At 42.4% G+C, this 70,954-nt stretch overlaps 4 protein-coding genes and 3 pseudogenes across 5 annotated transcripts in view; 6 read left to right on the forward strand and 1 right to left on the reverse strand.

Annotated features, from left to right (window-relative positions):
- Positions 1 to 2,869: 2,869 nt before the first annotated feature.
- LOC143516560 (keratin, type I cytoskeletal 50 kDa-like) lies at positions 2,870 to 5,986 on the forward strand. Its single transcript, XM_077008234.1, has 7 exons — positions 2,870 to 3,380; positions 4,076 to 4,158; positions 4,396 to 4,552; positions 4,761 to 4,922; positions 5,039 to 5,164; positions 5,312 to 5,535; positions 5,745 to 5,986. Exons 1-7 carry the CDS (start codon positions 2,922 to 2,924, stop codon positions 5,869 to 5,871), a joined length of 1,338 nt encoding a protein of 445 aa, XP_076864349.1. The 5' UTR covers positions 2,870 to 2,921; the 3' UTR covers positions 5,872 to 5,986.
- Positions 5,987 to 9,657: 3,671 nt separating this feature from the next.
- Positions 9,658 to 20,046, reverse strand: LOC143516174 (uncharacterized; annotated as a pseudogene).
- A 1,967-nt stretch (positions 20,047 to 22,013) lies between these two features.
- Positions 22,014 to 25,336, forward strand: LOC143516565 (keratin, type I cytoskeletal 13-like). Its single transcript, XM_077008243.1, has 7 exons — positions 22,014 to 22,525; positions 23,407 to 23,489; positions 23,724 to 23,880; positions 24,100 to 24,261; positions 24,370 to 24,495; positions 24,641 to 24,864; positions 25,097 to 25,336. Exons 1-7 carry the CDS (start codon positions 22,067 to 22,069, stop codon positions 25,224 to 25,226), a joined length of 1,341 nt encoding a protein of 446 aa, XP_076864358.1. The 5' UTR covers positions 22,014 to 22,066; the 3' UTR covers positions 25,227 to 25,336.
- Positions 25,337 to 37,615: 12,279 nt separating this feature from the next.
- On the forward strand, positions 37,616 to 40,854 carry LOC143516562 (uncharacterized; annotated as a pseudogene).
- Positions 40,855 to 40,956: 102 nt separating this feature from the next.
- On the forward strand, positions 40,957 to 45,116 carry LOC143516567 (keratin, type I cytoskeletal 13-like; annotated as a pseudogene). Its single transcript, XR_013131735.1, has 7 exons — positions 40,957 to 41,466; positions 42,272 to 42,354; positions 42,588 to 42,744; positions 42,964 to 43,125; positions 44,136 to 44,261; positions 44,427 to 44,650; positions 44,877 to 45,116. The product of XR_013131735.1 is annotated as a keratin, type I cytoskeletal 13-like (transcript).
- A 13,802-nt stretch (positions 45,117 to 58,918) lies between these two features.
- LOC143516564 (keratin, type I cytoskeletal 50 kDa-like) lies at positions 58,919 to 62,066 on the forward strand. Its single transcript, XM_077008242.1, has 8 exons — positions 58,919 to 59,471; positions 59,724 to 59,806; positions 59,920 to 60,076; positions 60,502 to 60,663; positions 60,941 to 61,066; positions 61,248 to 61,322; positions 61,425 to 61,573; positions 61,860 to 62,066. Exons 1-8 carry the CDS (start codon positions 58,977 to 58,979, stop codon positions 61,969 to 61,971), a joined length of 1,359 nt encoding a protein of 452 aa, XP_076864357.1. The 5' UTR covers positions 58,919 to 58,976; the 3' UTR covers positions 61,972 to 62,066.
- Positions 62,067 to 70,119: 8,053 nt separating this feature from the next.
- LOC143516568 (keratin, type I cytoskeletal 13-like) overlaps positions 70,120 to 70,954 on the forward strand; it is a 2,339-nt gene continuing 1,504 nt past the window's right edge. Inside the window, exons 1-3 of the mRNA XM_077008244.1 lie at positions 70,120 to 70,646; positions 70,744 to 70,826; positions 70,950 to 70,954. The exon at positions 70,950 to 70,954 is cut by the window's right edge and continues 152 nt beyond it. Of these exons, the coding sequence (XP_076864359.1) occupies positions 70,245 to 70,646; positions 70,744 to 70,826; positions 70,950 to 70,954 (490 nt within the window). The 5' untranslated portion in view covers positions 70,120 to 70,244. The remainder of the gene's footprint in view (positions 70,647 to 70,743; positions 70,827 to 70,949) is intronic.

Raw genomic sequence — 70,954 nt, forward strand, 5'->3', positions numbered from 1 at the left:
TTTTAGTGTGTAAAATGTGTAATGGCATCATTAGTGGACCTGTTTGGTTGATATGCACATTGTACGAAGTCCAGGTTTTCTCAAAGGGTGGAAAGATGTATTTAATAATTTTTGGTAAATGTCAAACACAGTTCATAGAAATTGAAGTGATTTCATTTAAACATTTTAGAGCTGTCGAGGAGTAGAAGAATCTGTCAGGACTACCCCTTCTACCCAAGCACCACCCTTCACACAGGTCACTCACTTCCTGGCCTGAGTCATTACACCTGTCTCTTTATCACTCTTTCATCTACATCTGCCATGCTCACCTGTTCCTCTTTTTTTTTCTCTCTAGCATTACCTCTGAGTGGACTGAGGAATCAGAGATAAGCATTGAGGAGTGCCTGCTCTACCGAATTGGCTGGATTCCGACTGCGGGTCAGGTTCGAACATCTAGTACAGGTGTGGTATGCCCTAGAGCTCATGTACAGGGTGTGGTTTGCCCCAGAGCTCAACCAAAAGGCAGGATTTGCTCCAGACCTCACCAGGCATGTCAGTACTGCCTCTTAATCTATCAAGGAGACCTGCTCCAGTTCTCTTAGCCAAAGATGTTGCAGACACCATAGGAAGGGGAACCAGTCCAAGCTGGATCCTGGGCAGGTCTTTAAGCTTACTCCAGCTTGGAGAACCTTGAACACCTTAGATCCTGAAGGCAAGGATCCTTGTGATTCATTTTCTGGGGGGTGGCTTGACACTCCTGGTATCTTGCCCTCCAGATATTAACTGGTCCAACCAGACCCCTGTGTAGGCCCCTCACCAGTGTTATTCCCCATGTGGTGGTGTTCACATGAGATTCTGTACTGTGTTCTTAGCCCTTCACACAGGACACTCCCTGTCTAGAGTCGTTACACCTGTGTCTCTTTGTTCATCGACATTAATTTCTCATTTGTTCTCTAATGTTACCCCATTGTTCCTCCTCACGATTCTCATGCAGTTGTCGTCTCTTCTCCTTGTTTGGCTGTCTGTATTATGTCTCTGTGTATTTATGAGCTCACTTTTGTCTTCGTTAAAAGTGCTCAGGCTTGTGTCCCGCATTCCCCGCATGCTTGTCCATCACACTGGGTTTTGTAGGTGTAAACACATGCATTCACATGTTCCTGCCCATATAGGTATACATGGGTTCATTCACAGCGTGTGCTGGGCATATGTTCACCTGGATTTTGAAACCGTGAAATAAAATTAAATCGTTTTCTACCCAAAAGAGATGTTAATGCTAAAGGGTGAGACATTTGTGCCTGGAGTTCATGATCACAGTGTCTATTAAGTATTAAAACCTATAGCTCAGCAGTGACATAGTACTCACAAACAAAATATCTGCATGCATATTGACGGGTCACCATTACATATGCACAAAGCAAATGTTTGAAGATACGGCCATAAGTGAAAGGAATACTGCCTAGACATGGGAATGGCATGTTCATGTGATCTGAAACTGCCTTCTACCCTGAAAGAAGGTGTGCAGGTGGTACTGGGTAAAGGGGAGGAGTTTCAGATGTGTTCCATCTGAATTTATATTACAAGCACCTCATAGCTTGATAGATCTAGATATTCTAATTAATCTCCCTTTCCCTTCTTTTAGATTGTGAATCCCGACATTACAGATGTGCTGTCTGGTTGTAATGCAATCTGACCCTTAAAAGGCACATTACCTGATGTGTAACACAGTGAATGATTCAAACTTGAGAACCACAATAATGTATAAACCAGCAGACTTATAACATCTTTGTTGCAAAAAGAACATAGCTAGAATATGACAGATGACACCGCTGTAATATTTCAATGAATTCATTAAAATCAGTGCTATTAGTCAAATAATATCAGAGCAAATACAGTTCATCTCAGGCACTATATTTTTCCCATGCTTAACTCCATCTCAGGGTCAGTGAGTGTCATTGTGAATGCGGGATTGCATTCACGTGAGCACATGCCCACACAAACATGCACAAATGCCTAATTACTTCACTATTTAAAATATTCCGTTATGTTTTTCGATTCATATGCAGAGAGCAAGCGTCATAATCTTTCTTTTGTTATTCCCATTTTCTTGTCTATAACAGCTGATATTCTCTGGATGATATCCTCTGCTCAAAGTAGTTTTTTACTAGTTGTTTTGTTGTTTGTTTGTTTTTTATTTTTATTTTTAATGAATTCTTATTCTCAAACATTAACTTATGTTATATCTCGGGCGTTCTCAGCAATATCTCAGGCGTTCTTGGGCGTTTAACCTCACCTGACTCGTTTTACAGCCACTGTTCTGCCATTGAAAATATCCTTAGGGTCTGTACTAGGGGTTAAGCTTTTTCAAAATGATTTATGGCATGAGGACAAAAAACATTAAAGACTTTAAAGAAGCTGTTCACTCTGCCCTACTTGAACAACCTCTGAAAAATGATAATCCTTGATGGTTAAACTTATTCAAATTACACACATCATTTAATACTTGTACGTGCTGGTACAACATTAAACTCCATATCTACTACTATATTACATACTGCTGTTCATATACTTTATATGTGATATTGTATTTCAAGTCAGGATAACTCTGGACCAAAACCCATCATTGCATTTTGTTGCCTGAGGTGTCATTAGCTATTTGTACTTCAACATTGGTAACAGCCCTTTGCAGAGGTTTCAACATCACTGAGTTAGAGATTGTACTCTGTGCTTTTAATTTGCTTTCTTCATAACAGGTTCGTCTGGTTCAGAGGCATTTGCCTGCAGGGGAGGAACACTCCTCTGGAACCCCCAACCCCCACCCTCCCACCTGCCCAACCCTCCCTCCTGCCGAACCCTCCCTCGTGAAAGTTAAAAGGACAGGCTTTCTACAGTCTCAACTCATTCCTTCTCCAGCCTGAGCAGCAAAGAACTACATCTGAATCACCATGAGTGCCCTAAGAGTTGGCTCTGTCCAGAGCTTTGCCAGCGGAGGTCGTATGAGCGGTCAGAGAGCCAGAAGCGTTCATGGTGGCGTAGGTGATGTTCGCATCTCCAGTGGCTACAGCCTGGGCAGCAGTTACAGCGGTGGTGCTGGCGGTGGATACAGTGCTGCAGGTGGATTCGGATCTGGTGGTGGCAGTGGTGGTTATGGCTTTAGCTTTGGCTCCAAGTCTGGTGGAGGTGGCTTTGACCTGTCTGATGGCTTGGATCTGTCCACAAACGAGAAGGCCACCATGCAGAACCTCAACGACCGTCTGGCCTCCTACCTGGAGAAGGTGCGCTCACTGGAGAAGGCCAACGCTGAGCTGGAACTGAAGATCCGCCAGTTCCTTGATGGCAAGACCTCACCCAAGTCTCGGGACTACTCTGCCTACTACGCCACCATCAGTGATCTTCAAGCGAAGGTATGTCATGGTATTTGTGTGCTACCATGATATAAAAAAGCAACTTTCTCACTACCTTTGATCATTAACTTTTTTACCATGAACATTTTAAGTTCCAGTCCATGTTTTAAGTTTCAGTGGTCCATATCTTAAGGGTTCCATCTCTGGGTCTTAACAGTATTTCAGTGTGTTTTTGCATGTCAAACATTTGGGATAGAACAAACGTTTGGAAATTTGTTGCTATTTATGGCGTAATGTTTTTCAATGTGTAGTCTAGTGTAAATAACTACGGACTACCTGTATAAAAGATTATTTTGGTTGAACCAATACTTTCACACAGTAGATAATATTACAATACACTTACAATAAACTAGATCAGAATAAATAATTCATAAATATATTGGTGATAAATGATTAAAAAAAATTTTTGTGTTTAAGAATTAAAGAACAAGACTATGTGTGAACAAAATTTCAGAATTAGTCTGCTCAACACTCTGCAGTTGCTCTTTGCCTTCTTCTGTTGTGCCTCTGTTTTGACCTATTTCACTTTGTTTTCTCATTGCCACGCCCTGTTCTTTTTCTTTAAGGTTGAATGCAACAAAGGGTTATTCTAAAAAGGTTTTAGCCAGTGCCCATCCTATAGGAAAGAAATTGAGAGCTGAGAGCTTTTTATTAAGTTTAGATTTATACTGATACATATTTGCTTGGTACTATAGATTCAGGATGCTGTGACTGTGAATGGTTCGATCTATCTCCGTATTGACAACGCCAAACTGGCTGCTGATGACTTCAAAGTCAAGTAAGTGTGTCATCACGGACTGCTTTAAACAACATTTCATGTCAAATCAATGTGGCAAATTGTAATAATGCAATCCACCTAAAAGTTAGAATTGAAAAGAATCATACATATTTTGGCAGTGTCTAGATTTATAACCAGGATGTCGTTGAGGTGACCACAAGACATGCCTCATTCAGATGTATTTTTCTGACAGCACAGAGTCTCTTCCCATTTGTAACACATTTATCACTTTTGCAGGTACGAGAATGAGCTGGCTCTGAGAATGTCTGTGGAGGGAGACATCGCTGGGCTAAGGAGAGTCCTGGATGAGATGACCTTGAGCAGGGCTGACCTCGAGTCACAAATCGAAGGCCTTAGGGATGAGCTTATCTACTTAAAGAAGAACCATGAAGAGGTATGTCAGAGTTACCCATGATCCAATCCTAGGTATATCATCAGCAATTTCAGTAAGCTGTTAGATTATTTTAGCTGCAAAGACATGCATAGATTTGCATGAACTAGATCCAATGGAAGTGTTTGAAAGAGTTCCGTTTCAGTGTTGTAAAATGTTTCCTGGAAAACACCTTTACCATGTACATAACATCCTGCTCACCTCTTTTCAGGACCTCCTAGCAGCACGCACTCAGATGGGTGGTCAGATCAACGTTTCAGTGGATGCTCCTGCACAGGAAGACCTGTCTGCCATCATGGATGGAATCCGTGAGCACTATGAAGCTTTGGCTGCAAAGAGTCGCAAAGAACTTGAGAACTGGTTCCAGGGCAAGGTACATTCTTATTGGAATATGAATTATTATTCTCTGACCAATCATCTAGGCTGCAGCAGTATGTTACTCTGTTTATAATGTTTGTTTTTTTTGTTTTTTGTTTTGTATTTCAATAGTGTGATGCACTAAAACAAGAAGTCACTGTCCAAACAGAAACAGTCCAGACATCCAAGTCTGAATTAACAGAACTCAAGCGAACACTCCAGGCTCTAGAAATCGAGTTGCAGTCTCAACTAAGTATGGTAAGATTTCATTCACCTATACTGTATTTCTGCTCTTTGTATTGTATGTCTTCTCATGGTGACTGTCAAGACAACAAAAAGTGCATCCTGCTGGTACAATACAGGCGTGATATAATGAGATATAATGTCTCTTCTTTCTTCTTCCAGAAAGCGTCTCTTGAGGCCACCCTGGCTGACACACAGAACCGCTATGGCAACATGCTAGCCAGCTTCCAGTCACAGGTCAGCAGTCTGGAGGAAACTCTGTCACTGCTAAGGGTAGAACTGGAGAACAAGAAACATGAGTACAACATCCTCCTGGACCTCAAGACCAGGCTGGAGATGGAGATTGCTGAGTACAGGAGACTTCTGGACGGAGAGGGAGGTGGCAGGTAAGAACATGGCAGGAGGATCTTGCCTGATTTGTATGAACGTCCATCAAGTTTGGTAATGTCAAACAAGGGCCAATGAGAAGTGAAATTATTCAAAGAGAATAGAATGTTAATGAAAATTCTTTACCATAATGGCAGAAGTTTATTTAGTGATTCAGTTTGTGACTGGGGAAAGAGGTACTTAAATGAGGTTCTGTTCATTCTTTCAGTCAACAACAATCACAAACAACGAGTAAATCCCAAACGTCCCGCACGGTGAAGATTGTTACGGAGGAACTTGTGGATGGTAAAGTGGTCAGCTCTTCATCTGCCACTAAATCTGAAATCATATCATAATAAGGAAGACCGTCCAGTTTCCAAAGCTTCACTCGATGCCATGAAGACCTGAAGCCCTGTGTAGCCCTTCCTCTGTGCTCACAGAGAACAATAAAATCTAAAGAGTGACTAATAATCCATGTGGATTTTGTTTTATTTCACACTAGCTCACATGCCCAACAATCACCTACACATCAACATGCCAAAGTAAATTACTCCTCTGACTGTCATTCTTGCATGTTTGTGACACTAGAAACATCAGGAATTCAAAAAATTCTGCAGGCTATTCAGTAAATACGTTTCACAATTGTGCCTGCTTCAGAAGCATGTGTTATGGGTGCACTGCTGACAGAATGAGTTTCAGAAACCAGTTTAAATCCAGGTGCTATTTTAACCCACTTTGCATGCTGCAAGACTGCAGTCTTAAAGATCATTGTTATGTAGCGCAACAGTTACAAAGAGCAAACAAGACCAGGATCCATTTGAAGAGCAAAGTCTTTACTACTTTAGCCTGTTGTCTAAACTAAACCAGTATCTTTATTAATTCATTCTTTCACCAGATTGAAAAATATTGCGAAAAAAATAGCTCCTGTGCCAAGCAGCTCATAAAAGGACTTTGTTTATTTTGACTTGATCTTAAAAATATAAAACATTTCACTTTATTAAACATGCACCATACTGAATTAAGCCAAACCATGAATTGAGACAGGCATTAGTGTACGTTTTAGATATGTTATAGTTTAATTAGAAATACCTTCAACATATTTACCAGCTATTAAGGCACTCTAAAACTAAACCAAAATGACTCTGATCACTAACTAAGGGGTTAGATGAAGTAGCCTCTCCTACAGGTGGTCAGGTCAACATGCTGCTCAACAGGAAGACTCGTCTTCCGTCTTTGTGAACACTATAAAGATCTGGCTGCAAAGAGCTGCCATGACATTGAGATCTAGATTGAAACGTAGGTGACATTTGGCCCCAGGGCCGGCCCTTCCATTAGGCAATATAGGCAAATGCTAGGGGTTTTTTTTTGTTTGTTTTTTACAAATGACCAATTACTAAATATGAAAATAAGTAAAGTCCAGATAATCATTAATTAATTGTTTAATAATATTGGTCAAATTAATAATTATTATAATAACTCGACACCTATCACCCACATGCCCCTTTTCAACCGCCTATGGCCCCCTGGCCCCCAGCCCCCACACGCTCTGCGCACCTCGTTAATGTTTCTCTGTGGGGGAAAAAGACAACGCCACAGGGTGAGTGACATCTCCCCTTAAAGATGTCAAAAAGGCAGAAGTCCTCTGTTGCCCAGTGCAGAAAGAGGAGGAAGAAAGGCAGAAAAAAACCAGAGGTAATATAATATAGTTAATTAACATTATACATTTTTAACTCCCTTGTAAATCCTTGTGATAACTCTCCAGTGGTACCCTCATTTACTCTATGTGAGAGTTTTCTCAAATTTTTTACTGAAATTTTGCTCTTATGTCTTCTGCCTTCTCATCTGTAGGTATTAGTTCTGATATCACCATCTCTCTTTCACACAACGTATTCAATCAATTTGAGCCTGTATCTCTCCCACTATTGACCAATGTAGTCCAGCATCTACGACCTACAAACTGTCCTACAGACAGCATCCCTTCTCGTCTTTTTAAAGAAGTATTTAATACAGTGAGCACTGACATACTTTTATTTATTAATTCCTCTCTTAGCACCGGATGTGTTCCAGCTGCTCTCAAACATGCTGTTGTGCAGCCTCTTATCAAAAAGAAAAATCTTGATCCCTCTGTGCTGTCTAATTTTAGGCCTATTTCTAAACTGCCATTTTTATCTAAAATTCTAGAGAAAGTGGTTTTTATTCAGATTCAATCATTCTTAGCGGCCAATGATATTTATGAGAAGTTTCAGTCTGGCTTTAAACCTTTACATAGTACTGAGACAGCACTAGTGAGAGTTTATAATGACCTAATGGTAACTATTGATTCAGGAAACCCAGCTATGTTAGTGCTTCTTGACATGACAGCTGCTTTTTACACTGTGGATTATGGGATCCTCTAAGCAGGACTAGAACAGTGGGTGGGCATTACAGGATCTGCTCTCTCATGGTTCCAATCTTACCTGACTGATCGTAGTTTCTCTGTGCAGCTAGGAGAATTTACTTCATCTTCAGCTCCCCTCACTTTTGGGGTTCCCCAAGGTTCTATCTTAGGGCCAATTCTCTTTTTGCTTTATATGCTACCATTAGGGTCAATTTTTAAGAAACACACATTCGGGCACATTCGATCTGCAGGTTCTCTTGAGGTTTTTAAATCTTCTTTAAAAACACATTTATTCTCCATGGCTTTTAATTATAGTTAAATAGACTTTTTGCTGATAACTCTGTTTTATATTTTATTTTATTTATTCTAATATGTTTTATTTATTTGTAGTTTTATTTATTATATTTTCTATGTCATTACACTGCTTCTGTTTATTGATTATAATTGTTTGGAACTGTGACATTATCGGGCCTACTTTTATTCCCAATACAGCTTCTCATCCTGTACAGCACTTTGGTCAACCTTGGTTGTTTGAAATGTGTTCTATAAATAAAGTTTGAGTTGAGTTGAGTTGAGTTACCCCTTCCCTAAACTCATTAAAGAAATTTGAAAAGACCTCATAACACCCCCATTTTCATTAAATAAGCAGGTCTTAATCCTCGTTGATTAGAGACTCTCTACAATAAGCAGAAACTTCAGATGTCACTAATGTAATCGCTTTCTATCGTCTCTTTTGTATTTTTGGTATTTGGCAAAAGCTCCAATTAAAATGGTAACTGAGTCGGGACTTTTCCAGCACCTGCTGAATTGTAATTGAAGGGTGCTTGGTTTTAATATGAGAATCCATGTTTGATGTGTTTCTATCTTTGGCGGAGGATTTTTGTAAGCAGATCTTACACACTGACTCATATAGCTTTGCTGACTCTCGCTTTTTATTTAAAATAAATTTAAAATGCTGCCAATCTGTAGCAGAGGTGTTTTTCTTTGAAACCAGCTCCCTGGCTCACAACTAACATTCGTCGTCATTGTGGCTTTTTCCTCTCTGTATGATCTTAGTGAAAACCGCCACTCCATAAACAATCAGTGAGCTCCAACTGCTGACCCTGCCCACAGATCTATTTAATGGACACCCAAAACCATTAAAGTTTATGCAATATCTACAGACCATTTAGCAATTAATTGTAACCTTTGTATAAACGTTAATGGTAAAACTCAGTTTACCTGCAGCTGTGAAACTAAACCCCTGCGTTCCGCCATGTTTGAAAACACTGGGAAGCTGGTGGGGTGGGCGTGGCTTGGTCCCAGTGGTGGTTTAAGAGCTCTATGTCAGTCCGGAATCAGTGACCAATGGAGATTGCAGAGGAACGCCTTCATCTAAGACCCTCCCACACGTGAAATGTGATCCAAAACTCAGAAGCAAAAAACGAAGCAGAAGCAAAGAGAGATTCCAGAAGCAAGAAGACCTTACTGGGAAAAGCCAAAAAACAATGGAACTGTCAAAATGTCAAACTGTCAAAATGCAAACGAAATTAAGTTTCAAGTAACCAATTATACTGGTTTTGATATACTTTTGATATTTTTTTTTCTGTTTTGCATTCGCAACATATACTTTCTGCTCTTGATGCTAAGAATTTTGCCTGTGTTGTTCAAGATACATCTTCTAGAAGCACTGGGACGCATCATCAGTGATGTAACCTGAGGTCACTGGGTGTTTCGGGTCTTTCAACATCAGACACCCTCGCCCAGGCGACCCAGCTGAGGTTGATCAGACCCCAGCTTGCGTCCCAGCAGCAACCACCCATGGATCAGTCCTCTTTAGCCATAGCCACCTAGTGGCCTTCTCTGTAGCTTCACAAATGGATCGAATGGCCCTCTTTGCCACTGCTGTTATACCCAAATGGTTCAAGACTTTGCAGAGTGAATGTCCTGCGAAACCCCTACAGCCCACCTCTATTGGCTCATAATATGTCTTCCAGCCCCCTATCCGACACTGCTCCACTAGTTCCTGGTACTTTGCGCGTTTCCTTTCATTCGCCTCTTCCATCCGCTCTTCCCAGGGCACCGTGAGCTCAAGCACTATCATCTGTCTTGTTCTATCAGAGGTGATGGTAATGTCTGGCCTGAGCGATGTTGGAACTACATGCTGAGGGAACTTTAGCTGCTTCCCCAGGTCGGCCTGCAGCTGCCAATAGAGACTGTGTGGAGAAGACCTGGGCCCGTATTTATCAAACTTCTTAGAATTACTCCTATGAATGCTGCTAAGAATTGACTTATGTCTAAAATAATTCTTAGTTAAAAGCTGAGACTAAAAGTTAGTTATCAAGCCTCTCAGTCTCACTTTAAGCGAAGTGTAGGAGTAATTCTTAAGTGTCAGTCTCAGAGCTGATTTACGACACCTGGCTGTGCTGCAAAGCTGATCCTGGATGACGTCGTTTCAAAACCCCCTGCAAGAACCAATCACTGGATCGGATTTCATGTTCAATAATATTTCCTGAGAAATGTCAAGATAAAATTCAGAAAAGGTTGAAATACCTTTGAACCGGGTTTGGGGAACGAGGCAGAAACTGCTTATTCCAGAAAATCCAGAAGAGGGAAACTTTATTTTCCACGCAACTCAAAATATAGCACTGTTTTCTCCTCCTCCCCTGGTGGGCGCAGGTGCCGCTTCCCCAGTGTCACTTAAAGGGCTAAAACTCCCTGAGTGGCCAAGTGCCTGTCTGTTAGGGAATTCCCTGCGAGGAGTAGTAGTCGCTACACACACCCCCCCAGAATTCACAAAAACAGACATGTCCATCCGGCGAGGGGGACGAATCGACCCCCCAGACCGGCTCACACCGCCCGCCGGCAGGGCAGATGCACAGGCCGGTTGACCAGCAGGGCGGGCAGGACCAACGACCGGGGGCCGCCCATGGTTCGCTGGACGTGCCGTCACCACAGCACCATCCAAGTCCAAGTGGGCCGGCTTCAGACGGTCCACCGAAACGCTCTCGGGGACACCTTCGATGTCCACCTTGAAGAACTTGTCCCCCGGCTCCAGCACTCGGAAAGGGCCGTCATAGACCGGGCGGAGGGGACTGCGGTGCGCATCATGCCATATAAACACAAACCTAGCAGCCCGCAAGGAAAGGGGAAAACGGGACCGGTGTAGGCCATGCTGAGAGGTGGGCACGGGGACAAAAGCACCCGAGAACTCACGAAGGGCCTGCCGCTGGTGGCTGGCGGACCACGGAGCAGTAGGACAAGGGAGAAAATCTCCGGGGACCCGCAAGGGCTGGCCATAGACGAGTTCGGCCGACGAAGCCTGGAGATCCTCTTTAGGGGACGACCTGAGGCCCAGCATGATCCAGGGGAGCCTATCCAACCAGTTGCCATCCCGGAGGCTGGCCCGGAGCGCAGCTTTCATAGAGCAATGGAAACGCTCACAAAGCCCGTTGGCCTGGGGATGGTAGGCCGTCGTGCGGTGCAAGTGTACTCCGAGGTCCTCAGCCACACCGTTTCAGAGGGCAGAAGTGAACTGACGCCCGCGGTCCGAGGACATATCCGACGGGACGCCAAACTGTGCGACCCACACGCCAATAAACGCCCGGGCCACTTCCGAGGCCGTAGTGGAGGACAACGGTATGGCTTCCGGCCACCTCGTGGTCCTGTCGACAACGGTGAGGAGGTGAGAGAAACCACAAGATAGTGGCAGTGGCCCCACAAAATCCACATGCACGTGGTCGAAACGCCGCTCTGGCACAGGAAACGAATCCAGCGGGGCCTTAATGTGTATGTGCACCTTGGCGCGCTGACAGGCTACACAAACTCTAACCCAATCGCGAGCATCCTTCCTGAGGCCATGCCAGACAAACTTGTCCGCCACTAGCTTCTGCGACGCCCTCCTACCAGGGTGTGAGAGACCGTGTATAGAATTAAAAACCAGCTTGCGCCAGCGGGCGGGGACAATAGGCCTAGGCCGACCCATGAACACGTTGCAGAGAAGCGTCACATCTGCATCACTGAAGGGAACGTCCGCCAACTGCAGCCCGGTGATTGCCGTCCTGTAGGCCTGGACCTCCGGGTCCGACACCTGGTCTGCTGCCATACGGGAGTAGTCGATGCCGAGGTGCGCGCCGCTGACGACCCCACGAGAGAGGCAGTCAGCCACCGAGTTGTCTTTCCCTGCAATGTGCTGGATGTTCGTGGTGAACTCTGAGATGAAGGCCTGCTGACGCTGCTGACGAGCAGACCATGGTTCAAACCACCTTAGCCATCGCGAATGCCAATGGCTTGTGGTCCACGAACGCAGTAAACGGGCGGCCTTCCAGAAGAAAACGAAAATGTCGCACAGCCAGGTACAGGGCGAGTAGCTCGCGGTCAAACGTGCTGTACTTGCGCTCGGCGGGGCGGAGTTGGTGACTGAAGAATGCCAAGGGCTGCCAAGCCCCATCGACCCACTGCTCATGCACCACGCCCACGGCGTAATCTGACACGTCTGTGGTGATGACAATGGGCGCATCAGGAGAGGGGTGCGCCAACAAAGTGGCATCCGCCAACGCGCGCTTAGCTGCGTCAAAAGCCAGGAGCCGCTCACCAGTCCAATCCACCGTGTGCTTGGCGGCCTTGCCTTTGAGGGCTGTGTAGAGAGGGTGCATGAGGCCAGCTGCTCGTGGGATGAAACGGTGATAGAAGTTCACCATTCCCAGGAACTCCTGTAGGGCCTTAATTGTAAGCGGACGGGCGAAACGCTGGATAGCTTTCACCTTAGTAGGGAGTGGAACAACACCAGCCCTGGAGATGCGGTGGCCAAGAAAATCAATAAGGTGAAGTCCGAACTGGCACTTCGATGGGTTGATGATCAGGCCGTGCTGGCTGAGACGCTCGAACAGGAGCCTGAGGTGCTGCAGGTGCTCCGACCTTGAGGCGCTGGCCACCAAAATGTCATCCAGGTAGACAAAAAGGAAAGGCAAATCACGCAGGACACTGTCCATGAGACGCTGGAATGTCTGGGCAGCATTTTTGAGGACAAAAGGCATGCGGAGTAACTCAAACAGGCCGAAAAGAGTGATCACTGCCGTCTTCGGAATGTCCACGGGATGCACGGGGACCTGGTGGTAGCCATGGACTAAGTCCACCTTTGAAAATATGACTTTTCCGGCCAGACAGGTAGAAAAATCCTGCACATGAGGAACAGGATAGCAATCAGGAGTGGTGGCGTCATTGAGCCAGCGATAGTCACCGCAAGGGCGCCAGCCGCCGCCTGGTTTCTTGATAATGTGCAGCGGCGAGGCCCAGGGGCTGTCAGACCTACGCACAATACCCAGGCGCTCCATCGTCCCAAACTTAGCTCTGGCTATTGCGAGCTTGGCGGGGTCCAAACGTCTAGCACGAGCGTGAACAGGTGGGCCCGAGGTTGTGATGTGATGCTCAACCCCATGCCTGCTGCTGTCCGAAGAAAACGTGGGTTCCGTCAGTCCAGGAAACTCCGCGAGGAGACGTGAGAAATCATCCGAGACAGAGAACGCACCCGACAGGTCGGAGGAGCTAAAACGAGCTGAGCGAGCATGGGAGAGAGCTGAAAGTCTCTGTATTCACGAGGTGTCTGTTCCTAATATCAACCAGCAAGCTGTTGGCACACAGGAAATCGGCACTTAAGAGGGGAGTGGAAACCTTCGCCAGCACAAAAGGCCATGTGAACCGCTGCCCACCGAAGCACAGTGGCACTGACCGTTGGCCGTACGTGGGAATAGAGCTCCCATTGGCGGCCTCAAGGGCAGGGCCAGCGTGGCCTGACCTCATGTCCATCTCGGAGGCAGGCAGAACGCTCAACTGAGCGCCTGTGTCGCAGAGGAAACGACGCCCCGAGACCGCATCCATCAGGAAAAGCAGGCTACTGGAACGGCCGACGCCTGTAGCCGCTAGCAGGCGTCGGCCCTCACTTTTCCCGGCTTCCTGAAACCGCATGGCGGGTGGCAGCTTCTGGCCTTGGCTCTGAAATGCGCGTGGTAAAAACATAGAGCTGGGGAGGGCGGAGGCATGGACGCGCAGACGGCAGCGCCAGAGGCGAGCGGAGGTGTACAGACCTGCGTGGCTGCAATACACTGCTTGGCCAAGAAAATCTTGTCGGCCTCCCTAGCTAACGCACGATAATCCCTGAGTGTAGAACCCGCCAAGGCTGCGTGAACATCGCTGGGTAACTGCTGAAGGAAAATCTGCTGAAGGAAAACCTGAACAGAAAACATGGCGGGTGGTCGCCCAGTAGGGACAGCATGTGATCCATCAGCTCCGAAGGTTTGGAATCGCCTAAACAAGACAGCGAAAGAAGCCTGCGGGCACGCTCCGACTCCGACAGCTCGAAAATTTGTAGGAGCAGCGACTTAAGGGCTTCATACTTATCGTCCTCCGGAGGGTTTTGAAGAAAACTCACCACTCTGGAGGCCGTGCCGTTGTTCAGTGCCGCGACGACATAATAATACCTAGTGTCGTCCTCAGGCGCAGGCGTCCTCAGGTGCAGGCGCCGCTCCCCCAGGGTCACTTAAAGGGCTAAAACTCCCTGAGTGGCCAAGTGCCTGTCTGTTAGGGAATTCGCTGCGAGGAGTAGTAGTCGCTACACCTTCATATTTAACTTAATAATGTTGCAGTCATAATTTCTGTGAAGTAACTCAGCGTATTTACATAGTTAATAAATAATCAGTTAAAAAAATATTTCATATCTACCTTTAAGTATGTGACACGCACTGGTATGTATAATTTTCCCCTTCTTCTTTCTTCTTTCTTGTTATTCATATATAGATTTATTTTGGGTACTGCATACATTCTAACCGAATCACATTCAGGCGGAGGACCACCGGGCAAGCCTCTTAGCACATTTTGTGAGGTGGTGCAGCGTATCATGGGGGGACAGTGCGGTGATCTGTGAAGTGGAGGGGGGGTCAGGATGCTGCATTAATGAAATTCTAAAACATATCTCAGAGACAAGGTTTTTATCATTTATTTAGATTTGCACACAAACACTGTGATGCTAATTGTCACTTCAAAATAATTGCATCTGTCAGTAATAAAGAAGCTGCTCGTGCTCCTGACCCTGCTGGCTTGAGCGCAGATTCTCCATCTGCTCCTCCGTCTCTGACAGCGCTTCCAAACACCTCCAGTCATGAACGGCTGGAGGAAAAGTGAGCGTCTGAAGGACATCTGGCAGAGGACTTACTCCCAAATGACATACAATAACTGACAAGGCAGACGTCAAAGCTTAAAATTTAAGTATTAAAATCGCAGCATGAATATTACACTCTTGCATGAAAAAAATGAAAGGAAGAAAAAAAGTTTTTAAACCCATGCTTATCTTAATGCCTAATTATTGTGCATATTTGTGCATTGTGCATATTTATGTGCATATTTATATATCTATAAAACTAAAATGTGTACCTAAAATGAAGGTTCGCATGCGTCTCTGTCTTCTCAGTGCCATCTCAGCCCCCTAGTGGCAACTCTTAACGACTTATGAGTCCTGGAGCTTAACAACTTATGAGTCTTAACTTTTCAGGAGAGTAAGAGTGATTCTTATACTTGAGTTTTGATAACTGGCACTTACACTTAACTCTGTGAGTAGGAGCAAATCTAAGAATTTTTCAGCACTTAAGTCCAAAATTCCACTCTAAGAAGTTTGATAAATACGGGCCTTGACCTTGTTCTTTGCTGTTGGCAGGGTGCCTCACCAGCCTTTACAAAAGCAATTCTTGTCTTTGGGGCAAGATGATGTTTGCATGTGCTTATGGCTCTGCTAAGACATGCCGCCACTGCCTTCAGTACTTGGTCATGGCACCATCGATAGCGACCTTCTGCCAGGGCCTTTGGGCAGCTACTCAATAGGTGTTGTAATGAGCCCCGTGCTGAGCATAGCTGGCATGCTGGTGTCTCACTTTTGCCCCATGTATAGAGGTTGGCTGAGCTTGGAAGAGTGTCGTATACAGCCTGCACAAGGAAACGTACCCGAAGAAAGTCAGCCTGCATGATGTTTGCCCATGTGATTTTTCGTTGCTGGATACTCTGCCACTTTGTCCATGCTCCCTGCTGCTTGAGTGCCACTGTTTTACTCACTCTCTCCTCTTCCAGACCTGCTTGAACCTCCTCCTGAATCAAAAGCCTTATCTCCTTCCCTGTAGCCTTGCTCACTCGGATCTTTGGAAACAGGCCCAGGCCAGCTCTGCCGGTGGCCACCGTCCCCACCAACTCCTTTTGCCTCAAACGTGACTCTGCCACCTCTACTGCTTTCTCTGCTCTCCACTTCCTACCAGTCCTGACCTCAATGCCAGCTGCTGGAACTTTCTGATCCCGGGAATCCCTGTACAGTAGTGCTTCTCTTGTTCGTGACACCTTGAATTCCTCTGTGAGACCACTGAATGGAAGCTGTAATATATTACAAGTATATTAATATACTACAAGTGTAATATATTACAAGTGCTACACTGCTGAGGCTGCGAGGGAGACCCAACCATTTACGTAGAAAGTTTGTTATTTTCCTCTCCAGGGACTCCACCGTTGGAGGGACTGAGTAAACCAGCAGAGGCTATAGGACACGTGGTAAGATGGAGTGCTGGTAGATCCATGCCTTGAATCTGCCTGGCAGGCCTGACTTGTCAATCTTGGTGAGCCAACATTCTAGCTGTTTATTTGACTTTTGAATGGAATATTTGTCTTTTAGAGATATGTCAAACAATTTCCCCAGACTCTTCACTGACTGCTCACTGATGGATGGGATTACATGTGTACATAATAAATTAGAGTAAATTAATAAATAAATTACAGTATCATCACTCAGACACGGAATGAAAACCTGGCGTTCATCACAAGACATTTACATTGACAATATCAACACCCAGAACTTTCATTCTAGTTACCTTATACTTAGCCTGATTGTGTGATTTGTTTGTAACTTGTGTATTCATCTGTATAATTTGTTTTTTGTCACATGGAATAGACAACAGGTAGAAATGAGGGGCAATTAGCAAGACCCCACCCTATAAAGGAGTGGTTCTGCAGGTGGGGACCACAGACCACTTCTCAGGACCTATGCTTTCTGGCTGATGTTTTGGTCACTTTTGAATGTTGGTGGTCCTTTCACACTCGTGGTAGCATGAGACGGACTCTACAACCCACACAAGTGGCTCAGGTAGTGCAGCTCATCCAGGATGGCACATCAATGCGAGCTGTGGCAAGAAGGTTTGCTGTGTCTGTCAGCGTAGTGTCCAGAGGCTGGAGGCGCTACCAGGAGACAGGCCAGTACACCAGGAGACGTGGAGGAGGCCGTAGGAGGGCATCAACCCAGCAGCAGGACCGCTACCTCCGCCTTTGTGCAAGAAGGAACAGGAGAAGCACTGCCAGAGCCCTGCAAAATGACCTCCAGCAGGCCACAAATGTGCACAAACGGTTAGAAACCGACTCCATGAGGATGGTATCAGGGCCCGACGTCCACAGATGGGGGTTGTGCTCACAGCCCAACACCGTGTAGGATGCTTGGCATTTGCCAGAGAACACCAGGATTGGCAGATTCGCCACTGGCGCCTTGTGCTCTTCACAGATGAAAGCAGGTTCACACTGAGCACATGTGACAGACGTGACAGAGTCTGGAGACGCCATGGAGAGCGATCTGCTGTCTGCAACATCCTTCAGCATGACCGGTTTGACAGTGGGTCAGTAATGGTGTGGAGTGGCATTTCTTTGGAGGGCCGCACAGCCCTCCATGTGCTCACCAGTGGTAGCCTGACTGCCATTAGGTACCGAGATGAGATCCTCAGACCCCTTGTGAGACCATATGCTGGTGCGGTTGGCCCTGGGTTCCTCCTAATGCAGGACAATGCTAGACCTCATGTGGCTGGAGTATGTCAGCAGTTCCTGCAAGATGAAGGCATTGAAGCTATGGACTGGCCCGCCCGTTCCCCAGACCTGAATCCAATTGAGCACATCTGGGACATCATGTCTCGCTCCATCCACCAACGTCACGTTGCACCACAGACTGTCCAGGAGTTGGCGGATGCTTTAGTCCAGGTCTGGTAGGAGATCCCTCAGGAGCCCATCCGCCACCTCATCAGGAGCATGCCCAGGCGTTGTAGGGAGGTCATACAGGCATGTGGAGGCCACACACAATACTGAGCCTCATTTTGACTTGTTTTAAGGACATTACATCAAAGTTGGATCAGCCGGTAGTGTGTTTTTCCACTTTAATTTTGTGTGTGGCTCCAAATCCAGGCCTCCATTGGTTAATAAATTTGATTTCCATTGATGATTTTTGTGTGATTTTGTTGTCAGCACATTCAACTTTGTACAGAACAAAGTATTCAATGAGAATATTTCATTCATTCAGATCTAGGATTTATTTTCATTCATTCAGATCTAGGTGTTATTTGAGTATTCCCTTTATTTTTTTGAGCAGTGTATTTGATTTGATTTTATTTGATTTGATTACAGATCCAGCCAAAGAGAAACGGAATTTGTCTATCATTTGTCTATTTCCCCTTTTTAACACCAAGGATCTCGATTTGGTAGGTTTGAAACTCATCCTTGCCCGGTTGATCAGCTTTTCGAGGCCTTGTAAAATCCACCTCCCCCCTGGAACTGATGTAGTTGTAACTGTGAGGTCATCCATAAAAGCTCTTATAGGGGGCTTGCGGCACACCCGACTTGGTTAAAGGGCCTCTGCATTCCACCTCTGCCGACTTGGCCACCATGTTCATTGCCAGGGCAAAAAGGATAACAGAGATAGTACACCCGGTTATTATCCCTTTTTCTAGCTGATGCCAATGTGATGTTACTTCCCCGGAAGTGACCCTTAGTTGTTATAATAATCCAGGATTAGGTCCTTAATTGAACTGGGGACGTGATGGCGCTGTAGTGCAAGCTCGACCAGACTGTGTGGAATAGATCCATATGCGTTTGCCAAATCCAGCCACAACACACATAAGTCACCTCTTCTCTGGGCCTCTCTGATGAGTTCTGTGACTACACCTGTGTGCTCCAAGCAACCAGGAACTCCAGGGATGCCACCCTTTTGCACTGAGGGATCTATATAGTTGTTCCTGAGAAGAAACTCAGTTAGTCTCCAGGAAACAATGTTAAAAACACCTTGCCTTCAACACTCAACAGCGAGATAAACCGAAACTGACTGATCTCTTTTGAATCTTCTTCTTTAGGAATCCACACACCCTCAGCACACCTCCATTGCTCAGCAACTCTCCCCCTTCTTCATATTATCTTTAAGATTTTCCACAGGTGATGCCGAAGTTGAGGGCATCGTTTGTACATGATGTATGGTACACCACTGGGGCCTGGAGCAGATGCAGAGCGAGCTGATCTAATCACCTCCTCAACTTCTTTTCAGACCTCAGATGGAACATTACTGTTGGAGGGGCTGGGTTAATAAGGGCTCTGTTGGGTTCCAGCCCCTTCTCTCGTTTTGGATCACTCAGCGTGTCGTGAAGGAAAGCATTTACTTCCTCTGCTGGGCAGGTGAGCTGGCCACTGCGTTTGTCCCCAATCAGTTGTTTCGTGAAACCAAAGGGGTTGGCGATGAAAGCTGCGCGTTTTCTAGCCCTCTCTCTTCCCCTTTTTCTGTGCCACTCTGCTCTCTGAAGGGTTGCCAGTCTTCTCCTTATGATGTCTCTGAGCTCAGATAGGGCTTGCTTTTCCTCCTCTGTAGATGCTTTGTATCTTTTCTTGAGAGTGCGGAGCTCTTGTCTAAGCTGCTGGATTTTGCAGGCTCTGCGATTCATGGTGTAATCAGCCTTGGTGCCTCCTTTATTGACACCGCCAAATCTCTCTGCTGCATAACCACTGATGATGGTAGTCATTGTAGTGAGCCAGCGATCTGCATCTCCTTTTGCAGTGCTGTGTACTATGCCCATCACATCTCTGTCAAATTGTGACCATTCACCTCCCTTGCTGGCTGGGGGCCACTTGATCCGTTGTGGTTGGTGAACTACTCTGCTAAGATTAGGGGGCTGAGGTGCGGGGAGAGACTGGGCTCTGTGGGGAGACTCCTGGCCAGGCTCCTCCTGCGTCTCACCAGGCTCAAGGCTTGTGCGTTGCACCTCCTCCTTCTCCATGCATTTCATTCTGGCCTGATGGATATTAAGGCCATGTACATTCTTGCACAACTTGCCGCAGATACATTTCGTAGTCTTGTCGGATAGAGGTCTCATCCTACCCCTCTCTCGGGACCTCCTGAGAGTATCGTTCTAAAGACTGTTCTGTAGCTAGGGTAGGGTTCTCTCTCACAAGAGACACAGAATGGGGTGCTGACCCATCCTGCCCCAGGAGCCATCTTTCCGAGCCGTCAACTGTCTTTCCAGTAGTCACCAATCTATTATTGGTTGTCAGCTAGTCTCTTCCTAGACGTCACTGGCTGTGCCAGATTTCAATTTCAGATTTCAAGATACATCTTCTAGATCAGGGATGGGCAACTGGCGGCCCGCGGGCCGCACACGGCCCTCGTCCTCACTCAGTGCGGCCTGCAAATAGATCAATAATAATTTAATAATTAAAAGGAAAAAAAATGATAGAGCAGGACTTTTTTGTTCTTGTCACGTAGGGCTATGCCCCCTCTACTCACTGTCACTCTAGTGTCCCTGTTCGTCGTCATTGTTGTTCCTTGCCGGGTTATCCCGCCCTGCGTGTCTGTTGCGCTGGTTTCCCTCGGTTTGCCACGCCCGTGTCGTCATCGTGTTCAGTTGTGTCTAGTTTAGTCCTGTGTACTTGTATCTCTGTGTTTCGCCCGTTGACGGTTATTTGTGGTTTGTTTGGTTTTGTGGATTATCTCTGTCATCGCTGTTCTGGTATTTTCCGTCTCCGTTGTGTTTCTCCGTTGTGAATGGCTCTCCTGTTACGACTCCTGCCTGTCCTGTTGACCACTTGGATGGCTCTCCCGTTTTGACCCGTGCCTGTACAAACGACTTCGCCTATGGAATTCCCCTTATTAAATCTCGCTCTTCTCAGCATTTGTGTTCGCCTCCTCGCTCCGCAGCGCGAGCTGCGTTACAGCTCTTTGATATGAAGGAGTTCAAATTCCTTTTTGCACTTTTTAATTAAGCAAATATTTTGTCTCTGTTGCTTATTAAGGACATGTTAATACATTTATATGCAGAAAATAGATGTATGTTGGTGCAATAAACATACAGATCTGAATTCATTTAAAATGTGTTCTTTTTGAGAATAATTTGAATCCGTGTATCATTTGTTCATTTGATATTCAACTGAAAATCAAAATCGGAAAATCAAAAAAACAATTAATTATTTTGTTTTTCTTTTTGAATATGAGAACAAAAAAACAAACCAGGCTTGTATTTTTCTATCCAAAAGAGATGTTAATGCTAAAGGGTGAGACATTTGTGCCTGGGGTTCATGATCACCTTGTCTATTAAGTATTAAAACCTATAGCACAGCAGTGACATAGTACTCACAAGCAAAATATCTGCATTTTTATTTTTAAATGAATTCTTATTCTCAAACATTAACTTGTGTCATATCTCGGGCGTTCTCAGCAATATCTCAGGCGTTCTTGGGCGTTTAACCTCACCTGACTCGTTTTACAGCCACTGTTCTGCCATTGAAAATATCCTTAGGGTCTGTACTAGGGGTTAAGCTTTTTCAAAATGATTTATAGCATGAGGACAAAAAACATTAAAGACTTTAAAGAAGCTGTTCACTCTGGCCTACTTGAACAACCTCTGATAATCCTTGATGGTTAAACTTATTCAAATTACACACATCATTTAATACTTGTACGTGCTGGTACAACATTAAACTCCATATCTACTACTATATTACATACTGCTGTTCATATACTTTATATGTGATATTGTATTTCAAGTCAGGATAACTCTGGACCAAAACCCATCGTTGCATTTTGTTGCCTGAGGTGTCATTAGCTATTTGTACTTCAACATTGGTAACAGCCCTTTGCAGAGATTTCAACATCACTGAGTTAGAGATTGTACTCTGTGTTTTTAATTTGCTTTCTTCATTACAGGTTCGTCTGGTTCAGAGGCATTTGCCTGCAGGGGAGGAACACTCCTCTGGAACCCCCAACCCCCACCCTCCCACCTGCCCAACCCTCCCTCGTGAAAGTTAAAAGGACAGGCTTTCTACAGTCTCAACTCATTCCTTCTCCAGCTTGAGCAGCAAAGAACTACATCTGAACCATCATGAGCCACCTAAGAGCTGGCTCTGTCCAGAGCTTTTCCAGCGGAGGTCGTATGAGCGGTCAGAGAGCCAGGAGCGTTCATGGTGGCGTAGGTGATGTTCGCATCTCCAGTGGCTACAGCCTGGGCAGTGGTTACAGCGGTGGTGCTGGCGGTGGATACAGTGCTGCAGGTGGATTCGGATCTGGTGGTGGCAGTGGTGGTTATGGCTTTAGCTTTGGCTCCAAGTCTGGTGGAGGTGGCTTTGACCTGTCTGATGGCTTGGATCTGTCCACAAACGAGAAGGCCACCATGCAGAACCTCAACGACCGTCTGGCCTCCTACCTGGAGAAGGTGCGCTCACTGGAGAAGGCCAACGCTGAGCTGGAACTGAAGATCCGCCAGTTCCTTGATGGCAAGACCTCACCCAAGTCTCGGGACTACTCTGCCTACTACGCCACAATCAGTGATCTTCAAGCGAAGGTATGTCATGGTATTTGTGTGCTACCATGATATAAAAAAGCAACTTTCTCACTACCTTTAATCATTAATTTTTTTACCATGAACATTTTAAGTTTCAGTCCATGTTTTTTCACTTATCTTCAGTAATGTTGAGGCTGGGGTTATATATTCTCTATATCTTAAGTGTTCCATCTCTGGGTCTTAACAGTATTTCAGCGTGTTTTTTGCATTTCAAACATTTGGGATAGGTTTAGAAACCATTACTAAGAACAGACGTTTGGAAAATTGTTGCTGTTTATGGCGTAATGTTCTTCAATGTGTAGTCTAGTGTAAATAACTACTAATTACTTGTATAAAAATCTAAGATTTTTTTGGTTGGACCAATACATTCACACAATAGATAATTTTACAACACATTTGCAATATACTAGATCAGAATAAATAACTCATAAATATCTTGGTGGTAAATGATTAAAAAATCTATCAGGTGCCAAAGTAGAATTATGTAGAGGCACTGGACTATGAACTAGAGAACTGGACTATGTGTGAACAGAATTTAAGAACTGGACTATGTATAAACAGAATTTCAGAACTAGTCTGCTCAACACTCACTGCAATTGCTCTTTGCCTTCTTCTGTTGTACCTGTTTTGACCTACTTCATTTTGTTTTCTCATTGCCACGCCCTGTTCTTTTTCGTTACGTGGTTGCATGCAACAAAGGGTTATTCTAAAAAGGTCTTAGCCAGTGCCCATCCTATAGGAAAAGAATCAAAAACTGCATAAAATGTCACGTGATGTATCTGTGCATCACTCTAAAAGGAGATTTTACCGAAGTGTTTTTCAACTGGGAACTTTTTATTAAGTTTAGATTTATACTGATACATATTTGCTTGATACTATAGATTCAGGATGCTGTGACGGTGAATGCTTCGATCTATCTCCGTATTGACAACGCCAAACTGGCAGCTGATGACTTCAAAGTCAAGTAAGTGTGTCATCACGGACTGCTTTAAACATTTCATGTCAAACCAATGTGCCAAAATGTAATAATGCAATCCACCTAAAGGTTAGAATTGAAAAGAATCATACATATTTTGGCAGTGTCTAGATTTATAATCAGAATGTCGTTGAGGTGACCACAAGACATGCCTCATTCAGATGTATTTTTCTGACAGCACAGAGTCTCTTCTCATTTGTAACACATTTATCACTTTTGCAGGTACGAGAATGAGCTGGCTCTGAGAATGTCTGTGGAGGGAGACATCGCTGGGCTAAGGAGAGTCCTGGATGAGATGACCTTGAGCAGGGCTGACCTTGAGTCCCAAATCGAAGGCCTTAGGGATGAGCTTATCTACTTAAAGAAGAACCATGAAGAGGTATGTCAAAGTTACCCATGATCCAATCCTAGGTATATCATCAGCAATTTCAGTAAGCTGTTAGATTATTTTAGCTGCAAAGACATGCATAGATTTGCATGAACTAGATCCAATGGAAGTGTTTGAAAGAGTTCCGTTTCAGTGTTGTAAAATGTTTCCTGGAAAACACCTTTACCATGTACACAACATGTATATAACATCTTGCTCACCTCTTTTCAGGAGCTCCTAGCAGCACGTACTCAGATGGGTGGTCAGATCAACGTCTCAGTGGATGCTCCTGCACAGGAAGACCTGTCTGCCATCATGAATGGAATCCGTGAGCACTATGAAGCTTTGGCTGCAAAGAGTCGCAAAGAACTTGAGAACTGGTTCCAGGGCAAGGTACATTCTTATTGGAATATTAATCATTATTCTCTGACCAATCAGCTAGGCTGCAGTAGTATGTTACTCTGTTTATAATATTTGTTTTTTTATTTTGTATTTCAATAGTGTGACGCACTAAAACAAGAAGTCACCGCCCAGACAGAAACAGTCCAGACATCCAAGACTGAATTAACAGAACTCAAGCGAACACTCCAGGCTCTAGAAATCGAGTTGCAGTCTCAACTAAGTATGGTAAGATTTCATTCACCTATACTGTATTTCTGCTCTTTGTATTGTATGTCTTTTCATGGTGACTGTCAAGGCAATCCTGTGCATCCTGCTGGTACAATACAGGCGTGATATAATGAGATATAATGTCTCTTCTTTCTTCTTCCAGAAAGCGTCTCTTGAGGCCACCCTGGCTGACACACAGAACCGCTATGGCAACATGCTAGCCAGCTTCCAGTCACAGGTCAGCAGTCTGGAGGAAACTCTGTCACTGCTAAGGGTAGAACTGGAGAACAAGAAACATGAGTACAACATCCTCCTGGACCTCAAGACCAGGCTGGAGATGGAGATTGCTGAGTACAGGAGACTTCTGGACGGAGAGGGAGGTGGCAGGTAAGAACATGGCAGGAGGCTCTTGCCTGATTTGTATGAACATCCATCAAGTTTTGTAATCAAGTTTTGTCAAAAAAGGGCCAATGAGAAGTGAAATTATTCAAAGAGAATAGAGAATGTCAATGAAAATTCTTTACCATAATGTCAGAAGTTTATTTAGTGATTCAGTTTGTGACTGGGGAAAGAGGTACTTAAATGAGGTGCTAAAATAAGGTTCTGTTCATTCTTTCAGTCAACAACAATCACAAACGAGTCAACATCAATCCCAAACGTCCCGCAAGATGATTATTGTTACTGAGGAAATTGTGGATGGTAAAGTGGTCAGCTCTTCATCTGCCACTAAATCTGAAATCATATCATAATAAGGAAGACAGTTTCCAAATCTTCACTCGATGCCATGAAGACCTGAAGCCCTGTGTAGCCCTTCCTCTGTGCTCACAGAGAACAATAAAATCTAAAGAGTGACTAATAATCCATGTGGATCTTGTTTTATTTCACACTAGCTCACATGCCCAACAATCACCTACACATCAACATGCCAAAGTAAATTACTCCTCTGACTCTCATTCTTGTATGTTTGTGACACTAGAAACATCAGGAATTCAAAAAATTCTGCAGGCTATTCAGTAAATACATTTCATAATTGCCTGCCTCAGAAGCATGTGTTATGGGTGCACTGCTGACAGAATGAGTTTCAGAAACCAGTTTAAATCCAGGTGCTATTTTAACCTATTTTGCATGTTGCAAGACTGCAGTCCTAAATATCATTGGTATGTAGCGCAACAGTTACAAAGAGCAAACAAGACCAGGATCCATTTGAGGAGCAAAGTCTTTACTACTTTAGCCTGTTGTCTAAACTAAACCAGTATCTTTTCATTAATTCATTCTTTCACCAGATTGAAAAATATTGCGAAAAAATAGCTCCTGTGCCAAGCAGCTCATAAAAGGACTGTTTATTTTGACTTGATCTTAAAAATATAAAATATTTTTTTAATAATGTTTAAACATTTCACTTTATTAAACGTGCACCATACTGAATTAAGCCAAACCATGAATTGAGACAGGCATTAGTGTTTTAGATATATTATTAGATATGCCACTACCCAGCATGCAATGTGTCGTGACATAGATTCCCATTCACTATACTGTATGTTGTAAAAGTTCTCTTCAGAAAGGTAGTTACTAGCTAGCAATTGATAACGTCAGTTACCCCCTTCCCTAAACTCATTAAAGAAATTTGAAAAGACCTCCAACCCCCCCCCCCCCCCTCACTAAATAAGCAGGTCTTAATCCTCATGGATTAGAGACTCACAATAAACAGAAGCTTCAGATGTCGCTAGTGTAATCGTCTTCTATTGTCTCTTTTGTGTTTTTTGTAATTGGCAAAAGCTCCAATTAAAGTGGTAACTGAGTCGGGTGAAGGGTGCTTCGTTTTAATATGAGAACGCATGTTTGATGTGTTTCCATTTTTGGCTGAGAATTTTTGTAAGCAGATCTTACACACTGACTCATATAGGCTTGCTTGCTCTCCTTTTTATTTGATACAAATCCAAAATGCTACCAATCTGTAGCAGTGGTGGGTTTTTTTTCTTTGAAACCAGCTCGCTTGACTCGTCGTCATTGTGGCTTTTTTCCTCTCTGTATGATCTTAGTGAAAACCAACCTAGCCACTAGGGTGCACACACCAGTGTATTTTAGTGCCGGTCCCAAGCCCGGATAAATAGAGAGGGTTGCGTCAGGAAGGGCATCCGGTGTAAAAACTGCGCCAAATCAAATTATGCGAATCAAAAATAGGAATTCCATAGCGGATCGGTCGAGGCCCGGATTAACAACGACCGCCACTGGTGCTGTTGTCCAACAGGGCATTAGTGGAAATTGGACTACTGTTGGGACAAGGAGGAGGAGAAGAGGGGGAAGAGGGTTCTGAAGATGAAGGAGAGGAGGCAGAGCAGGAAGGTGGAGGTTAGAGTTGGTACGTTGAATGTGGGCTCTATGACAGGTAAAGGGAGAGAGCTACCTGATGCGATGGAGAGAAGGAAGATGGATATACTGTGTGTACAGGAGACCAAGTGGAAGGGGAGCAAGGCCAGGAACATTGGTGGTGGCTTCAAACTCTTCTATCATGGTTTAGACAGGAAGAGAAATGGAGTAGGGGTAATCCTGAAGGATGAGTTTAGTAAGAGTGTAGTGGAGGTAAAGTAAGTGACAGGGTGATCTGTGTAAAGTTAGAGATTGATGGGGTGATGATTAATGTTATCAGTGCTTATGCTCCTCAGGTAGGTTGTGATTTGGATGAGAAAGAGGAATTCTGGAGAGAGTTAAAGGAAGTTGCTTGGCAGGTTCCTAAAGAAGAGAGAGTGGTTCTTGGAGCAGATTTAAATGGACATGTTGGTGGAGGGAACAGTGGTGATGAGGAAGTGTTGGGAAGATATGGTGTTAATGAAAGGAATACGGAAGGACAAATGGTAAATTTTGCTAAAAGGATAAAGATGGCTGTAGTGAACACTTACTTTAAGAAAAAGGAAGAGCACAGGGTAACGTATAAGAGTGGGGGAAGATGCACACAGGTCGAGACGAAACCTGAAAGAGGTTAGTGATTGCAAGGTGTTACCAGGGGAGGGTGTAGCTAAACAGCATAGGATGGTGTTATGTAGGATGGTTTTGGAGGTGAAGAAGAGGAAGAGAGTGAGAGTGGAACCCAAGATCAGGTGGTGGAAGTTAAAGGATGAGGACTGTGGTGTAAAATTCAGGGATGAGGTGAGGCAGGTACTGGTTAATGGTGGTGGTGTTCTGGATACCTGGGATGAGACTTCAAATGGAGTGAGGGATGTGGCTAGAAAGGTACTTGGTGTGACCTCAGGAACGAGGAAGACAGACAAGGAGACGTGGTGGTGGAATGAGGAAGTTCAAAAGAATTGGGCTAAAAAGAATTGGGATTTTCAGCGAGATGAAGAAAGTAGACAGAGGTATAAGGAGATGTGTTGTAAGGCAAAGATAGCAGTGGCAGAAGCTAAAGAGAAGGCATATAGCAAGCTGTATGAGAAGTTGGACACTAAGGAAGGGGAAAGGGATCTGTATAGATTGGCCAGACAGAGAAACCGTGATGGGCAGAATGTGCAGCAGGTTAGGAGGATAAAGGTGGAAATGTGTTGTCTGGTGAGGAGAGTGTCTTGGGAAGGTGGAAGGAGTATTTTGAGGAACTGTTGAATCAAGAAAATGAAAGGGAAAGAAGGTTAGAAGAGGTAGGGATTGTGAATCAGGAAGTGCCCCAGGTGAGCAAGGAGGAAGTAAGGGCTGCAATTGAATGAAAAAAATGAAGTGTGTAAGGCAGTTGGACCGGGTGATATTCCAGTGGAGGCATGGAAATGTTTGGGAGAGACAGCAGTGGAGTTTTTGACTGGGTTATTTAACAGAATCTTGGAAGGTCAGAAGATGCCTGAGGAGTGGAGACGAAGCATAATGGTGCCGATTTTCAAGAATAAGGGCGACATTCAGAGCTGTAGTAATTACAGGGGGATGAAGTTGATCAGCCACAGCCTGAAAATCTGGGAAAGAGTAGTGGAAGCTAGGCTTAGAGGAGACATAGAGATATGTGAGCAGCAGTATGGTTTCATGCCAGCTAAGTGCACCACAGATGCTATGTTTGCTTTGAGAGTGTTAATGGAGAAGTATAGGGAAGGACAGAAGGAGTTACATTGTGTGTTTGTTGACTTAGAGAAAGTTTATGATAGAGTACCGAGACAGGAGCTGTGGTATTGTATGAGGAAGTCAGGAGTAGCAAAAATGTATGTAAGGGTGATGCAGGATATGTATGAGAACAGTGTGACAGCAGTGAGATGTGCGGTAGGAATGACAGATGGGTTTAAAGTGGGGGTAGGACAACATCAGGGATCAGCCCTGAGTCCCTTCTTGTTCGCAATTGTCATGGACAGACTGACGGACAGGAGTCCCTTTGGACTATGATGTTTGCTGATGACATTGTGATCTATAGTGAGAGTAGGGAGCAGGTGGAGGTGAGCTTGGAAAGATGGAGATATGCTTTGGAGAGCAGGGGAATGAAAGTGAGCAGGAGTAAAACAGAGTACATGTATGTGAATGAGAGGGCAGACGGTGGACAGGTCCAGTTACAAGGAGTTGACTTGGTGAAGGTTGACGAGTTTACCTACTTAGGGTCGAGGATACAGAGTAATGGAGGAAGTAAAAGAGAGGTAAAGAAGAAAGTGCATGCAGGGTGGTGTGGATGGCATAAAGTGTCTGGGGTGATCTGTGATAGAAGGGTGTCGGCTAGAATGAAAGGAAAGATCTATAGGACAGTAGTGAGACCTGCTATGTTGTATGGACTGGAGACAGTGGCACTGACAAAGAGATAGGTGAGGAAGATGGAGGTGTCTGAGATGAAGATGTTGAGATTTGGAGTGATGAGGAATGATAGGATCAGAAATGGGTTTATTAGAGGATCAGCACATGTAGCATGTTTTGGAGATAAAGTTAGAGAAACGAGATTGAGATGGTTTGGACATGTACAGAGGAGGAAGGAGAGGTATATTGGTAGGAGGGTCTTGAGGATGGAACTTCCAGGCAAGAGGAGGAGAGGTAGACCTAAGAGGAGGTTTATGGATGCAGTGGTAGAGGATATGAGAGTGGCTGGTGTGTCAGTGGAGGACACTCAGGACAGGGCCAGATGGAGGAGTTTGATCCGCTGTGGCAACCCCTAAACGGGTATAGCTGAAAGAAGAAGAAGAAGATCTTAGTGAAAACCGCCACTCCATAACCAATCAGTGAGCTCCAACTGCTGACCCCACCCACAGATCTTTGTAATGGATGCGCAAAACCATTAAAGTTTATGCAATATCTACAGACATATTATGCAATAAATTTTATTTGTAGATATTATGCAATATCTACAAATTTAGCAATTAATTGTAACTTTTGTATAAACTTTAATGGTAAAACTCAGTTTACCTGCAGCTGTGAAACAGAACCCCTGCATTCCGCAATGTTTGACGCTGGTGGAGTGGGCGTGGCTTGGTCTGAGTGGTGGTTTCAGAGCTCTGTGTCAGTCCGGAATCAGTGACCAATGGAGATTGCAGAGGAACATCTTCATCTAAGACCCTCCCACACGTGAAATGTGTTCCAAAACTCAGAAGCAAAAAACGAAGCAGAAGCAAAGAGAGATTCCAGAAGCAAAAGACCTTACTGGGAAAATCCAAAAAAACAAAACAATGGAACCAAAAACTGTTAAAATGCAAACGAAAATAAGTTTCAAGTAACCAATTATATTTTTTAAATTTACTTTTGATATATATTTTTCTGTTTTGCATTCACAACATATACTATCTGGATGCTAAGAATTTTGCCTGCAGATTTACCTTTGCTTCTGTGGAACCTTTGACACAAAAATCACACCATACAAAACGTCTTAAATGCCCCATTTTTCAAAGTATAGATTTGGCACGTTGTGTCACGTCTCGTGGTTAATATACTGCCACAATTTTACAATACTGTCATCATCAAGCTATTATTAGCTTAGCTCAGCAAGTTTTTCAAATAAATATATTAAACACATTTTAGATGCACTTTTGAAATAATAACAATATTGCAGTAGGCAAATTGCACTTATTTGCACTGGTGGTAGTTGTTTTTAATTTTTTTAATTTATTAATATTTAAAAGTTGTTCTCTGCACTACTTAATGTAAAATATTTTTAAAATATTTTTGTGCAACACCTTTATATTTATTTCTTGTTATACAGTGATATTTATAATTAATTAGCTTTTTATTTGTTTCTTCCTTATAAACCCTTCCAGTTTCGATGCTGTTGTAAGGGTGTTTCAAGAAAGATTGGAAAGCGAAAGTTTGTGAAAAACCGGTATGTCTTTTGTGTTATGAGGCGGTGGCGGTTGTGGAAAAGTACAATCTATGTCGGTATTTTGAGACCAAACCCGGAGCTAAATATGCTACAATTAGGCATCAAGAAACAACAACAATTTGACAATGAATTAAAAGGCAAACTGTGATCGCAACAGAATGTGTTCACAACCACAAACAATGCGGCTGAAAAAGCTGGTTTTGTTGTGGCTGAAGAAATCGTCGCACTTCAAAGTCTTTTTCAGAGCGTTTTTGAAGCACATGCAGTTGCTATTTGATATTTTAATTTTTGAGCAAACTTTGTTATTTTTCTTTATTCACTTGAATAGTTTGATCGCTGATTTTGAAGCCGTGAAATAAAATTAGTGGTGGGCATAGATTAATTTTTTTAATCTAGATTAATCTCACTGAAATCTTGAAATTAATCTAGATTAATTTACAAAACATGAATTTGTAAGCCTACATACTGTACATTAAAAGGGGTTGATAACATGTTTATTCAGCTAAACATGATATTTGAAATGTAAGCCAACATTTAGTACATTTAACCTCACGGACGTAATTTGTAATTACGTAATTTTTTTCAAAAGCCGGTTTTGGTCCTCTGCATTTTTAACGGTTAAAAAGAAATATTTAAATAGCGACGAATCTAGCGCTAGGACCATGCAGAAAACGACCGCTCCGAGCTCCGCTCCGGTAACACTTTACGTTCCTAAAAATGAATTTTCCATGAAGCAAACCTGGCGACTTCGTGGCTGCATCCATGTAAACACACGAACGATTTGTAATTCACAGGTTTGAAAACTCGTTCTCGCCCCTACTGTGCAATTTGGTTAGGAATACAGCCAAGCTAAACTATCAAGTTGAAAGTCATCATAGTTTGCTTACCCATTTTGACACACTTCCTAACCCAACTTTAAGAATAGATTAATGGCGATAATTTTTATATCGCCCGATAAGAGTATCACATTAACGAACGCCGTTAACGGCCCACCACTAAATAAAATTCAATCGTTTTCTACCCCAAAGAGATGTTAATGCTAAAGGGTGAGACATTTGTGCCTGGAGTTCATGATCACAGTGTCTATTAAGTATTAAAACCTATAGCTCAGCAGCGACATAGTACTCACAAACAAAATATCTGAATGAATGAATGAATGAATGAATGATTCAATTTATATAGCGCCTTATCTAGATACCCAAGGCGCTTTACAATTGTTAACACAGCTACGTTACAGACAACCAACCAATCACACACCGGCGAGAAGCAGCAGCCAATTGCGCACAGCGTACTCTCTACCGGGATCCACAGCCCCCTGGGGGACTGAATGGGGTGCAGGAAGGGGAGAGAGGACAGACCCTAGTGGCAGAGCACCATCCACCACTGGGCACACAAGCACACACACACATTCATGCACACACACTCAGACAACAACTTGTTTTTATTGAACAGAGAGAGACACAGACACACACTCAGGGAGAGACACAGACTCAGGGAGAATTTTGTCTGGGACTGCCAATTTACCTAACCTCCATGTTTTTGGACTGCATCTGCAATATGCATCTGCATGCATATTGACGGGTCGCCTTTACACATGCACAAAACAAATGTTTGAAGATACGGCCATAAGTGAAAGGAATACTGCCTAGACATGGGAATGACATGTTGATGTGATCTGAAACTGCCTTCTACCCTGAAAGAAGGTGTGCAGGTGGTGCTGTGTACAGGGGATGAGTTTCAGATGTGTCAGTGAGTGACATTGTGAATGCGTGATTACATTCACATGAGCACGTGCCCTCACAAACATGTACAAATGCCTAATTACTTAATTATTTACTTATATACTATTCCGTTATGTTTTTCGATTCATATGCAGAGAGCAAGCGTCATAATCTTTCTTTTGTTATTCCCATTTTCTTGCCTATAACAACTGATATTCTCTGGATGATATCCTCTGCTCAAAGTAGTTTTTTAGTAGTTTTTTTAGTGGTTGTTTTGTTGTTTGTTTGGTTTTTTTATTTTTAAAATGAATTTTTATTCTTAAACATTAACTTATGTCATATCTCAGACCCTCCAGAAAGTCACGATGTTGCGATTTGCAACTTCAACGCAACTTCAAGCAAACCCCGCGAATTCAGGGCGGTGTTGCAACTTCAGCCAATCACCGCAACTTTCCCGCAAATTTGACCAATCACTGATGTAGTCTTGATGTGACGTCGACAAACTCCTGCCTTAATTCCGTATATACGTTCAAGAGGAGCAGACTGAAAGCAGCATGAGCGACGAAAATAACGGCAAAAAGATCGGGAAAAGCAGTATCCCGGTACACTACATGAAAGCAGGGATAAACTGTTTTTTTTTTGTTTTCAGTGTTTTATTGTTTCACAACAATGGGTTCATACATGTATTTCCAACAAGTTTAATTTTTCATAGTCTTTTAAGAGACGGAAAGTCCATTTCTGACACCGAGCTGTTGCACATCGAGGGATCATTTCAAGAAAGTGAGAGGGATCATTGTGCATTCTCTGTCCCAACACCTGTGTTTTAAGGGGCGGGGCATACAAAATCTTGAGAGGGATCATTCCTGCCCAAACAATTACATACCACATAGAGCACATATGTCAAAGTTAAGGCCCGCGGGCCAGATCCGACCCACGATTTGATTATCTATGGCCCCCTGGATGATATTTAATTACTAGAACCGGCCTGCAGGCCACAGCCGCCTGATGGTGTTTTGCACGCACAAACACTACATTCCCCACAATGCAACGGTAGCCCGCAAAGTCATTGCAGCGCGGCGAGGGTCTGAGATAAAGTTTATAAGTTTAAACTTTAAACTGAGATAAAGTTTAAAGTCAGAGATAAAGTTTATTTATCTCTGATCCATATCTATGAGTTACTAGTTCGCTCTGCCAACCACTGCCGATCGATCTCGATATAATACTTAATTTGTGTCCATTTTACAGGCCGCCCCGTAACAACTTACGTTCACTAACACCCCCCGTCAACAATTAATGTTCGCCACCCCCTCCAGTTTCAAATCTCACTCCAAGAGATCTTGAAAAGTTGGCAACCCTGAATAAATAGGTAAATAGATCATTAAAATGGACTACTAAATAGAGGAAACCATACAACATTTACTCCTTATTGCACTGTACTCACAAAAAAGCAAAAACACACCGCAACTTCCATCGCAATTTTTTTGAAAAACACCCGCAACATCAAACATTTTAGTTCGCAACAATCACAAAAAAGGCCCGCGAAATCCTGGTGGGACTGATATCTCGGGCGTTCTCAGCAATATCTCAGGTGTTCTTGGGCGTTAAACCTCACCTGACTCGTTTTGCAGCCACTGTTCTGCCATTGAAAATATCCTTAGGGTCTGTACTAGGGGTTAAGCTTTTTCAAAATGATTTATGGCATGAGGACAAAAAACATTAAAGACTTTAAAGAAGCTGTTCACTCTGCTCTACTTGAACAACCTCTAAAAAATGATTATCCTTGATGGTTAAACTTATTCAAATTACACAGAAATGCCTGAAAAACAATGTTCAAAAGACCCATATTGGCAGCACTTGACATTTAGCACATGTAAATTTAGCACATGTAAGTTCATATTTATCATTTAATACTTGTAAGTGCTGCTCAATATTAAAATCCATATCTACTACTTTATTACATACTGCTGTCCATATGCTTTATATGCAGTTAGACATGGCAATGCCATTGACATCCAGGAAAGACTGGATGACAACATTGAAAGTGTGGTGACAGCTGGAGAGACAGTGGACAGCTCGGAGAGACAGCAACTGGGGCAGGGAGGGGTAGCATCCCGAGCTGCAGCTCCTGCGAGGGAGCACCCGAACAATGCTACGATGAACCCTAAAGAGTTATACCCCGCAGGGGTGCCCGAGAGGAGGGGAGAATGAGCACCCCAAATGGACGGATTTTCTGGTAGCGGCTGTTGCAAATGGACATTCGACTACGAATGCAGTCTGCAAATGTGGCAAGGTCTGCAAAAATCTGACAGGCCTAAAGATACATCAGACCAAGATGTGCTGCCTAAGGAGTCCTGTGGTGCAACGCACAGTGCCAGTACCCAGTACAGCATCTGGTGAGATGGAGGAGGATCCAGGCCCAGATACACCCCACAGTGCTCAGAGCAACACCCCAAAGCAGATCATCAGAACATCGTCAGATTTTGTGGCCCACTGCCAATAAGGAGTCAGAGTGGCAGGAGTTTGATGTAGATGTTGATTCAGCCCTTGAAGCAGCAGCGAAGGATGATGTAGAGCAGAGGCTCAGAACTAGGGCTGAACGATTTTGGAAAATAATCTAATTGCCAGAGGTGGGGACTCGAGTCACATGACTTGGACTCGAGTCAGACTCGAGTCATTAATATTAAGACTTTTGACTTGATTTGAAAAAATATTCAGAGACTTAGACTTGACTTGGACTTTTACACCAATAACTTGGGACTTGAATTGGACTTGAACCTGTTTACTTGCAAAGACTTGATTTTTTTTTACCCCAAATCTAAATTTTAAAACGCATATTAATATTTATAAAGTGCGCCCCATTAATTTCATTTCCGTCCTTCTGACGCAGACCAGTCCTCTGCTTTTCCACACTCTGTACGTGTGTGTGTGCATGGGCTGCAGCACAACCAATCAAATGGGGGGTTGGCGAACGTAAATTTTTACCGGGCGGGGTGTAAAATGGACACAAATTAAGTATTATATCGCGATCGATCGATCGCCAGTGGTTGGTGCCAGAGCGAACTAGTAACTCATTGAATCATAGATGTGGATCAGAGGTAAATAAACTAGATTTTTTTCCGGCGTGAGATATTCGGATGTGTGGCGTGAGAGCGTGTGAAGACGGTCAAATGCGTGTGTCTCACGCTCAATGCGTGAGAGTTGGCATCCCTGGGTTCTGTATCTGAACTCGGGGAAGAGAGCCTCTCTCTGTCACCATCATAATATCCAGTTCTATCCCAGCATGGATTGTGTATTTGAAGACATCTACGTCGAGAAAAAAAATATATTGACAAAAGTGGAGCGAGTTTTCAGCTATGGGGACATCATTCATCGTGCACAAATGACATACATACTTTTGGCCAGCAAATGCAATGCAGAATAGTTTACTGAAATGTCTAAAGTTGCAGATTCCTGTTAATTGTTCAGTTCTTATATTTGTTTGTCTTGTGTCACTCACACATGTTCTCCAAGAAACCAGATAAGAGAAGAGAGGGAAAATGCTGTTATGGTTCTTTGTATTGTACTGTGAAAATATCAGCACTTTTTATTTGAACATGGAGTTCTACTTATGACTTTTTCACAGAATATTTATTTAAGGAAAATTGTAGTTTAAAGTATGAATATTTTTGCAGCTAAGTTTAACAAATTGAACTGTGCAATAAAGAGGTGTAATTTTAATTTTTTTTTATACTTCGTGTTTTCAGTTGCACATGTTTTATCAAGATTTGAGGAGAATACAGATTTAAAAAAGAACGCATGTCTATTATTTACATTTAAAATATACCTGCAACATTGGTAAAAAAAAAAAAAGACTCGAAAGGACTTGAAATTCCAAGTTTCAGACTTGGGACTTGACTTGATTATTGCCTGTCTTGACTCGAGACTTGACTTGACTTGAGTGTCTTTGCTTGAGACTTGACTCGGGACTTGAGGTATAAAGACTTGGACTTACTTGAGACTTGCAAAACACTGACTTGGTCCCACCTCTGCTAATTGCAATTTTTTAAATTGCGATTGCGATTTTAAATCGCAATATTTTCCCACTGTTTTCAGGAAACTCTGTTTCGGCATTTTTTATACAGCTCAGATTCAGGGTTGGCAACTTTTCAAGATCGCTTGGAGTGAGACTTGAACCTGGAGTGGGTGGCGAACGTAATTTGTTATGGGGGGGGGGGGGGGGTAAATGGACTAAATTAAAGTATTATTATTATATCGTGATCGATCGATCGCCTGTGGTTGGCGCCAGAGCGAACTAGTAACTTTTTAGTCTAAGACGCTCAATGCGTGAGAGTTGGCAACCCTGCAGGTATAGCAACTTGGCTAAAATATGTGCGTGAGGGCATTTGGTAGCGCATATCCAGTGTGTTTAACAAAGCCATGAAGCCGGGCTTGTTCACTATATTAACGGACATCATGTCTTTCACTATGAACTCCGTTACTGCCCGAGTTATTTCAGCGTGCCGCTTCGAATTATATCCATAAGGAGTTACACTTTCAAACAGTTCAGTCAGTGAACCCTGTCTGCTGGACCGCGGTCAAGCTATGCGCGCTTTTGCGATTCATCCGTGCTTTAAATCTTATTGCGCCTATATGCGTGATTTTACGGTATTTCGCTGCTCACCGCATACTAAAGCTGTATAAGCGCAGAGAAACACTTTTGCGTATTTGAAGATGCAGCACTGGTCGTTGGCATTTTAGCCTTACAAATATCATACGAGGCTTTGTGGTTTTTTTTATGCTGAAGAAGGTTTGTAGTGTTTCCTCGCGTCGTAGCGACAGTAGCAAGGCACGTTTTACACAGTACCTGACGTTGAGCAGCATCTTTTTAAAAGCCAAAGTAATTTCACACAACTGATGTGCTGCCCCTCTTTGGTATTAGACTTTCAGTTGTGTCAGCTTCTGTCGAGCCTGAAGCCATTGTGCAACAAGTTAAAGTGCGCTGTGTTAACTTCTTCTCCACCTCCCTGCCTACTGCTCGGGTTTGCTCCGTTCGTCCTCGGCTCGGCTTGCTCCCAAGTCACGTGACCAGTTTAAATCGCAGCCTTTGCGATTAGAGAATCGCGTTTTAAAATATCGCGAGATTATCGCAAATGCTATTAATCGTTCAGCCCTACTCAGAACTATGAGCACATTCATAATACGCATCGCATCAGACAGGTTTGGCATCAAGGAACATCGTGCCACCAAGACTACAACAGCACCAATTCCAAACCGGCGTGAGAAGAAGATCTCTCAACTCAGAAATGGGCTGAGGATATTAAGGAGCCAGTATAAGAAGGCTAACGACAAGGAGAAGGAAGGCTTGGCAGAATTGAGGGGTGTGGTGAGGGAGAAGCTACTCACCCTCCGTCGGGCCAAGTGGCACAGGAAGAGGGGTAAGGAGAGGGGTCGAAAGTGCAATGCCTTCATTGCAAACCCATTTGGCTTTGCAAAGAAGCTGCTGGGAGAGAAACGCAGTGGTCAGCTCTCATGTCCGAAGGAAGACATCAACCACTACTTAAGCAACACCTATAGCGACAGCATGAGAGACCAAGATCTTGGCCACTGTGAAGGCCTTGTGTGCCCTCCTGAACCTAGCACCCCATTTGACAGTAGCGCACCCACCCTAAAGGAAGTGAAAGACGTCATCAGCTTCCAGAGCACCAGGCCCAAGTGGGGTTCCATACAAGGTCTTCAAACAGTGCCCCCGTCTGCTGGAACACCTATGGAAGATCTTCAGAGTTATCTGGAAAAGAGGGAAGGTACCCCAGCAGTGGAAGTATGCAGAGGGAGTATGGATCCCCAAGGAGGAGAACGCTAAGGACATTGAGCAGTTCAGAACAAACTCCCTTCTCAGCACAGAGTGCAAGGACCTCTTCAAGATCGTCTCCAACCGCCTCACAAGATTTCTGTTGAAGAACTCCTACATTGACACCTCTGTGCAGAAAGGCGGAGTCCAAGGAGTCCCAGGTTGTATTGAGCACACTGGCGTAGTGACTCAGCTGATCCGTGAAGCTACGGAGGGCAGGGGAGATCTGGCAGTATTTTGGCTGGACCCTGCCAATGTTTAAGGGTCAATACCACATAAGATGGTGGAATTGTCCCTGAGTAAATACCATGTTCCAGAGAAGGTGCGCCATCTCATCCTTCAACTATTATGACCATTTTAGCCTGAGGGTGTCCTCTGGGGCATTAACATCAGACTGGCATCGTCTGGAAAAAGGTATCATCACCAGCTGCACGATCTCTGTGTCCCTGTTTACCCTTGCAATGAATATGCTGGTTAAGTCAGCAGAAGTGGAGTCCCAAAGTCCATTGTCCAGATCTGGCATTGCCAGTCATGGCCTGGCGGCTAGGAAACTTGTCTTGTGACCGGAGGGTCGTGGGTTCGATTCCCAGACCTGAGGCCATGACTGAGGTGCCCCTGAGCAAGGCCCTTAACCCTCAATTGCTCACTTGTATAAAAATGAGATAAAATGTACTGTAAGTCGCTCTGGATAAGGGCGTCTGCCAAATACCATAAAATGTAAAATGTAAATCTGGTACCCGTCAGCCACCGATAAGAGCATTCATGGACGATCTCACGGTGACCACAACATCAGTGCCTGGATGTAGATGGCTCCTGCAAGGTCTGGATCGACTCATTACGTGGGCAAGAATGAGCTTCAAGGCTTGGAAAGCTCTTCATTGGTGATTTGAAAGACACAAGTGCTCGCCAAGCAACCAGCGACAACCTCAACCAGTGGCTCTTAGCTGTGGACAAGTCTGGACTTCATGGGAAGTTCAAGGTCTGGATCTATCAGCACAGCATCCTGCCTCGTCTCCTTTGGCCACTGCTGATGTATGAAATCCTAGGAGGGCTTTGAAAGAAAGGTCAGCCAGCACCTGCGCAGGTGGCTGGGTCTGCTACGGAGTCTGAGCAGTATCGCACTGTTTAGGCACGGGACCATGCTCCAGCTTCCTTTCAGCAGTGTCACAGAGGAGTTCAAGTTCGCCCGAGCCAGAGAGGTCCTTCTCTACAGAGACTCTGCTGATGAGAAGGTATCCTCAGCAAGCATGGGGGTTCGCACAGGAAGGAAGTAGCATGCCCAGGACGCAGTGGAGAGAGCAGAGGCAAGGCTGCGGCACAGCACCTTGGTTGGTACAGTGGCCACAGGGCGAGCAGGGCTGGGCAGCATCCAGAAGTCTTGTTTCAGCAGAGCTAAAGGAAAAGAAAGGCAGAAGCTCATACAGGAGGAGGTTCAGGCAGAGGTGGAAGAGGCCAGTTTCAGCAGAATGGTGGGCATGAGCAAGCAGGGGGCTTGGACCAAGTGGGAGAATGTCACAAGCCAGAAAATTACATGGACTGATCTGTGGAAGGCAGAGCCGCATCATTTCAAGTATCTTGTCTAATCGGTATATGATATCCTCCCAAGCCCTGCTAACCTGTTTACCTGGGGCCTAACAGACTCACCTAAATGCCAGCTTTGCCAGAGGCAGGATCCTTAGAACACATCCTGAGCTGTTGCCCAAAGGCCTAGGGAGATGGGCGGCATCGCTGGTGCCATGAGCAGGTTCTGCGGGTAATAGCAGACACCATCTGCACCGGCATCAACACCAGTAAGAAACAACAACAACCAACCAAGAACACTATTGCCTTTGTCCGGGCAGGGGTTAAACCTCAACCCTCCAAAAAGATTCAAGGAGGCCTACTCACAACAGCAAGGGACTGGCAGCTTTTGGTTAATCCGGGGGGGACAGTTGTGATTCCCGAACAACATCGCAGCCACGATACTTTGCCCAGACATGGTGTTGATGTCAACATCCAGCAGGCAGGTGGTGCTCCTCGAGTTAACAGTTCCCTGGGAGGATAGAATGGAGGAAGCCCAGAAGAGGAAGAGAGCAAAATATACCGAGCTTGTGGCTGAATGCCGGAGGAATGGGTGCAAGGCCCGCTGCGAGCCAATAGAGGTGGGCTGCAGGGGCTTCACAGGCAGATCCCTACACTGTGTCCTCGGACTCTTAGGGATTCATGGACTGCATAGGCGAAGAGCCACCAAGAACATCTTGAAAGCAGCTGAGAAGGCTTCATGGTGGCTCTGGTTGAAGAGGGGGGAGGCGTGGCGTAGTGCGCTACCTAGACACAAGTTGGGGGACTGATCACCCCTGGCTGGGTCGCCCAAGTGAGGGTGTATGACTAAGAAACACCAAGTGATCTCGGGAGAGTCACTGAAGATGTGTCCAGGTTACACCACCAGGTGTATCAAATGTCTGATATTGTATTTCAAGTCAGGATGACTCTGGACTAAATCCCATCATTGACCTTTGCACAGGTTTCAACATCCCTGAGTTAGATATTGTACCTTTTACCTTGCTTTCTTCATTACAGGTTCGGCTGGTTCAGAGGCATTTGCCTGCAGGGGAGGAACACTCCTCTGGAACCCCCAACCTCCCACCTGCCCAACCCTCCCTCGTGAAAGTTAAAAGGACAGGCTTTCTACAGTCTCAACTCATTCCTTCTCCAGCCTGAGCAGCAAAGAACTACATCTGAATCACCATGAGTGCCCTAAGAGTTGGCTCTGTCCAGAGCTTTTCCAGTGGAGGTCGTATGAGTGGTCATAGAGCCAGGAGCGTTCATGGTGGCGTAGGTGATGTTCGCATCTCCAGTGGCTACAGCTTGGGCAGCAGTTATAGCGGTGGTGCTGGTGGTGGATACGGAGGTGCAGGTGGATTCGTAGCTGGTGGTGGCAGTGGTGGTTATGGCTTTAGCTTTGGTTCCAAGTCTGGTGGCGGTGGCTTTGACCTGTCTGATGGCTTGGATCTGTCCACAAACGAGAAGGCCACCATGCAGAACCTCAACGACCGTCTGGCTGCCTATCTGGAAAAGGTGCGCTCACTGGAGAAGGCTAACGCTGAACTGGAACTGAAGATCCGCCAGTTCCTTGATGGCAAGACCTCACCCAATCTCGGGACTACTCTGCCTACTACGCCACCATCAGTGATCTTCAAGCGAAGGTATGTCATGGTATTTGTGTGCTATCATGATATAAAAAGCAACTATCCCACTACCTTTGATCATTAACTTTTTTTTTACCATTTTTTAAAGCTTCGGTCCATGTTTTAAGTTTCAGTGGTCCATATCTTAAGTGTTCCATCTCTGGGTCTTAACAGTATTTCAGCGTGTTTTTTGCATTTCAAACATTTGGGATAGGTTTAGAAATTGTTGCTGATTATGGCGTAGTGTTCTTCAATGTGTAGTCTAGTGTAAATAACTACTAATTACTTGTATAAAAATCTAAGATTTTTTTGGTTGGACCAGTACATTCACACAATAAATAATTTTACAACACACTTGCAATATACTAGATCAGAATAAATAACTCCTAAATATCTTGGTGGTAGCTGATTAAAAAATCTATCAGGTTCCAAAGTAGAATTTTGTAGAGGCACTAGACTATGAACTAGAGTACTAGACTATGTGTGAATGGAATTTCAGAACTAGTCTGCTCAACACTCTGCAATTGCGTCTTTGCCTTCTTCTGTTGTGCCTCTGTTTTGACCTCCTTCACTTTGGTTTCTCATTGCCACATCCTGTTCTTTTTCTTTATGTGGTTGTGTTCAACCATGCAACAAAGGGTTATTCTACAAAGGTTTTAGCCAGTGCACATCCTGTAGGAAAATAATTGAAAACCTGCATAGAATGCCACATGTGATGCATCTGTGCATCACTCTAAAAGGAGATTTTACAGAAGTGTTTTTCCACTGGGAGCTTTTTATTAAGTTTAGATTTATACTGATACATATTTGCTTGGTACTATAGATTCAAGATGCAGTGACGGTGAATGCTTCGATCTATCTCCGTATTGACAACGCCAAACTGGCAGCTGATGACTTCAAAGTCAAGTAAGTGTGTCACCAGGGACTGCTTTAAACAACATTTCATGTCAAATCAATGTGGCAAAATGTAATAATGCAATCCACCTAAAGGTTAGAATTGAAAAGAATCATGCATATTTTGGAAGTGTCTAGATTTATAATCAGGATGTCGTTGAGGTGACCACGAGACATGCCTCATTAAGATGTATTTTTCTGACAGCACAGAGACTCTTCTCATTTGTAACACATCACTTTTGCAGGTATGAGAATGAGCTGGCTCTGAGAATGTCTGTGGAGGGAGACATCGCTGGGCTAAGGAGAGTCCTGGATGAGATGACCTTGAGCAGGGCTGACCTCGAGTCACAAATCGAAGGCCTTAGGGATGAGCTTATCTACTTAAAGAAGAACCATGAAGAGGTATGTCAGAATTACCCATGATCCAATCCTAGGTATATCATCAGCAATTCCAGTAAGCTGTTAGATTATTTTAGCTGCAAAGACATGCATAGATTTGCATGAACTAGATCTAATGGAAGTGTTTGAAAGAGTTCCGTTTCAGTGTTGTAAAATGTTTCCTGGAAAACACCTTTACCATGTACACAACATGTATATAACATCTTGCTCACCTCTTTTCAGGAGCTCCTAGCAGCACGTACTCAGATGGGTGGTCAGATCAACGTCTCAGTGGATGCTCCTGCACAGGAAGACCTGTCTGCCATCATGGATGGAATCCGTGAGCACTATGAATCTTTGGCTGCAAAGAGTCGCAAAGAACTTGAGAACTGGTTCCAGGGCAAGGTACATTCTTATTGGAATATTAATCATTATTCTCTGACCAATCATCTAGACCAGTGTTGCGAATAACGCCGTGGTAAGGTCGTCATTTTGTCAGTAACGGGATAATATAATTAGTTACTTTTCCTGTCGTTACAACGCCGTTAACGTTACTGGTCATTAAAAGCGGTGCGTTACTATATATTGATATACTAACAGTAAACTGAGCGGACCGCTGTCCAGGCTAGTGAGGAGTAACAGATCTCGATAGGTCACAGTTCTCGGTGTAACACCTGTTTAATTTAACAAGTCAGTAAGCGATTGGCTAAGGCAGCATTATGATAGCCAATCAGAGCCAGTGTTTTTACACGCGCGCCGAAGCACGCGAGTGACACGACACAAACGGAGAAGAGGCCGAAATGGCGTCAGGTGCAAGCCGAAGAAAACTAGAACTTTCAAGGCGATATAAACATTATTTAAGAAAATACTTGAAGTTCCTGAATGTCTAACAGACTGGGTATTTGATTTATTTAATTAAGAATAGAGGTTTTATTGTTAAGTTTACTTATGTTGTAAACAAACCAGTTGTCTCAGGTTGAGAGAATTTAATTTAATTTCATAGATGTAAATGCACTTTATATAGTGTAACTGTTTACTTTTGCTTTTTTTTTTCCAAAGATTTGGGATTTTAAAGGATTTTATCCTGCACTGGTCTGTGGATGTGCAATAAATATAAAAAGTTAAACAATTTTCTGATCTACTCATTTCAACTGACTGTGAAAACTGCTTTAAAAAAAAACTTAATTAATTGGCATATAACCTTTTTTTAATTGTAACGCAAATAGTTACTTTCCCTGGTAACGAGTTACTTTTATTATAGAGTAATTCAGTTACTAACTCAGTTACTTTTTTGAACAAGTAGTGAGTAACTATAACTAATTACTTTTTTTAAGTAACTAGACCAACACTGATCTAGACTGCAGCAGTATGTTACTCTGTGTATAATATTTGTTGTTTGTTTTGTATTTCAATAGTGTGACGCACTAAAACAAGAAGTCACCGTCCAAACAGAAACAATCCAGACATCCAAGTCTGAATTAACAGAACTCAAGTGAACACTCCAGGCTCTAGAAATCGAATTGCAGTCTCAACTAAGTATGGTAAGATTTCATTCACCTATACTGTATTTCTGCTCTTTGTATTGTATGTCTTCTCATGGTGACTGTCAAGGCAACAAAAAGTGCATCCTGCTGGTACAATACAGGGGTGATATAATGAGAATCTTAAGGCAAGAGTCAAATTCTGTCTCTTCTTTCTTCTTTCAGAAAGCGTCTCTTGAGGCCACCCTGGCTGACACACAGAATCGCTATGGCAACATGCTAGCCAGCTTCCAGTCACAGGTCAGCAGTCTGGAGGAAACTCTGTCACTGCTAAGGGTAGAACTGGAGAACAAGAAACATGAGTACAACATCCTCCTGGACCTCAAGACCAGGCTGGAGATGGAGATTGCTGAGTACAGGAGACTTCTGGACGGAGAGGGAGGTGGCAGGTAAGAACATGGCAGGAGGATCTTGCCTGATTTGTATGAACATCCATCAAGTTTGGTAATGTCAAAAAAGGGCCAATGAGAGGTGAAATTATTCAAAGAGAATAGAGAATGTCAATGAAAATTCTTTACCATAATAGCAGAAGTTTATTTAGTAATTCAGTTTGTGACTGGGGAAAGAGGTACTTAAATGAGGTGCAAAAAAATAAGGTTCTGTTAATTCTTTCAGTCAACAACAATCACAAACGAGTCAACATCAATCCCAAACGTCCCGCAAGATGATTATTGTTACGGAGGAACTTGTGGATGGTAAAGTGGTCAGCTCTTCATCTGCCACTAAATCTGAAATCATATCATAATAAGGAAGACAGTTTCCAAATCTTCACTCGATGCCATGAAGACCTGAAGCCCTGTGTAGCCCTTCCTCTGTGCTCACAGAGAACAATAAAATCTAAAGAGTGACTAATAATCCATGTGGATCTTGTTTTATTTCACACTAGCTCACATGCCCAACAATCACCTACACATCAACATGCCAAAGTAAATTACTCCTCTGACTCTCATTCTTGCATGTTTGTGACACTAGAAATTCAAAAAATTCTGCAGGCAATTCAGTACATACGTTTCATAATTGCCTGCTTCAGAAGCATGTGTTATGGGTGCACTGCTGACAGAATGAGTCTCAGAAACCAGTTTAATTCCAGGTGCTATTTTAACCCACTTTGCATGCTACAAGACTGCAGTCCTAAATATCATTGTTATGTAGCGCAACAGTTACAAAGAGCAAACAAGACCAGGATCCATTTGAAGAGCAAAGTCTTTACTACTTTAGCCTGTTGTCTAAACTAAACAACTATGTTATCTTTTCATTAATTCATTTTTTCACGAGATTGAAAAATATTGAGAAAAAAGTGCTTCTGTGCCAAGCAGCTCATAAAAGGACTTTGATTATTTTGAATTGATCTTTAAAATATAAAATGTTTTTTGAATAATGTTTAAACATTTCACTTAATTAAACATGCACCATACTGAATTAAGCCAAACCATGAATTGAGACAGGCATTAGTGTATGTTTTAGATATGTTATAGTTAGTGGTGGGCCGTTAACGGCGTTAACGGCGGTCGTTAATTTGATACTCTTATCGGGCGATATAAAAATTATCGCCGTTAATCTATTCTTAAAGTTGGGTTGGGAACTGGGTCAAAATGGGTAAGCAAACTATGATGACTTTCAACTTGATAGTTTAGCTCGGCTGTATTCCTAACCAAATTGCACAGTAGGGGCGAGAACAAGTTTTTAAACCTGTGAATTACAAATCGTACGTGTTTTTACATGGATGCAGCCACGAAGTCGCCAGGTTTGCTTAATGGAAAATTCATGTTTAGGAACGTAAAGTGTTACCGGAGCGGAGCTCGGAGCCGTCGTTTTCTGCATGGTCCTAGCGCTAGATTCGTCGCTATTTAAACATTTATTTTTAACCGTTAAAACTACAGAGGACCAAAACTGACTTTTGAAAATTACGTCCGTGAGGTTAAATGTACTAAATGTTGGCTTCCATTTCAAATATCATGTTTAGCTGAATAAACATGTTATTTAATGTACAGTATGTAGGCTTACAAATTAATGTTTAACTTAATAAACCGTTGAACATGAGTAGCCTCCATTTTATTGAGCATGTTTTTTTTTCTTCAAGTATCAAAGTAGAACAGCTTCCTCAAGCAGTCATTGATGCATTTTGGAAACAGGAGATGAGCCCCTGGTCTAATGCACCCTCTGTATTAAGAAACCCTATCTCAAAAACTGACTTTTAGTCATTACTTGGGTAGCACGCATATGAGCCATTTTAATATAGATTAATCTAGATTAATTTCAAGATTTCAGTGAGATTAATCTAGATTAAAAAAATTAATCTATGCCCACCCCTAGTTTAAATATAAAATATATATAAATATAAAATATAGTATTAAATATAAAGCTAAAATGTTTGATGTTGCGGGTGTTTTTCAAAAAAATTGCGATGGAAGTTGCGGTGTGTTTTTGCTTTTTTGTGAGTACATTGCAATAGGGAGTAAATGTTGTATGGTTTCCTCTATTTAGTAGTCCATTTTAATTATCTATTTACCCATTTATTCAGGGTTGCCAACTTTTCAAGATCGCTTGGAGTGAGATTTGAACCTGGAGGGGGTGACGAACGTTAATTGTTGACGGGGGGGCGGGGTTAGCGAACGTAAGTTGTTACCGGGCGTCCTGTAAAATGGACACTAGGGGTGGGCGATACTCGGAATGTTGGTATCGATATGATTCCGATACGATACTGGTCAGTATCGCCGATACCGATACTTCCAAACCGTTGGGGGGGGGCCGATACTTTTTAGTTGAAATTATGGAAACAATGGAAACCCATTCCATGAAGCTCTCTGCGCACTGTTCTTGAGCTAATCTGAAGATTATAATCATTAATATAATAATTTATATTAAATTATATATATTTTTGCTGATGCTGGTCCGTGCCAGTGATTATGCCTCGTGCCAATGGTGGCATGCGTGCCATAGGTTGCCGACCCCTGCTGTAGACGGTCAACCAGTTTCAGCTGTGGAAAATTCAATTAAAACAGGCGAATACACCACAATTAAGCCAACTACAGGAAAGTCTGATGTATGGAAGTCATATTCCATTGTAATTAATGGAGAGGGAAATCGGCTTGTTGTGATTGATATCAGAAAGTGTTGGTGTACGTCACCTGACGGCATGTGTTTGTACTGTGGTAAGAAATGGGACAGCGCGATCCATCGCTATATTGCTGTTTTAATAAATACATAAGAACATTTCAAGTACTAAATCTAATTAATTCAATTCATATTAGGATTGCGGGTGGGGGCGACAGAAATGTGTATGTGGCGGGCGGGTGTGAGATTAAAACAAGTGATTTTTTGGCCAGTGCAGGCGGGAGCGGGACTAAAACAAGCAGGTGCGGGCGGGAGCGGGATTAAAACAAGCGATTTTTTTGGCGGGAGCGGGATTAAAACAAGCGGGAGTGGGATTAAAAAAGCAGTCCCGCGCAGACCTCTAAACTGCAGCAAAAGAATCGATATTTTCGCCGTGGTATCGATCCGATACCAATCCTCACCTTTGTATCGATACTATCGATATAAATATCGATCCGCCCACCCCTAATGGACACAAATTAAGTATTATATCGAGATCGATCGCCAGTGGTTGGCGCCAGAGCGAACTAGTAACTCATAGATATGGATCAGAGATAAATAAACTTTATCTCTGACTTTAAACTTTATCTCAGTTTAAAGTTTAAACTTATAAACTTTATCTCAGACCCTCGCCGCTTGCGTGCGCTGCAGTGACTTTGTGGGCTACCATTGCATTGTGGGGAATGTAGTGTTTGTGTGTGCAAAACACCATCGGGCGGCTGTGGCCTGCGGGCCGGTTCTAATAGTAATTAAATATCATCCAGGGGGCCATAGATAATCAATTCAACATCAACAATATCACACGATCTGCTTATTTTCACCTCCGAAATATCAATCGTCTCCGTCCTTCTCTTTCCCCTCACACTCCTGCTATTCTGGTTCACAGTCTTGTTACTTCATGCCTGGATTATTGCAATTCTCTTCTTTTTGGTCTTCCCCTCAAATCACTAAACAAACCTCAAATGGTTCAAAACTCAGCTGCACGCATGGACGTAATTTTGATTTTAAAAGTGGGGGGGACATGGATTCGTCGCTATTTAAATATTTGGTTTTAACCGTAAAAACTGGGGGGGACCAAAGCCGGCTTTTGAAAAAGTGGGGGGGACATGTCCCCCCCGTCCCCCCCCAAAATTACGTCCGTGGCTGCACGTATTATTTCAAGAACACCATCCTTCCATCACATCACTCCTGTTCTGCACCAGCTACACTGGCTCCCAGTTACACAACACATACAATACAAAATCCTTCTCCTCACTTTCAAAGCAATTCATAATCTCGCCCCTCCATATATATTAGACCTTATTAACATCACCTCTCACTCACGATCACTGAAATCATCTGCTTCTACACACCTGTCTGTCCCCATTACACACCTCAGCACCATGGGCGGTCGGGCGTTCAGTAGCTCCGCCCCTAGATTGTGGAATGCTCTTCCCCCAGACTTGAGAAACTCTCAATCATACATTTTAAGTCGGGTCTCAAAACTCATCTTTTTAAATCTGCTTATAACTGCTGATCTCTATGGTCTGGCATTTATTCATTTTATTGTTATATCTTATTTTATTTTTACTATCTGCCGTTTTTACTGTATTATTTCTATTTTTTGCTCCATGTAAGATGACCTTGAGTGCCAGAAAGGCGCCGTTAAATAAAATGTATTATTATTATTATTATTATTATTATTATTATTATTATTATTATTATTATTATTATTATTAATTCGTGGGTCGGATCTGGCCTTGACTTTGACATATGTGCTCTATGTGGTATGAAATAGTTTGGGCAGGAATGATCCCTCTCAAGATTTTGTATGCCCCGCCCCTTGAAACACAGGTGTTGGGACAGAGAATGCACAATGATCCCTCACACTTTCTTGAAATGATCCCTCGAAGTGCAACAGCTCGTGGCACAAATGGACTTTCCGTCTCTTAAAAGACTATGAAAAATCACTTGGAGTGGATGGGCTGGTGCTAGAAATGTTAAACTTGTTGGAAATACATGTATGAACCCATCGTTGTGAAACAATAAAACACTGAAAACAAAAAAAAAACCCGCTTATCCCCGCTTTCATGTAGTGTACCGCGATACTGCTTTTCCCGATCTTTTTGCCGTTATTTTCGTCTCTCATGCTGCTTTCAGTCTGCTCCTCTTGAACGTATATACGGAAGTAAGGCGGGAGTTTGTCGACGTCACATCAAGATGACATCAGTGATTGGTCAAATTTGCGGGAAAGTTGCGGTGATTGGTTGAAGTTGCAACACCACCCTGAATTCGCGGGGTTTGCTTGAAGTTGCAAATCGCAACATCACGACTTTCTGGAGGGTCTGATTGCTGAACATCTTTCACAACTGAATGTATTTCACCTTGAAATGATACCTACACCACAACCTACACCACAACATGTTGAGCTGTCAACATGCACAAACTAAATGCTAATTGCATCACTGTTTTACTTCACATGATCACATGGGGAAATAATGCCACACTGAGATTTATTCACTGTGTCGCCACAGCCTTGGGCCACATTTTGGGGCATAGTTGTAAATGGTGATGGGGGGGGGGGTCCTTATAGAGGTGCTAAAACTAACAAGCTCTTAATTGCCTTGAAGAGTCAGGGGAGGGTGTGTCATCATCATTATGTAGCTGGTGTAGTATCTCCAGGACAGGAGTAACATGTAGGGCAGCTCCTAATAAGGTACAATATTTCAGAAGGACAATGACACACCACACAGTGTGCAACACAGATGAGCTTCTTCCATGGTTTTACGCATTAGTAAGAGTGATTATGGCATTTTGACTAGGTAACAGTAGAGAGGTTACATATTTTCTTTAAATTCTTTTTAACTGCTTTGATATGGAAATTTATCTGTGTTTGAGTGTTTTCTCTTGATGTAGCCTACTTTAGGTTCAGTTCAAACATAGACATTTGCCTCAAACATGGCAATTCAACAATGAAAATGGCCAATGGCGTATTACTGTGGTATACAATATTTGGTTTCCCTCAGACATAACATGACAATTTTTGGATTATTTATGTAGATATTTCACATACACTTTGCATATTTCTATAATCATCATTTAGAATACAGGTGTGTAGTGTCAAAAACTACATTTGCCACAATTGTTACCCGTGAAGTGACGGGCATCTTGACACTGCAGTGTTTCCACATCGATGCGATTTTCCCAATAAGTAAACTTGAGAAATACAAATAGTGATCCCAAAATGTCCAGGAAGAGAAACATCGATAGGATGGAAGGGTGTTTCAAGAAAGATGGGAAAGCGAATACATGTGTGTGCTTCAAGGAGAAAAACCGGTTATGAAGCGGTGGCGGTTGTCAAAAAGTATCTACGTCGGCATTTTGAGACCAAACACGGAGCTAAATATGCCAAAATTAGGCATCAAGAAAAAACAACAAATTGACAATGAATTAAAAGACAAACTGCGATCGCAACAGAATACGTTCACAACCACAAACAATGCGGCAGTAAAAGCTGGTTTTGTTGTGGCTGAAGAAATCACCGCGCTTCACAGAGCGTTTTTGAAGCACAGCTACTATTTTCACAGTTATTTGATATAAAACATTTTGAACAGACTATGTTATTATTCTTTATTCACTTGGTTTGATCGTTGATTGACGGAGTAAAGTTGGTTTTATAACATTTATAACCTTATAACCAGAGCAGCAAGCAAATATATTTTTACATCTATGCAAATATATAGGTAATATTTGTATCTTGAATAAGTAATAAATTCAGAGTTATTTAATATTATGGAGTAGTTACATTTACTCTGTGGGCAACGATTACCTATGCTGATTTGTCCCGCGGTGAAAATGAGTTTGACGTCTCTGATTTAGAAGCTTCTAGAAGTACTTTGCCGCCACCTAGAGCATAATTGGAAGTTCACTTTTTAAACTCCATGTGTTAAAATGGGTAAAGGAGGGGTTGCCCAAGTAAAAACAATAGACTATGGTTGAATATACTATCATCCTACACCTGCATAATAATTAGGTGTAAATTTAATGATTAAAGTTGAGTGGACAGTGGATACTGGCTTGGGATAATAAACAAATTAAAAATAAATATGTGCAAGTTTTTCTGGGGGAAATTACTTTGCTTGATGTGTCTATACAGATCTTTTTCTTAAATAAGTCCTTTGTTGCCATCTAGAGCACAATCGGAAATTCACATTTTAAACCCTAGTTCATTCCAAATTGGGTGAAGGTGGGATTGTAATAATAATAATAATAATAATAATACGTTATTTTTATATAGCGCTTTTCTGAAACCCAAAGACGCTTACAATACATAAGGAAGACAGACACATAATACAAAACATACAAAACAGTACAAAGAAAATTATGCAGCAGGGAGATCATAGGCGAGAGAGAAGAGGTGAGTCTTGAGTTTAGATTTAAATGTGGAAAGAGAGGGAGACTGATCACAGTTGGAAGGGGGTTCCACAGTCGAGGAGCGAGTCTGGAAAAAGACTGATCACCAAAGCTACAGAGTTTAGATGATGGTACCTTTAGAAGTCCAACAGTAGAAGATCTAAGAGATCTAAAAGGTCTGTAGGGAAGTAGGAGGTCAGACAGATAAGGAGGAGCCATGTTGTTTAGAGCCTTATAGGTCAATAAGAGAATCTTGAATTGAATCCGGTATCTAACAGGGAGCCAGTGAACAACTGAAGAACAGGTGTAATGTGATCATGCATGCGGGTGTATGTGAGGAGACCAGCAGCAGGGTTTTGGACCAGGGTTTTGGACCATTTGAAACCTATGAACAGAGGAAGAGCTAATACCAGCCAACAGTAAATTGCAATAGTCTAACCTGCTTGAAATGAATGAATGAATGTTCAACATATAGCACCTTTCTAGATACCCAAGGTCGCTTTACAATTTTAACACACAGGTACAACTCTTACACTACCAATCACACACTGGCGAGAAGCGGCAGCCAACTGCACACAGCGTACTCTCTAGCGGGATCCATAGCCCCCTGGGGGACTGAATGGGGTGCAGGAAGGGGAGACCCTAGTGACAGAGCACCATCCACCACTGGGCATACAAGCACACACAGATTCATGCACAAACACTCAGACAATTGCTTTTATTGAACATGAAGACACACAGACATACTCTGAAATGAAAGCATGAATGAGGTGCTCAGCAGCAGACTGAGAGAGGGATTGTTGAATCTTAGCTATATTATGCAGGTGGAAGAATGAAGTTTTTACAACAGAGTTTATGTGGGCTCTGTGAATGTAAGGGTGGGATCGAGGAGGACACCCAGATACCGGACCAGGGTAACAAGTGAAATCTGTACACTGTCAATGTACACTAGCGACAAATCGAGCTTCTATTTCTGGTGGTTTTTGTTGTAGCCAGGGGCGGACTGGCATACATTACTACCGGGGATTTCCCCGGTGGGCCGATGGGTTAGTGGGCCGGTGGTTTAAAACTCAGCCCGTGGAGGAGCCGGTGCCAGCGCGAGGTGTGCGGAGTTGCGCGCTACGGTCACTCGCGACAGTATAATCCAGCCTACGGTGTTTATTACATCCCCCGCTGCAGTCAGGCAAACCTGCTCAGCGAGCGGCCGCGGACTGGGCCTGTAAACACATGAACGAGCATGCCGGCCAGCTGATGCGGGCTGACGGCATGCAGCGGAGATCAGAAAAAAAAACCAACTTGTCCCAGAAAATCCGGGCCGGACTATGAAAACATACAGCAGCTGTGTATATAATATAATATAGTGGGCCAGTCTGTCAGGAACTCCCAGGCCACTTTTTCTCCCCAGTCCGCCCCTGGTTGTAGCTGCTTGTGTTTGGAGACTTCTATCACTCTTTCTGACACCTTGTTGGTACGACAGGGTCACAGATAATTTTCTTGAAAAGGAACGGAGGGTAGAATTTACGTATAAATAAACCGACACATTTTATGATGTAGCCCGAAATTGAGCTTCCCCTCCTTGAAAGACCAGCATCCACCACTGTCCAAATGTATATACAGAATGCTATGATATAGAAAAGGTTTGATTGAAAACAGGTGTATACAGCCACTACTGAAGAGACAGCAAATCAGGAAGTGGATTGTACTTGGCGGACCCTACAACTGGATCCTGGGGATTGTAGTTCTTGTGTTGAGAGGAAGCATAACAATAGATATACAAGTCAATGGAGACTGGGCCAGCGAAGGCATGAGGTTAACCATGTTTACCACAACCGTACTTTATCGAAGACATCCTGGGATCGACCACCAGAGACATTGCTGGAATGATGTATTCTCCCTCTGGGATAACCACCAGAATGACAAACAGGAAGACAACCAGGAAGGTTGCTTTCTAGAACCCCCTCTGGGATGCAGGACAGGGTTCTCTGGAAGGCATTGGTGTACGGGTAAGTCTACTATCAACCCTGGATCCCAGATGTCTATGTAGCAGTCGTAGTAGTGAGTGACTGTGAAGGGTAAAGATAGGTTACAAAATTCACAGCTAAATGTAGTCAAGAGTAATATGGTGTGGATAGAGGCATTTTACCACAGTTAAAGCTTTGGGGTTTTTGCTTGATGAGCTGGTAGTACATGATGTGACAAACCTATAAACATCTGTTATCATCTTCTCCCACCAGTATCTGTTTGCTAAAAGGACAGGTAAGATACGCCCAGGTGATCAGGAAGTCTCGGAAAGCAGCTGGAATGTATTTCTTAGCCGTAGGGCAATAGGCAGAATTCTCTAACTCCAGATCGATTTCTTCATCTGCGTCCCACCTGTCAAAGGTCACTACACAACCAGGTAAGAAGAGGTTTTCTGAAGACTCTTTTTCACAACAAAACATCTGAGGCAGGTCATGAGTCTTAGTGTTGCGGTTGTCTGGGTGAGCTGGCAATGAGAGATAAACAGTGACCAGCAGGCCAGATGGGAGTTTAAATCTTTTAGTTAAAACAAAATATATTTTTATAGTCAGTAAAGACAAGAAAGTGGTTATTAGATCACTCCAGCCAGGGTCTCCAATGCACTAGGGCCAACTCAAGCTGGTGAAAGGTGCACTGTCACCAGTGCTGTAATTGCATTGTTTGGGGGTCACCTTGTAGGAGTAGAAAGCTACTGGGTGAAGCGTACTGGTATGTCCCACTGGACCAGGACAAGCCTGTACTGATACCCCCTCTGAGGCATCTACCTCGGCTACAAACAATTCTGACAGGTCTGGGTGTTTTAGGAGCTCTTTATATGCATGAAAGGCATCATCACCTTGCAGGTTCCAAATCATCTTTTTGGCGGTTTCCTTCAATCAGAGGGGCTGCAATACTGCTATAGATTTGAATGAACCTATGATAGAAAATAGAATACCCATGAAATTCTTGGACACATTAATGAACGACCAGCTCAATTCACAACCACTTCTACTTTGTGACCATGCGTTATAGCACCTTCAGGACTAAAAAAACTCCCAAATCCAAGTAGACTGGCGATCAAACGACAGGTTTTCAAGTAGTCCGGAGCGAACCTGACTGACCTGCTTCATGTGGGCTTCTAGGCGAGGAGACTAGATGACAATATCATCTATGCAGGCCATGGCAAAGGGACCAATCACGTCACGTAAAACAAACTGACCAATCATATCATGTGAAAAAGACTTGAAAAACAAACAGGACACTGCACAACCCAAAAGGCATAGCAAGCATTCATAATGACCACTGATCAGAGGTGGAAAGAGTACTGAAAAATTGTAATTGAGTAAAAGTATCATTACTTTGCCTAAAATCTACTCTGAGTAAAAGTAAAATTACCCATCTCAAAATTGACTCGAGTAAAAGTACAAAATTACTTCATTTAAAATGTAATTTGAGTAAAAGTTACTTAGTTACTTTCAGTTATTTAATGCATGGATGAATCATGAACCAAATTCAGCACAAGTTGTTTTAATCGATTTCAAAGCGTATTTAAGTGCACATCCACACTTGCAAAAGATCAGCTAAGCTCAGTCACAACCTGTACCATAAAGTGCAAACAATTTTCAGTTTTATTGTCCAACGGACAACACTATGATAAGAATAAAGAAATTTAAATTACAAATTATTCAAAAAACAAAATGCACACAAAATTAAGTGCCCACAAGATGCCACAAATCAAACTAAAATGCAGCAGGATTCCACTACTCACAATAAAATGCCCACAGGATCCCACATCAAAAATAAAAAAATGCTCATAGGATCCCACAATTTAAAAGTAAGTGCTCACAGGATCCAACTATTCAAAATACAGTGCCCACCAGATCCCACTGTTCACAATAAAATGCCCACATGTTGCCACAACTCAAAATAAAATATAAAATGCCCACAGGATGCCACATCTCAAAATAAAACAAAATGCGCACAGGATTCCACTATTTAAAACGCTCAAAGGATCCAACTATTCAAAATGCAGTGCCCACAGGATTCCACTTTTCACAATAAAATGTCCACAGGATCCCACAGAACCTGATAGATAGAAGATTTAAAGATAGAACAATCTCATCCTTTTGGAAAAAAGTGCACCAGATTACGACCTGATTATGAGACAATGGAAAGGGCGCAGGTAAGGCAAGGCCATGCAATTGGCCTTCAGTTCTGGGATTCAGAAGTTTAAATTTCTGCCCGCATTTAATTTTTCACCATCAATATTTGTTTACTCAGTAATGTGAGGGGGTTCAAATGTAGTGAAGTAAAACTACTTGGGTCAAAATGTAATCAAGTAAAAGTAAAAATGACATATTTCAAAAACTACTCAGAAAATTACAAATTACTCATAAAAAGTACTCAATTACAGTAATGTGAGTAAATGTAATTAGTTACTTTCCACCCCTGCCACTGATAGTAACAAATGTGGTCTTGCACACATCTCCCTCGATACATTCAAGATTACAAGCACTCGTCAAATCTACCTTCGTAGAAAATGAAGGAACTATTGAGGGTAGTGATACTTTGGAATACTTACGGATACTTGATCAAGGCCACAATAATCTATGTGTGGATGGAGAAACAACAGAAAACAGTTTCCACATGAGAGGTAGATGGATAAAACTTTGTGCTAGGGCAATACAAGCAATACAAGCTCAGATGCATGACAACCGTCTAGACATCAACCTTTGACTTACTATGTGAAACTAGTTACAATTACTCTGTGGTCTTAAAACACCAAATTAAACACACTTAAAACAGAACTATTGGATATATTGAACTTTTTAAAAAACAAAATGTAGGCTCCTAAACAACTATTATACCAACACTATAATTTAAACTAGAACAAGGAGCGATAAATCTAAGCTTGTCAGTATCCTGTCACACCCAGAGCCCCCGGCCAGAGCCCAGCTGAACCAGGGGTGAGCAGGTCAGAACAGGTACCACTTACATACCTCCACTCTACCCTGCAGCTGAGCTCCTAGAGGAGATTCTTCAAGTCAAAATTCGCTTCATCTGTCATTTGTCGTATCATAAAACTGCACCCAGAAAATGAAGCTCGGTGTGCTGTCACAGCGCCGTGGGTCGAAGGAGCCGCACCACTAAATGATCCCCACTCATCTGTCTGAAATATGCATTCAAAAATGACAGAAAATAGAATAACACTCCACATCTGCACATTTCTGAACTTTTTTTTTTTTTACCTTAATATAATTCCAGGCTATTCTAAGTTTTTTCACCTTTGTGACTCTCTTTCTATTTGTTTTTTTTTTTTTTTCAGAAATGTTTATCCTTATAATAATAATAATAATAATCTTTATTTGTATAGCACCTTTCATACATACATGTAACTCAAAGTGCTTTACAGTATAAATAAAAGAAACATTAAAAGGAGATAAGACAAAGACAAAAAGACAGAAGAAAATGTTAAAAGAAATTAAAGATAAAAATATTAAAATAACATAAAAAGTAAAAAGTGAAGTAAGTAAGATAATAAAAAGTAAAGTAAATAAGATAAGAAACTATCTTAATAGTTTTAACTAAAAGCGGATCTAAACAGGAATGTTTTGAGACTGCTCTTAAAACTATGCAGGGATGAAATGCCTCTGAGCTCTTCAGGAAGAGAATTCCAGAGCTTTGGGCCATAGTGGCTAAAAGCACCCTCGCCAATCTTTAATCGGCTTTTAGGAATCACCAGTAGATTACTGTTTGAAGACCTGAGAGACCTGACTGGAACATATCTAACCATCATTTCACTTAGGTAAAGAGGGGCAAGACCATGAAGACATTTAAAAACCATGACTAGAACCTTAAAATCTATTCTAAAGCTGACAGGTAACCAGTGCAGTGAGTGGAGTGCAGGTGTAATATGTATTATATCAAAATAAGATTTAAGACTTGCGTATATTGTTGCCTACTCATATTATATTATGCATGTCATAATATTATGCTACCTACAAATATAAAGGTACTTAAAAAATCCCTTTAATGCAATTGTATTTGTTTCAGTGCATTGTACAGAAATGAAGCATCTTTCATCTTCTAAATTGCTGTTTGGAGAAGACGTGGTTGGGCACTGCCACTGCACTGAAAATTCGGCGAGACACAATGAAGCAAAGTAGCAATGCCATTTCAGAATTATTTCCCCTTCAATGCAAATGTTCACACAAGCTAAGAAAAACTAGATCTGTTGAACAAGATATTCGGCTTATCTTTTAAGGTCATTAATGAGACTGTGGTTTAATGAGTACCCCCTATGTAAAGAGAAATGTGTCATCGACGACTGACTTTTTAAATGCAGACCACATTTATCTGTTGCAACTGAGTGCCATCTTTCATGTTGTCATCTACAGTAACTATGTTCAAGTTCAGCAGTGTTGACATACTGATTAAATGTCCCATTTAACATACCCACATGATGTAAAATTAGTCTAATATTATTAACTGTATCACAAATGACAATGTAGCAATGTTTTCCAACAAAGCTTTAACAGACTCCTTTCTTTGCATACTGACTTTTTAAGAACACTATAGATTTGGGCAGGGATTATACTCAATCACTTGCACTGGCATTTTAGGGTAAATTTTTTTAAACCAATGTCAGCAGAGCAGGATTTGAGTCTTTTCTACTTGTTTTCTTCTCAGACATCAGCAACAACCTTCCCATTTCCAACTTTATTTATTACATTCTGCAGTGGTGTATTATTTAGTTTAGTGTATATTATCAGGTACGGAATATGAGGCATATTAGTTTTACACAGTGCTACACTCAAACACTGCAGGCTTTGCCAGTATGACAGATGAGAGTCCTGTTTTCACTCTATATGACAAGCATCTTTCACTACCATCTATTCTCGATGAAAACTGCCCTAATGCTAAAAGAATTTCTGTCCGGGAGGGGAAAACTGTGGGAATGAAAGGCCCTACTCATGATGAAGTGTACACAGTTGCATGAGATAATCTGAGAAAGTCGCTGCTTGTCAATCACCTGACTGTAAAAACCACCCTTAAGCACAAATGATCCTATACCCCTAAATTTAGCAAATGTCAGCAGCTTTCATAATATGCAAATAGAGAGCATCTGTCCACTCCTGTGCCACGTCCTCCAGGATATAAAAGGCCCCGGACTCTTTCCATCGCACTCACTCTCCAGTCTGAGCAGAGTAAAGACCACAAACCTCCAAAGCCATGAACACCTTATCCACTCGCAGTGGTTTCTCAGGCGGGGCCTTCAGTGGAGGAATAGGGAGCTCCACACGCATGTCCATTTCTGGAGGAGGAGGAGGAGGAGGACGCATGAGTGCCATGCGGGCTGGGAGTGTGTATGGTGGCGCAGGAGGCTCCGACGTTCGCATCTCCCATGCAGGCCAGTCGGCCTCCATGGGTGGTGGTCTGGGCTTTGGCTTCGGGTCCGGTGCAGGTTTTGGCGGTGGTTCGGGTGGAGGCTTCGGGGGTGGCGCTGGCATGGCTGGAGCGGGCGACAGCAGTGTCCTTGGCAATGAGAAGTTCACCATGCAGAACCTCAACGACCGTCTGGCCTCCTACCTGGAGAAGGTGCGCTCACTGGAGAAGGCCAACGCTGAGCTGGAACTGAAGATCCGTGAGTTCCTCGACAGCAGGACGAAGCCTGATGCACGAGACCGCTCTGCTTTCTTTGTCACCATCAGTGAGCTCCAAGCAAAAGTAAGTCATTTAAACTTGACTTTTATTAATAAATCATGTTTTATTACTATTTTATTACTATTATTTTCATTGTTATGATGTGATCATCCACTTAGGTCTTTTAAATAAAAGTGGGGTCTTTTAAATTAGTGCAATACATTAGTGATACACATACTACAACAATACAGGATGTCATCTGTAATATCCTGTGTTGTTTTGCAAGAATTTAGTACAGTTATTAATCTGTCAAACATATCTGCTTCATATTTTCAGATCCTGGAAGCCATCCAGCTGAAAGGGTCTGTTTACCTCAACATCGACAACGCTAGCTTGGCAGCAGATGACTTCAAAATGAAGTAAGAAAGAAAATTAAAATTCACGATTTTAGCAATACTTAAATGAGGTTTTGGAAGATTCGTAGTGAAGTGTCGTGTCATGAGACATGGGAATTAACAGTCAAAACTTGCAGGTATGAGAATGAGATGACCATGCGTCAGTCCGTAGAGGCTGATATCGCTGGGCTGAAGAGACTACTGGATGAACTCAGCCTGAACAAAACAGACATCACCATGCAGATAGATGGTCTAAAAGAAGAGCTGGTCTTCCTCAAAAAGAACCATGAGGAGGTGATACAAAACATAAGACAATTCTTTAAATCATATATATTAATATTTTACGCTTTGTCTTATTTTATCAAATGTTATTGTGAAGCAGATGAGAACAGGCATCAATGCATTTGTGCTGTATTGCATCAGAGAACAACTGCCATGACTTATTACAGCATTAGTGTAGTCAAGGTTAATTTTGTAGATTTTCTATTTGCTGAAAAGATGTATATGGATCCTTTGCATAAACATTTCAGATTCTTATCTGACAGAAATTAACAAGACACATGAAGAGAAGAATAGAATTGACATTGGTGTTTATATCGTTGCAAATCACCTGTAAACCACAGGACGGCACATAAATCAACACACATATAAATCAGCAGTAGGTGTAAGTGAGTGAGTATAAAGCTCTCAAGCAGTGTGATCTTACGTAATGTTCCCAGGAACTGGTGTCTGCCCGCAATCAGATGAGTGGGCAGGTTCATGTGGAGGTCGACGCCGCGCCACAGGAAGACTTGACTAAGGTTTTGGAAGAAGTCCGCGAACACTATGAAGCCGTCGCTGCCAAGAGTCAGAAAGAGCTGGAGGGTTGGTTCCACACCAAGGTCGGTTCCTCCTCATCCTCCCAGCATGAAAGAAAAACAACCCACTGGCTCCTACCTGTGTTGCAGTTAGCATGACATTTCATTAACAAATCATTCAAGGAGAAACTTTTGAAATTATATTTCAAATTTGAATCGACTGTCAATGATTTTACAAGAATTCAGAAATTTGATATTATTTGATTTACAGATTCAGCACCTGTGTATATCAGAGTAACTCATATACTGGGTTCAGCTTTTTGCAATAACTAGCCTAACATTGTCATTTTTTGACTGACAGACAGAGTCCCTGAAACAAGAAGTAATTACAAACACAGAGACCCTGCAAACCTCCAAAACCGAGGTGAACTCTGTGAAGAGCACGTTGCAGTCCCTAGAGATTGAGCTTCAGTCTCTTTTAGCCATGGTAAGCTTGATCTCTTTACGCCTCTGACATGTTGCCATTTGTACCTGTAGTTTATTGTCCTGCTGTCAACTGTATTTCCAGCAAGGCCACATTGCAGTGCACTGGTGTTCAAGTTCATCAGCTCAATATTAAAGTTAAGTTAATCTGCTCAATATAAATATCCCTTCTCACCTGACTATAGAAAGCGTCTCTGGAGGGGACCTTGGCTGACACTCAGAACCGCTACTCCAGGAAGCTCTCGGGTTTCCAAATGCAGGTGAGCCTTCACGAGCTTTCATTCTTCTAAACATACGACCTACAGGAAAACGTACAGCTCTGGACTTAACGCATTTGTACTCCAAACTGCTCGGGCCGGTAGGCGAGCAGTCTAGAGGACCAACTGGTGCAGCTCCGAGCTAATCTGGAACAGCAGAGTCAACAGTACCAGATCCTGCTGGACATCAAGACCAGGCTGGAGTTGGAGATCGCAGAGTACAGGAGACTCCTGGACGCAGAGGCTACTGGAAGGTAAATCTGCAGGATATAAAGTCATAGCTGAATTTATTCTTTCACAACACAAATTTAGGTCTGATGGTTAAGAGTAATTAGGACTGAACTGAATTAAATGTTCCTGCACTTTGCAACACAGTATTGCTAAACCCGGTCTAAAACACCTAGACTATTTGTTGGATGAAAACTCTCAACTGGACTGAAGTAGCTTTCTAAAGTAGAGACTTACTGCCACAGCATGAACAAAGCATTATAATGACTCACTAAATAGCCTAAATTACATATTTTCTCTTTCGCTGCACAGCATCCTTGCCTCCTCTGGTTCGAGCTCCACTACCAAAACTACAATTATCGCTAAGGTGGAGGAGGTTGTTGATGGAAAAGTCACCACATCTACTACAGTTACTCAGAAGTGAAGCCCATCCAATCTGCACTTTGGATGAGGAAAGATGGAAAAGATGGAACTTATCACTAGCATTGCAATCAAAAATAAAGATAATATCAGCAATGACATACCTATGTATGTGTCTTATTTGTTGCTCAGCAAAGATCAAGAATACCCAGTGGTCATACCAACCTCAACCCATATCTTGTGATTCTATAAATTGGTCAAGGTCATCAAAAGCAATTATTTGATAAATTGGCCAAAGGCATTTAATAAATTTTATAAATTCTTTAATAATGGGAAGAGGAAAATGCTGACCATCTTTGATATAATTGACTAGAAAGGACTTTATCATAGATGGTCACACATGGTCATGCTTCCAACACACACACATTGGCCTGGTGGCCAGTCTTCATTAATTGTACATTGCACCAGTAAGAGCAGAGTGTGAAGGTTCAATTAGCAGGGCAAGTGCACAGTTTTGCTCAAAATATTGCAATCATTATGTGTGACATACCAGAGTTCAAAAGAGGACAAATAGTTGGTGCACCTGTGACCAAGATAGCAAGTCTTTGTGATGTATCAAGAGCCACGGTATCCAGGGTGATGTCAGCATACCACCAAGAATTATGAACCACAGCCAACAGGATTAACTGTGAACGCAAGAGGAAGCTGTCTGAAAGGGATGTTCGGGTGCTAACCCTGATTGTATCCAAAAAACGACTGCCCAAATCATGGCAGAATTCAATGTGCACATCAACTATCCTGTTTCCACCAAAACTGTCTGTCAGGAGCTCCACAGGGTCAATATACTCAGCCGGGCTGCTATAGCCAAACATTTGGTCACTCGTGCCAATGCCAAACATCAGGTTTCAATGGTGCAAGGAGCGCAAATCTTGGGCTGTGGACAATGTGAAACATGTATTGTTCTATGATGAGTCCACCTTTACTGTTTTCCCCACATCAGGGACAGTTACGGTGTGGAGAAGCGCCAAAGAAGCGTACCACCCGAATTGTTGCATGCCCAGAGTGAAGCATGGCGGTGGATTAGTGATGGTTTGGGCTGCCATATCATGACATTCCCTTGGCCCAATACTTGATGGGCGTGTCACTTCCAAGGAGTACCAATCCATTCTGGAGGACCATGTGCATCCAATGGTTCAAACATTGTATCCTGAAGGCGGTGCCGTGTATCAGGAAGACAATGCACCAATACACACAGCAAGACTGGTGAAAGATTGGTTTGATGAACATGAAAGTGAAGTTGAACATCTCCCATGGCCTGCACAGTCACCAGATCAAAATGTTATTGAGTGTTTTGGAGGAGCGAGTCAGGAAACTTTTTCCTTCACCAGCATCACGTAGTGACCTGGCCACTATCCTGCAAGAAGAATGGATTAAAATCCCTCTGACCACTGTGCAGGACTTGTATACGTCATTCCCAAGATGAATTGATGCAGTATTGCCCGCAAAAGGAGGCCCTACACCATAGCAATAAATGATTGTGGTGTTTCAGTTTCATTGTCCAACCCCTGTGCGTGTGTGTGTGTGTGTGTGTGTGTGTGTGTGTGTGTGTGTGTGTGTGTGTGTGTGTGTGTGTGTGTGTGTGTGTGTGTGTGTGTGTGCTTGTATGTGCTTGGACCCCCTTTTGCCTTCAGAACTACCCTAATTCTTCATGGCATAGATTCAACTACTGTAAACATTCCTCAGAGAGTCTGGTATATATATATGGTCTTGAAAGTACAAATGGTACATAAACTGTATACTGTATATATAATTATGTTATTGCTAGCAGATATAACACCTCAGGCAAAGAGAATCATGAGAAGGCATAAAATAGTGCTACAGAGTTGTCCCAGTTCACTTTGCACAATGTATAGATGTCATATAACCCAGGGGTGACAAGTGTGTCAAAAATGAATAATTACTTTATAGTTTCTGTCAGTTGCTTTGATGCTGTTGCGTAACTCTCAGCATGGAAATTCAAGTGTTTTCTTAAACATCCTATTTATCTAGTTCAAACTATTGACACAATGTTTATGTTATTGACCAGTTTTATTGCTATAATATCTTTTAAAACTACCAAGGTGTTTTACACAGTGGTTAAAAACAACAACTAAAATACAAAGACAAAATTAACCCATATATGTTTCCTTATTAAACATAAGACTGTACTTATATTTACTTTTTATGAAAACCTCTGCCTTTATCCTCATTTATAGAAATATAAAAACAGGAATTTTTACATGGTTTTTATATAAAAAAAGAAAGTGTTGATGAAAACAGCTGATAATATCTCAGTAGTAAACATTGCCATTAAAGCTTTTTTGTAATACAGTATTTGCTTTCAAAATGAAATATCTTTGCTCGGAGATAGGAGTGATTACAACAAGCATAGGTTATTTAATTAAATTTAAATGCAATTAATTCTAATGTTTCTATAGGTTTTAATTTACTGCTCACCTCAGATCTTCATCTTTTTGCTGGTGCACCATCACTGCCAACTGAATGTTTATGAAACCCTTTTTATTAACATCCTGACTTTTGGCAATGAAACATTTGCTTTCAAGAGAGCGGTTAGGTGAAACAAGCTCTCATTCATATAATCACTGTTCTTTAAGGTTGCTAATTCCGGGGTGCTTCCTTGTTTCTTCTTTAGTACATGGAAAACTCAAAGTGAATGAAACCATCATTCTCATTCTGCTTTGGCAGGTATACTGGAAGTAGAAATAACTACCTGTGCAGGTTGTGTTCAGGGAGAATTAGAGTCAATCAAATCTGCTGTAGGCCAAAACAGCCATGAGGAATATGTCAATAATCTAAAGTTACAGAAAAACTCAAATGCTTGTTATAATAACAATAATAAAATAATGTCACTTCCTAATAATTGCTTATAATCAACTATTCAGGTTTAAACTATAGAAGAACTGTGGACTGATCGAGCACAGAACCTGTTCTATGGTGTGTAGGCCTAACTGAAGCTTGGCATTTCCCATACATAGATGCATCAGTAGTTTGCTAACTGGAGAATGCAGCATCCTAACTCACACACACATAAACACATGCAAGCACACACACACACACGGTCAAATGGTTGCTGATCATTGAGCTATTTGAACCTCTTGTAGAAGATATAAAGTGTGCACGGTTTGTTATATCGTTGTTGTCAAATATGCTTTCAAGGGATCTGTTGTTCAGGAATGTGTACACAGAACAGCAGAACACAGCCCACTGCATTGTCTAGACTCAACTTTCAGTGCAAAACTGAAATAGACATTTTCTCACCTACCATGCTGAGCACACAGCGTAAACCTAATGGAAACTTCTGTGAGTCACCTGATGATGTAGCATATAATTATTTAAATTAAAAAGCCATTTATTCAAATTTTCTTTTTCTTTCTCCTACTGCTTCAATCATAAGTGAGGATTAATGTTCATACACACGGCAAGAAACCGTGTTGCTAGATAATATATGCTAAGTGCTTATATTATTCATTCTATTACATTCATTAATTCTCAAGAACCAGCCCAGAGACAATCGCTGTGAGGGAGGCTGTTACGGAAAGGCTAAAAATAAAAAAGGCCCAACCGAAAGTGTAGGGTGTGCTAACAACTAGTACATTACGACCAGTACATTAATATGAAGAGTATTATTGATGGTGAACAGGTGCTGGTATTGTATTTTCATGTGTTTGGTTTCACATTCTCATGTGTGTTTTTCCTTCAACTGTGCATTTACTCATGGAAGCATATCTTCAGTGAGGTTCGCCTAATGTTTGACACATCTAATCCTTTGGTTATGCTTCTGGTTGATTTTATTCTGGTTTGACAGCCTTGCGGAGGCTTACTGTATTCAGATTTTTACATGGTATTGGTCCTCATGTTGAGAGATAACAGTTCATCTGAAATAAATTCTTGCCCTTTCATAAACTCTTTAATACGTGAAAGACAGACAGACATATAAAGATAGACATGCAGATACAGATAGATTGGATGCTGTATCAACACACACTGAATGCACAGACCACACCTAATAAAGAGACACATAATTCCAGATAATCCCACCATTCACATTGTGATTTTCACAATTTATCTCTTTATGTAAATAGTGAGAATAGAAAGGTGATTCTTTTATGGCTCAGTTAATGTAGTGCAGACCCTCATATTCAAATGATCATTACAAATCATTCCTCACACCCCTAACACGGGCTTTTTCAACATAGAAAAAGCAGTTTTGTTCCTCATAAATACTTCACCAGTATCGTCTGCTATGCTATAGCATGAAAGTCTTGCTTCTTCATAGCTGTCACATCATGCTTCACATCTACAAACACTGCATAAATATTCGTACACAACAATTTAATTCTATTACTGATGCTAGCACTACCACACACCCTTGCAATAAATCTGATTCTCAATTAAATTTGAATTTCTGCAGTTTACCCCCAAAGTCATTAATTGATTTCAAACTTGATTTATGGAAGTACACGCAGCAACATGATGTTACAGTTCTTTTACTTCTGGACTACTGCGGTGTATGGTGAAGAAGTAGCCTGTTCACAACAGTGCACAAACGTTTCTGTTTTGTTGTAGTAAGCCAGGACTCTGAAGGCAAAGAAAGATGTGAGCAAGAATATTGGAATCATTGCATATTGCTTCCATGGTTTTATGTGCACTTGTAAGAATATGTAACATCAAATATGCTGGTGACTAGCCCTAAAGCTCTTGGAGTCCCTTGGCCATGTAACATGTACCGACTTGCACAGAGACTGCACAGGGACTCTGAGTCATCTATATTTTTGCTCAAAACATGCTTGAAAACACAGTAAAGATTACATTCACCTCTGATGTGCATTGTGGGTGCCATAGATGCTTTATTTAATGTTTTAGCATAATGCAATTTAGTCCCAAACTACTGTGAACCACCTACAGTACTTACACTGAAACTAATGTGACAGGCATGAAGAAAATACATGAGAATTGTCAACCCTGAGTGGCAGTGTTTAAACAAGACATCTGCATTGTATTCTTCAAAGGTTTCCCTTAATTGTGTATGTTTCAGCTTTTATTAATGGTGCATGCTTGCAAGCAAGTGTTCATTGTGCATAGCCGCCACACAGGCCTTACCAGAACAGCAGCTATTTGAAACAGAGTGTAGAATAACCACTTGTGTGTTTCATGGTCTGCCCAGGGGTTACATGTGTATAAATGGATTAGGCAACTCTCCCTCTTGTGTGTTTCAGATAAGAAAATGAAGTGTATAAACATATCAGTACTATAAATCAACATATCAGTCACTATAAATTAATCATTATGAATTAGTAGAAATATTTAGTGTCATTAAACTTATAAACAAGTACATAGCATAAAGAAAACACTGCATGGGACGACAGTAAGATTCAAAGGGAGTACAATCAGTGATCATAAAAGTGAAGAGGAAAGGTCCAATCATATTTACAAACACAACAGAAGCGTGTAACAGTAAAGGAAGGATCATTTCGATTGTTACATCGGTCACTGTGACATCCTCACTCATCATAAAAGAAGGCATGGTGACCATCAGAAAATGTTGGCATTTTTGGACCTTTTTATGTGTCATCCTGTCTAATATGTGGAAATTAGAAATTAGGGATTTCATAGTAGCTAGTTAGACAGAACAACAGCCAAAATAGACAGAAATACAGTGTAAACGTTGTTGTAGATTAACAATGTATTAATCTAAATACAGTGAAATCCTGCAGCTGTTAACCTACAAAGAGAAGCAACAAAAGGAGTAAAAAATGTGGTTGTTGTTTTTAGGGAGTAGATTTCATGTTGAAACTTTACCCGTATTACCACCCTGAAGCACCAGGGTACATCCTTACAAAAGTCAAGACATTCTAACAATTCTCTCTTGGGTGAAACTTTAAGAGGCACCTTGTTATCTTAGCTGTTGGTTTAAGGAATTGACATTTGACAGCAAAATTGATGCTTCCACTGGGCCAAGATTTAAACCTGTCACTTTGACATTTCCAGATCAGACACACCTTAAGTTGTTCACAGTATGCTCTTCAAAGCTTCTTAAAGCTCTCCCTAATTGTGCCACTCTAGCCCTGAATGCAATGCAAACATTACATATAAATGAAAATCTTGTTGCTGAATACATATCTTAGGTCTTGCAGAAAATTCTGCACAAATAATTTTGATAAAACATTGCAAGATAAAATGGAAAAAAATAAATGTTATTAATGCTGATAGTGTTTGTGAGGGCAAATGCTGCTGAAATAATTTTAGCTTAATAATATATAAATAATTCTGTCTGCAAACTATATTACACATTGTTAAAATTGCATGACAGCTATTATAATCATGTAGAGATAATGCTATTTAATACTTAGAGTATTCTCACCGAGGAATTATTTATATGTCAGTTTGATGATCAAAATAACGACAAGCATGCATTATTTTCTTAAACAGAAACAATATATTTTTTTAAATGACTCAAAGCACAAGACACTTTTTTATTCAGTTAAACAACACATTTATGCTTGGAGGATTGTTAGACCAAGTACTATGCTGTTTGCAAACTAGACCACTGAGAAATTTAATGTGGACGCTCTTGACAATCTGATCTAAAGCTCAATGTCTGTGTTTCGTGACACACCATTTGCAGTAAATAGTACTATACAAATAAAACTGAGCTGAATTACATTTTAACTACATTTAACTGGTTTTGTGTGGAAGTACTGTTTTGTAGGCTATTCTGTTCTGTAAACATGCTAAAATGTAAAACTTGACTGCAACTCTGCAGTCAACCCAACACAACCCTTGTCCACATACTCCAAATAGTTATAGCAGACGTTTTTTACATTTCATTGAAAAACACGTGATACCTGGTTGTCAAAGATCATTCAGTACATTCAAGACACTTTATCAGATACAAGCACAGAGACAGGGTGTGTAAAAGGGTGTGTGGTCAGGGTATTTGTTTTGTGACTTTCAGTTTAGTTTAGCACTTTCTTCACTCTTACTTAAAAAAAAATTTTCAACACCAACTTGACTGGTGTCTTCACAGCTACCAACTAACTGCTGTAGACTGATGCTTAAAGAAAAGCACCAGACTTACGTTTACATTTTCAGCATTTAGCAGACACCTTTTTCTAAAGCAACTTACAAATGTGCTTTGTAGAATGAATCCCAGCCAGTATAGTAGGCTGCAGTTCAAGATGAACTAGAAAACTGTTGAATCAATGCAGATACCTACTGTAAAATAAATATACATATATTTAGATATAAAGAAATAAATAATAAATATATGCTCTACATCAGACAATGAGAAGTACAATAACAAACAATATCAAAGAATTAGAGTCATGCTAGAGCTTCAGTAGTATGAACATTCATGGCTGCAGGATCGATTTGACAATACCACAAATGAGTTTGAAGACTGCAAGGGACAGCCAGTGGCCACACGTTGTCCATCTGGGAGCCAGGACAGAGGACAGTCTCCGCGCTTGTCTTCCATGAGACTTGAAGCTGAGCTTATGACTCTAGATGTTGGAGGGTGTTTTCATAGGCATGATGACGTACCAACAGACTAACAGAACTCTAGGGTCTGGGGAAATTGCGCAATTGAATGTGATAAATTGGTGTAATACATTGTGTGTGTGTGTGGGGGGGGGGTTGATGTAGCTTTGTGTTTAACATTCATTTGAAAATCGTATTGGACTTAGCATTTGCACAGACTAATCTTAGCAAAAAAACAAATGTTAACATTATCTGTTCTAGAAAGAACACTATTTATTTATTTCTCACAGCCTACTTTTGAGAAAGAAGTTGTGAGAAAGGGAAACCTCTGCACTGTAAATGTACTTTTTTTAGCATGTCTTCAGCTCTGAAAGGACAGGCCTGAGGTTAAAAAAAAGAGCTAAGGTAAATATATCAAGTTTGTTTAATGTTCTTCTTTTGAAAAGCATTAAACATGAATGAAGATGGCATGTTATGTATGAAGATGGTATGTTTTTGCATCCCACGCGTTGTTTAGTGCTTAACCTGTCATTACTTTCCACAAGTCACTGCCGGACACGGGGTGGGGTCATCGGCACCTGCACTGTTTTGTGTGGGTGTGTGAGTGTGTATGTGTGTAAAGTTAGTCAACCACAAAGTATGGCTACGGTGACTGATGGCAGATAATCATATTGCTTCTATAAGGTTACGCATTGCATTCCAGGTTGTTGACCTGAATGCCTAAGCTCACGTATAAAAGAGCCCAGAATCTTCGTGTCTTCACTCTGTTTGCGGCAAAGCCTTCTGTGAAACAGCAACATGGCAAGTGCCTACTCCAGCCAAAGCTACGTGTCTTCTGAGAAAGCCTCGCATATCTCCACCAGCAGCAAGAGTACCATAGTGAGAACAGGGCAGTCCAGCAGCATGTATGGCGGAGCAGGGAACTCTGGGGTTCGCATCTCCACCGCCATGGGCTGGGGCTCTGGTTCTCAAGCCCTGAACATGCGTGATGGACTGAACTCATCTATCATCAGTAACGAGAAGTTCACCATGCAGAACCTCAACGAGCGTCTGGCTGCCTATCTGGAGAAGGTGCGCTTGTTGGAGAAGGCCAACGCTGAGCTGGAACTGAAGATCCGCCAGTTCCTTGATAGCAAGACCTCCCCTATGTCTAAGGACTACGCTACCTTCCATGCCACCATCAGTGAACTCCAGGGCAAGGTAATCAAGATCTCTCCAGAGTTTTTAATAGCAAAATTTTAGGACTTTGTGGGAAAAAATTGCTATATATTTTTAATGCCACTTTTAACACATTTAGATCCAGACAGCTATCCATTTGAAAGGAGGAGTGTACCTCTCCATTGAAAATGCTAAGCTAGCTATGGATGACTTCAAATTAAAGTGAGTTTAACCTTTATCCAACAATTCTGCACGGGAGGAAAAGAAATGGCGTTAATTTTGAGGGAACTACCCTCTCCTCATTACTGCCATGGAGATTATATGTTGCTGTTGTGTCTTTACAAGGTACG

This window comes from Brachyhypopomus gauderio, chromosome 6 (assembly GCF_052324685.1).
Source record: "Brachyhypopomus gauderio isolate BG-103 chromosome 6, BGAUD_0.2, whole genome shotgun sequence".
Taxonomy (NCBI): domain Eukaryota; kingdom Metazoa; phylum Chordata; class Actinopteri; order Gymnotiformes; family Hypopomidae; genus Brachyhypopomus; species Brachyhypopomus gauderio.

What these genes read in the sequence shown, in the direction of transcription:
- LOC143516560 (XM_077008234.1), top strand. Translation starts at nt 2,922, where the DNA reads ATGAGTGCCCTAAGAGTTGGCTCTGTCCAGAGCTTTGCCAGCGGAGGT. An exon ending in TCAGTGATCTTCAAGCGAAG is followed by an intron (nt 3,381 to 4,075) that starts GTATGTCATGGT and finishes TTGGTACTATAG; the next exon opens with ATTCAGGATGCTGTGACTGT. An exon ending in GACGGAGAGGGAGGTGGCAG is followed by an intron (nt 5,536 to 5,744) that starts GTAAGAACATGG and finishes TCATTCTTTCAG; the next exon opens with TCAACAACAATCACAAACAA.
- LOC143516565 (XM_077008243.1), top strand. Translation starts at nt 22,067, where the DNA reads ATGAGCCACCTAAGAGCTGGCTCTGTCCAGAGCTTTTCCAGCGGAGGT. An exon ending in TCAGTGATCTTCAAGCGAAG is followed by an intron (nt 22,526 to 23,406) that starts GTATGTCATGGT and finishes TTGATACTATAG; the next exon opens with ATTCAGGATGCTGTGACGGT. An exon ending in GCTGATGACTTCAAAGTCAA is followed by an intron (nt 23,490 to 23,723) that starts GTAAGTGTGTCA and finishes TCACTTTTGCAG; the next exon opens with GTACGAGAATGAGCTGGCTC.
- LOC143516564 (XM_077008242.1), top strand. Translation starts at nt 58,977, where the DNA reads ATGAACACCTTATCCACTCGCAGTGGTTTCTCAGGCGGGGCCTTCAGT. An exon ending in TCAGTGAGCTCCAAGCAAAA is followed by an intron (nt 59,472 to 59,723) that starts GTAAGTCATTTA and finishes TCATATTTTCAG; the next exon opens with ATCCTGGAAGCCATCCAGCT. An exon ending in AGGGTTGGTTCCACACCAAG is followed by an intron (nt 60,664 to 60,940) that starts GTCGGTTCCTCC and finishes TTTGACTGACAG; the next exon opens with ACAGAGTCCCTGAAACAAGA.